Source organism: Mytilus trossulus, chromosome 13 (genome assembly GCF_036588685.1).
Source record: "Mytilus trossulus isolate FHL-02 chromosome 13, PNRI_Mtr1.1.1.hap1, whole genome shotgun sequence".
NCBI lineage: Eukaryota > Metazoa > Mollusca > Bivalvia > Mytilida > Mytilidae > Mytilus > Mytilus trossulus.
The window spans coordinates 60,365,121-60,426,068 of NC_086385.1; the positions used below are offsets into that span (position 1 = coordinate 60,365,121).

At 33.2% G+C, this 60,948-nt stretch overlaps 1 protein-coding gene and 2 long non-coding RNA genes across 4 annotated transcripts; 1 reads left to right on the forward strand and 2 right to left on the reverse strand.

Annotated features, from left to right (window-relative positions):
• The first annotated feature begins 697 nt into the window (after positions 1–697).
• On the forward strand, positions 698–13,245 carry LOC134694711 (uncharacterized). 2 transcript variants are annotated; one of them, XM_063555754.1, is made up of 2 exons: positions 698–829; positions 11,848–13,245. In XM_063555754.1, exon 2 carries the CDS (start codon positions 11,855–11,857, stop codon positions 12,692–12,694), a length of 840 nt encoding a protein of 279 aa, XP_063411824.1. In that variant the 5' UTR covers positions 698–829; positions 11,848–11,854; the 3' UTR covers positions 12,695–13,245. The 2 variants fall into 2 exon arrangements, with proteins under 2 accessions (XP_063411824.1, XP_063411823.1); XM_063555753.1 differs by lacking the exon at positions 698–829 and adding an exon at positions 4,314–4,651.
• A 27,883-nt stretch (positions 13,246–41,128) lies between these two features.
• Positions 41,129–42,568, reverse strand: LOC134695218 (uncharacterized). The gene is made up of 2 exons (XR_010102737.1): positions 42,409–42,568; positions 41,129–41,416 (listed from the first exon to the last, which is right to left on the reverse strand). It is a non-coding gene; the product is annotated as an uncharacterized LOC134695218 (long non-coding RNA).
• A 10,834-nt stretch (positions 42,569–53,402) lies between these two features.
• LOC134694978 (uncharacterized) lies at positions 53,403–56,121 on the reverse strand. The gene is made up of 3 exons (XR_010102665.1): positions 55,515–56,121; positions 54,192–54,282; positions 53,403–53,771 (listed from the first exon to the last, which is right to left on the reverse strand). It is a non-coding gene; the product is annotated as an uncharacterized LOC134694978 (long non-coding RNA).
• Between the last annotated feature and the right edge of the window lie 4,827 nt (positions 56,122–60,948).

Sequence of the window (60,948 nt, forward strand, 5' to 3'; positions counted from 1 at the left end):
ATGAGAGCATCATGTTATCTAGACTTGTGTATCAGTTCATTTAGTCGTATGGCCAATTTGAAAGGTAGACTTTAGTGATGTGTTATAAATACTTTTAGTTCATTTTTTATACATAAATTATGACGTTATTTTTCTTGTTTTATATTGTCATATTGGGGTCTTTTATAGCTGACTATGTGGTATGGGTTTGCTCATTATTGAAGGCCATACAGTGACCTATAGTTGTTAATTTCTGTGTCATTTGGTCTCTTGTAGAGAGTTGTCTAATGGGCAATCATGCCACATCTTCTTTTTCTTATATTTAGCGTCCTTCCATTTAGTCGCACGACAAATACCAGGTGAAAAGTGTTATAATGGTAGTCTAACCATGAAGCTGTTATCCAAAACCATTGGTGAGTTGGCAATAGAAATATGGTTACTCAATGTCTTCTTTCGACCGACACTAACACTCCTGAAAAAGTGTGGGTGTCTGTTAGGCTGGGTGGGATGAACATGTACGCATTCACGTCTAAACAAATAAATTCATCTTAAGAAGTCTGTCAATGACAATATATGCATGAGTCCTTGTTAGGTCATTCCGAAAATTGAACAAATTAAGATAATGACATTGATATTAAACAAATTATCAAGGTTGAGATAACTTAATGTTTTCTCAGCTTATTTAGTTGTTGTTATACTTCTGTTACTAAAATAAGTGTAAACATAATGTGTATTACACAATATTGAGGATCTGATAGAGATTTACATAATTTGTATTACAAAATGTTTGTGGATTTGATAGAGATTAACTTGAATGATGGGATTAGAAATAAAGAATAAACAAAAATAAGTAAGACAAAGAAATGTAATAGTAGTATACCGCCCTGATAGGGATTTACATATAGGATCATATAGAGAATGGTGGAATTAAAAATAAACAATAAACAAAAATATGAAAAAGAAAGATAGGTAATAGTAGGATCATAGTAGTATTCCGCTGTTTAATAGTCACTAATCGATTTAATCCAAGTCAAAAACCAAAACAGAGGGAAACAACAGAAAAGAGGGAGAAAAACAGGAACAACAGAAACACTGAACTACTACAAAAATAAACGCCAACATACAAAAATAATAAATGACAGAATAATGTGGCGCTTAAGGGGGCTCGCGGGTCTAAATCATTTTTTAAAATTAAATATAGGATTTCTCTATATTTTTCTATAAACGAACTGTATCTTATTTTCAATAGAAAAATAAAATAAAAAAAATGGGGTCACCGTTCATTTACGCTCACAATCTGCCTTCGAAAGAAGCATACATTTTAGTTAATGTCCTTTTTTTCTGTTGAATTAATAGGAGAAATATCGGTAATATCGAAATAAAAAAAAGAACTAAATTACAGAAATCGCTTAAATTTTACAATTATTAAGTTAATGTACAGCTATTCGAAACCAACAATAAAAAATATAGGTCACCAATGAGTTAAAAAAGATATTTCAATTTTAATGCCAAAAAATGGCATTTTTGCACCAAAGGGAGATAATTTGGAGCTTGTTCAGTGATATCAACATTTTAAAAGTCACCTGGGGCCAACACGAATTGATTTTTTGGAATGATTTTTGGATCATATGATAAAGAAAAAACTACTTAAGTTAGTAAATAAAATTTGCTATGAAATTTTTTTTTTTTTTTTTCGGAAAATCTTATACCCGCGAGCCTCCTTTTAAAAATAGAGAAAGAAAATAGAAAAAAATACCAAGAATAAAGAAATATAACCTTAAATTAGAGAAACAGAAATGAAGATCTCTCACCAAGGCCCTCATATAAATGGTCTAAACGTGTATTCTGATATCTGTAAAGTGATAATCAAGTGCACAGTTTAATCTTTAAGATGACACGCTTGTCTAAAATTTATCTTAACAAAAAACCACTTGAGACAAAATACGAATTCTTCTACTTAGAATTTTATTTCTTCGTTGTAGAAATGAATGTTTTTACAATGCTTGTGATTGTCATACTCATTCGAGGGCAAAAGAAGTCATAATAAATATATCCAGACGAATTATCCGGAGAAAAAAAATCACGGAAACATCGCATTTGAAATCCACAAAAAGTTAACTTATAAATAAATTGGCAGTTATAATATGACCAAGAAACCTCTTTCTTTTAAAAAATGGATGACATTGCTTGAGAAAAAATAGACCGATAGTTTTCTCATTTGCAGAATAAAAAAGGGATATATAGAGTAGACATAAATAATTCAAAATAGAAATGATAAGAGAATAATTGGGTTCTAAAATATAAAGAATTGAGAATAATGACAAAAGATATATAAAAGTAAAATCACAAAAATACTGAACCCCGATGAAAATTCAAAAAGGAAATCACATCAAACAAATGGACAACTGTCATATTCCTGACTTGGTACAGGCATTTTCATATGTAGAAAATATTAAGTTGAGCCTTGTTTTGTAGCGTTAAACCTCTCACTTGTATAACTGTCGCATCGAACTCCTTTATATTTACAACGATAAACGAACAAAAAGGACATAATAGGTAAAACTGTCAAAATAGGGGTGCAGCAGTCGACTCATCATTCCTAGGTCATTGAAGAAAAGAGAAAAACAACTATCCAAATTAAAGAAATACTCAAATGAATAAACCTCATTCAAACCATCATGTATACCCCACATTTTCCTTTACTAGTATTCAATATAAAAAAAAAGAAGATGTGGTATGATTGTCAATGAGACAACTGTCCACAAAAGACCAAAATGACACAGACATTTTAAAACAACTATAGGTCACCGTACGGCTTTCAACAATGAGCAAAGCTCATACCACATAGTCGGCTGTAAAAGGACCCGATAAGACAATGTAAAACAATTCAAAAGAAAAAAATAACGGACTCATTAAAATAAAAAAAAAATGAACGAAAAACAAATATGTAACACATATTAAACAAACGACAACCACTGAATAACAGGCTCCTGACTTGGGACAGGCACATACATAAATAACGTTTACATTTTGCACTTTTTAAACAATATGTAACCCACTATTATCACAGGACTTTTAAAAGGATTGTAATTTAACATAGACTTTACACTGCACTTCAATGTGATTTATAGAATAGTATTTTGTATTTGTGAAAACACGCCAATTCAGTGTAATATGATGATTTATTGTATTTATAAAACTTTATGTAAATACCAGGTTATAAGTAAATATTAACTGTATGGAGCACATCAATATATTTCTTTAATTGTGGTAAACGTTTCCTTTCAGTATTATATTTGGTGATGATTTGCGGAAAAGGTATATTTATTGAACACATTATAAACTGTATGCATACATTAGAAAAATGAAAGTATTGGAAATTCTCAATTGATTTGTTCCGTTAGATATAATAATTGTAAATTGGATTTGTACAATTTCATTATTTTAGGATAATAAAAGTATTTTTCATCTGTAAGGCAAATTGCCATTATATTGTTCATTACCCTAATCTATTGTTTAATGTCTTTTGGTGAGTTCGATCCCCGCAATCTTAATTTACGATTGATAGGAATGTCGCTAGTTCTTGTCGGTCATTGCGGCTTCCCCTCTTAATCAAAATTAGAACTGACCGACACAACATAAACATACAGTTTGAAGACATATATAAAAGAAAAAACTGAAAAAACTTTCTATTCTATAGATTTATATGTCCTTTTTATTTTTTGAATTCGTGAAGTGGAAGAACGTAGCATTAGGCAGTGGCGGATCCAGAAATTTTCCTAAGTGGGGGTCCATTGACTGTCTAAGAGGGGGCCTGCTCCAGTCTCGCTTCAGTGATTCCCTATATAGGCAACCAATTTTTTTTCCAAAAAGGTGGACCAGGGCCTCCTGAGCCGCCCCAAAAATCCGCCTCTGTTAGGACGTGCTATTCCATTTAGTTTAGGTCCCATATCAGTTTTATTGAAGGTGAAATGAACCATTTGCCAATTAATCGTATACGTAACTCTAATTTAAAATCCCGAACCATAATTCTTAAAAAAATAACATTTTGAATCTTCAATCATGACAATTTTTAATGTCCTTAATTTTCCATTTATTTTTAAAAGTCTCTTTGTACCAAAATAAGATCAACTTTCTTAATTATAAAAAAATGACAAAACTTTAACTATATATTACAAATACTTTAATTACATTAACACTGAGACGATCTTGAAACTCTTTTGGTCATTCAATTAACCCAATCAATACGGGCACTTTAAAATCAATCTCCCATGAACAAACAATTCACTGCTTCAATGGATTTAGGACTTTAAATATTGAATACACGGAAAGTAAAAATTAGATTTAAATATACACTTTATAAGTCTTCCCTTCTGACACACGTAATGAGATCGCTAGTAGCAACATGCTTAGCAAAACAAATTTTAACTGATTTAAAAAGTTAGTATTTAATATGAAATTGAACGGTATTAGTACAGCTTTCAACGGATTAGATCACGTGATTTCGGCTGCTAGATTTTAAATCTTAAGATCATTTTAACGTCAGAGGAATTTTGAGATGGGAAATTATTGTCAAACCTAAAATCGTGACACAATCTTATTGATTCGATTGATGTTCTGATAAAGTGTCATTAAAGGATAACTCAGAACAGGTGAAATAGGTGGAAAACAGGTAAGTCTTAAAAATAATATCATTTTACGAATTTTGGGGAAACCTTTCTTTATAACGGAGACTTTAGGGAAGGGGAAGGGGAGGCCGGGGTAGTTTAAAAGTGATAAAATCAAATTATGTTTTACCTCCCCACCTCTCTTGAAAAATTATTGAAATACTAAAGTATTCGTAATACAAAAATGAAACCGAAGAAGGAAACTATCTAACTATCTATATATATTTAAGTATTAAACTAATTTAAAGATATGTGTTTTAGTCATTGTCTATCTAAACAAGTTAAGTCCCCCTCCTAACGTACACTTTAAAGTCAACTCCTCCTCGGAACAGGTTTAATATATACACTAAAAATAATTTGATCTGCAATGGAAAGCGTTTATTGTGGTGATTTGTTTAATAATAATGTTCTTTTTAATCTTAAACTTCCATCTAAGAACTCACTAATCGCTAAGTATTTGTCCTCTTTTCTGTGCGTAGACCTAACTTTTTATAGCACATTTACAGTTTGAACGGGTTGATACCGTGATATTTATAGGTCATAATTCTCAGATATCAACTGAAGTAGCTCAGTGACAACTTTCTTCAAACTTTCAGAAAAATCTTCTACTAAATTAAGTAATTTCAATTGCTTCATCTTACATTTACGGATAAAAAAAAGTAAAATCACAAAAATACTGAACTCAGAGGAAAATCAATTTGGAAAGTCCATAATCACATGGCAAAATCAAAAAACTAAACGCATCAAAAACGAATGGACAAGAACTGTCATATTCCTGACTTGGTACAGGCATTTTCAAATGTAGAAAATGGTGGATTAAACCTGGTTCTATAGCGCTAACCCTCTCACTTTAATAACAGTCTCATCAAATTCCGCTACATTTACATGATGCATTGAAGAATGGATTGCATTTATTAATTTAAGATTTTAAGGTGAGAGGATAAGGAGTCTACGATTATAAGCTGTATCTTCAAAAATCGTGTCCAGTGCTTCTGATTTTTCTGCCAGATACAAATGACCACAATCAACAAATGCCATGGATTTGTTGAGCATACATAACAACCTCCTTCCCCCCTCAGTGTGCCGTCATGCAGACAATTCTAAACATCAGAGTACAACCTCCTTTCCCCCTCAGTGTGTCGTCAGACAATTCTAAACATCATAATACAACCTCCTACCCCCCTCAGTGTGCCGTCAGACAATTCTAAACATCATAATACAACCTCCTTCCCCCCTCAGTGTGCCGTCAGACAATTCTAAACATCAGAATACAACCTCCTTCCCCCCTCAGTGTGCCGTCAGACAATTCTAAACATCAGAAAACAACCTCCTTCCCCCTCAGTGTGTCGTCAGACAATTCTAAACATCATAATACAACCTCCTTCCCCCTCAGTGTGTCGTCAGACAATTCTAAACATCATAATACAACCTCCTTCCCCCCTCAGTGTACCGTCAGACAATTCTAAACATCAGAATACAACCTCCTTCCCCCCTCAGTGTGCCGTCAGACAATTCTAAACATCAGAATACAACCTCCTTCCCCCCTCAGTGTGCCGTCAGACAATTCTAAACATCAGAAAACAACCTCCTTCCCCCCTCAGTGTGTTGTCAGACAATTCTAAACATCAGAATACAACCTCCTTCTCCCTCAGTGTGCCGTCAGACAATTCTAAACATCAGAATACAACCTCCTTCCCCCCCCCCCTCAGTGTGTCGTCAGACAATTCTAAACATCAGAATACAACCTCCTTCCCCCCTCAGTGTGTCGTCAGACAATTCTAAACATCAGAATACAACCTTCTTCCCCCCTCAGTGTGTCGTTAGACAATTCTAAACATCAGAATACAACCTCCTTCCCCCTCAGTGTGTCGTCAGACAATTCTAAACATCAGAATACAACCTCCTTCCCCCCTCAGTGTGTCGTTAGACAATTCTAAACATCAGAATACAACCTCCTTCCCCCTCAGTGTGTCGTCAGACAATTCTAAACATCAGAATACAACCTTCTTCCCCCCTAAGTGTGCCGTTAGACAATTCTAAACATCGGAATACAACCTCCTTCCCCCCTCTGTGTGCCGTTAGACAATTCTAAACATCAGAATATAACCTCCTTCCCCCCTCAGTGTGCCGTCAGACAATTCTAAACATCAGAATACAACCTCCTTCCCCCCTCAGTGTGCCGTTAGACAATTCTAAACATCAGAATACAACCTCCTTCCCCCCTCAGTGTGTCGTTAGACAATTCTAAACATCAGAATACAACCTCCTTCCCCCCTCAGTGTGCCGTTAGACAATTCTAAACATCAGAATACAACCTCCTTCCCCCCTCTGTGTGCCGTTAGACAATTCTAAACATCAGAATACAACCTCCTTCCCCCCTCAGTGTGCCGTCATACAATTCTAAACATCAGAATACAACCTCCTTCCCCCTCAGTGTGCCGTTAGACAATTCTAAACATCAGAATATAGAGTAATATATGATACATGTTTTTATTATTTGAAATGTACTTTGAACTAACTGTCAGTAACTGGAGAGCGGGACATTTTTTACCCCGTTACATTCTTTATGTGCCTGTAACATGTCGGGATTCTGTAATTATGTGGTTGTCGTTCGTTATATTTGTTTCTCGCAACTGATTTTTTTTGTTACAAACTAAGCCGTGAGCGTCTCGTTTTGATTATTGCATATTTTTCACCTCGGTGTCTTATTCAGATTTAACATATTTTATTTACACAAAGTAAAATGGATACTGTTTTTTATATGTTGTGATGTTATGCTATTGTTTCAGAAAAAGGGAGAAGGTTTGGGCCCATTAAAACGTTTAATCCCGCTGCAAATGTTTGCACCTGTCCTAAGTCAGGAATCTGATGTACAGTAGTTGTCGTTTGTTTATGTAATATATACGTGTTTCTCGTTTCTCGTTTTGTTTATATAGATTAGACCGTTGGTTTTCCCGTTTGAATGGTTTTACACTAGTAATTTTGGGGCCCTTTATAGCTTGTTGTTCGGTGTGAGCCAAGGCTCCGTGTTGAAGGCCGTACTTTAACCTATAATGGTTTAATTTTTAAATTGTTATTTGGATGGAGAGTTGTCTCATTGGCACTCACACCACATCTTCCTATATCTATTGACACAAGTAAGACATACTTATAAACAATGCCGTTAGTTTTCTCGTTTCAATTGTTTTACATTGTCTTATCGAGGCCTTTTATAGCTGACTATGCGGTATGGGCTTTGTTCATTGTTAAAGGCCGTACGGTGACCTATATATAGTTATTAATATCTGTGTCATTTTGGTCTCTTGTGGACAGTTGTCTCAGTGGCAATCATACCACATCTTCTTCTTTTTTTTTACATATATATTATGAAGTCCATCCCGAATAACAATAAATTACAATATTATACGATATTTATATGAGCATGCAATAATTAAACAGATTCAATACTTTACGAGTCTACTAATTGAATAAAAACGAAACAGAAATAACGTAAAAAATCATAATTGTGGTGTCTTATAAAGCCGACTATATAAACGTTATTGGTTTGTCTCATTGTTAAAGGTACGGTTGCCTATAACTGCTTACGTCAACATTATTTGAACTTTGGTGGACAGTTGTCTCTTTGGCAATCATATTACATCTCTTTATATTTGCATAAGCAATGAAAAAAAAATGAAAAAATGAAGGAACTATTCATTTTACATTATTCGTATTCTTAATGTTTCCAGAAATGTTTCTTACTTGTTATAATTGTATAGCATTAGATCAAACAAATGTTTACTTTACAATTAAATGAATATTAAATACATACCAACGTTAACGCATCTGCAAAATATTGCATATAAAACGGATTTATTACAGTGTTAAATACATACATGTACACGTAAATTGTAGGAAAATGACATTTTAAATGCACTATTTCATTTCATTACCTTTAGTCTACCCCCAGGTGTGTAATTTTTCTTAATATAAGATTTAAACATTAATCTTTACAACAGCGACAAAAAGATTTAACATATTTTAAATGCGGTCGTGTTCTCACCCTCTATAAGATCCTCTGTAAGATCGATCTCAACAAGGTCTCTACTCTCTTTGTAGTAAGTCTCTGTAAGATCGATCTCAACAAGGTGTCTACTCTCTTTGTAGTAAGTCTGTAACGCGTCATGTATGTCATTACTAAATTAATGATCTACCGATTTATTTAAAATTTAAAAGTATGTGACCACCCTCGAACATTTCTTTTTCTTAGGGTTCTTATCGTTATTTTTCCCCTGTCGTTTGCTTAATTTGTAACCGTTAGAACATATTGCAGTCACGATATTAATGAGTCATTAATTTTCTCGTTTGAATAGTTTTACATTTTTTTACCGTTGTGTTTTTTATCCAGTATGGGTTTTCCTCATTGTTGAAGGCCGTATGGTTACTTATAGTTATTAAATTCTATGTCAATGATGTCTCTTGTAGAGAGTTGTCGTACCACATATTTTTATTTTAATATTGCACAATGCTGTCAACGTTTCTAAATTCATTCGAACATGAACTGGATACACATTCTAAAGTAAATTGTATCTATTAAACAAGGACTGTTGATTTCTTGGGTGCGTTTTTATTTGCAATTTCCCATTTCTATATTGATCTCGAGAATAAAACTAGTAATAAAATCACCATAAACACTGTATGACAAAATAAACATTCACTGTTCTTATGGTTACGTAGGAACATAAAATGTCGAGGCTGTATTATACATTATTTCATTGTAAAAAGTTACAACACAAATTAACGTACACGATTGTAATGTCAATGTCATTGTAAAAAGTTACAACACAAATTACCGTACACGATTTTAATGTCAATGTCATTGTAAAAAGTTACAACACACATTACCGTACACGATTGTAATGTCAATGGAATTGTAAACAGTAACAACACACATTACCGTACACGATTGTAATGTCAATGGAATTGTAAACAGTAACAACACACATTACCGTACACGATTGTAATGTCAATGGAATTGTAAACAGTAACAACACACATTACCGTACACGATTGTAATGTCAATGGAATTGTAAAAAGTTACAACACACATTACCGTACACGATTGTAATGTCAATGTCATTGTAAAAAGTTACAACACACATTACCGTACACGATTGTAATGTCAATGTCATTGTAAAAAGTTACAACACAAATTACCGTACACGATTGTACATTGTAATGTCAATGGAACAGGTCAGCAACCCAACGACATTAAAATCGAGAAAAAAAAACCAACTAGAAGCTAAACAGTATTCCACACGTCTTTAAAAAGTTTAGAAGCGACATAAATAAGACTTTCAAGCGACAATTTATAACGTTTAGGCATGAAAAAAGGTGATCGTTATTCCCCGAAGACAGAAGCCCAACAGTAAACGAAGCTTATTTGTCTGCTCGTCAAAAAAACGATAAATTACAATAGACAAATACCTTTAAAAGTTAACGTTAGGCTCTATACCCCCTAGACAGGACGGGAACACCATTTAAAAGATTAATCCATTTTTTTTGTATATGTTTTTATTTTGTTAAAGATTTATTTACACATATAAATTTTATATTTGTAAATAAATCTTTAACAAAATGGCTTTTCCAAAAATTCAATAACTACTTGTTTTATTTGAAGAACAGCGAAGTGTATTATCAAAATATACAGTCTGCTTGTATGTACATGTAGTCTAATTAAAAGCTTTTAATTACTTGATAGTGAGACAGATCTATACAATGTCCTTCACTCTCTATTTGTTATAGATACCTATCCAAACAATGTAGTTAGTTTGACCTAATGTGGTATTGATATCTGATAATATAAGGGCAATCAATGTCTTATGAAGTAACCCACTCAATTGTTTAAATGGGTAACTATAACGAAATTAAAGCTGAACCATTTCAAATCGATAATTATATTGGAAAAAATAAATAATGGCGATAGTTCTTCACATAAAAATTCTAATTTAGAATCAAACAATCGACAATTTATTCAACGGTTTTTAATTTAAAATTATAAAATTGATATGAATTTGAATACGGGGAACAAAGCAAACTTCAAAGGTGTGTTAACACAGAGGCAATGGATAAGTGACGATATGTGATAAAATGAGACAGCAAGAGAAAAACAAAAGAAATTAAAACTGACACCTAAGGTTCAGAAATAAAGGTAACAGTAGTAAACCGCTGTTCAAATTTCATAAATCGATAGAGAAAAAACAAATCCGGGTTACAAACTAAAACTGAAGGAAACGTATCAGAACACTTATATATAACATCTGAAAATACAGCGGATCCAATACCATATAGTCTACCTTTTTGATTTTCTATTTCTTTTACTTTCACTAATACGAGCTGAACTACAAAACTAAATGACGTCACATAATAGACATTACCTAGGGACAGAAGTTTAAAATGCAAGTACATACACTTTAATCATGACTGCTACATTAAACTCATTGATCTTAAAACAATAAAGATATAGCTAAAACACAGACAACATTATATCAGTGTTAGACAGTGTGATTATTGATCTTTGTCCGTACCGGTACAGAATGAGATCAACTCTTGTTTGGCTTTAATTAAAAGTTTTACCCTTTAATGACGACGGGCCGACAGGTTTCAATGTTTAATTATAAAACTAACACCACGACGTCTTACGGACAATCTTTTGATCAATATTTATATATTACTTTAAATACTGGACTTAAGCATTAAAAACAATAATATATTATAATCTTACATTTGATTTCATAATATTAGCTTTCATTTAAAGAACATAAAAACATAGTGACATCATGAAGTCGTTTATTGCCGTTATAAGGGAACATCTCTTTGAAAAACGAAATAAAACATGCTTCGTTACATTAATTGACGTTTATAATGACCACATATTTCCGTTTGTACAATAGTACAGAAACATTTACATACAAGTACTACCTTTCATAAAAGCTTGCCTGACCTTGGTATTAAAGTAAACTTACCGATGACCACAGGAAAGTAGTGCAAATGAAAATGTGCAATTTTGTCTGATATATATAAGCCTTCAGACTTCTTTCGTTTGATGATATTAAATCCCATTAGGTGTTTCATTGTAATTAATCTGCCTCCGGAAAGGCCACATGCAGTGACATGTCACATGTTGGTTAATAAAATTATCTGCATCTCTTTTTGCTTTCAGTTTAACCATGAGTGGGATGTATTACAAACGTGAGGTGATGCCACCACCGCCAGTTACCTATGGATACCGAAAAATTGCTTCAAGGCAAGAGGAACATGACATCACTAACAGACTCATCAGATCCACTTATGAACGCAAAATATGGTCTGAAGAATCCAAGCAAGTGTCGAACTACCAGTATTTAATCGAAAACGGAAACAGACGACGTCCTCCTTCATCGTGTACACGAACACCGACGCCTTCAAATACTAAACGATACGACTCGAAACGCCTGTCAGAACGTGATATGATCCGAATGCTCCGAAGACTACTTAAACCCACTGAGAGTATGTACAACGCTCAGATAACTGCAAAGAAAGAGGAGGAACAAGAATTAAAGGAGGGACGAATTTGTCGATCAAAAACTCCGAGTGAAGCCGAAGAGAAGATACTTCGAAGGGTGCAGCGTCCAACAACCGCTTCTCGCGCCAAAAAAATAAACGACTGTCATCTTTGTTATGAACATGAAAACAAAACAGAAAATTCGCCTCCCGATGCATTCGATTATGAATATGGGAATGATAGTCGAATTCTAAAACATGACGATGTAAATGAACTCGTGAGACGTGTACGCACGCCAACATATTCTTCTGTCGACAAACGGAGATGTGGCGATGAACGAAAATGTCCGAAAACTCCCGTGCAAATAGACGAAGTGAAAATACGAGCACAGTTACCGTTAGTGAGTGGACTTTCACGGACAAAGAATGTGGAGGATATTGTTAATAGATTATATCCCAAACCTAAATATAGAATTGTCCCATCAGCTACTCCGTATACAACTTATACTTCGGAACCTATAGAATGATAATGAGGCTGATTTATTTATAGATATTAATCCATTAGAATATCCTACCAAACTTGCTCATAGACATGGTGCAATGTGTTACTTCTTATTGCTTTTTTGCATAATGGTAATTTTAACGTTGTTAAACACTGGACTGTAATGCATTTAATTTAAGACTTTAAACGTTAAATGTGTATGTTTATTTCAGGCTCATTATATAAGGTTAAATCATAAAGTTTATAGCCTGTTAAAAGTCCTTGTCATAAGAATTAATAGTAGAATATTTTGGGGGATACTCATTTTGGCTTTTTGGTCGGCGTTGATTGTTATGAACGATCTAACTACCGTTTAAGTTGTGGTCCTAAATATTGTTGTTTAGTTGTGACGTGGGGTTGCTGTCTCAGCTCATTGTCGTATTCCAGACTATTTGTTTATTTATTTTCAGAGAATGTTTTTTTTTGCAATGGCATTTAACATATATGTCGTATTTAATGATAGAAACAAACTTTTATATTCATGACAATATGTATGCCATGAAAATTAATGAATGCAAATAAAACTACAGAAATATTTGCGTGCATGTATTATTGGGATATATTCTGGATGAACACAGGAAATTGAAACATATATATTGACAGTTAGATATACTGTCTAAAAATGAACACACAAGCGGTATTAATTGTTGCAATTTCAGAAAAAGCAGTACACAAGACCTACATATAATTTGAGGGTTTAAGGTGGTTTACAGGATAAAAAAGAAAAGTAAAAATAATATAGAAAAGTAATTGAGTGTTAAGATTTAAAGAATAGAGGATTAAAGGCGACAAAAGAAGAAGATCAGTACACTGCCTAGAAAATCAAACATTGCTCTGCTATAACTTTTATTATCTCCCCTGGCTTAAATTTGGCATTTAGATTTTCTCATTTTTTGGCGTTTGTCGTCCGTCGTCATTCACCTTTACAAAATTATTCTCCTTTGAAACAATTTGGCTATATTTAACAAAACTTGGCCATGATTATCATTGGGTATCAAGTTTAGAAATGTGTCCGATTACCATTCTACACGATTGCTAACAGGCTTTAAAATAGAACATAGGACAACATACAAGTCGTGTCTATCATTTTGAAAACCGTTATAAGCGGAGGGATCTGATGGAGCAAAACATGTTTAGTATGTTGAGCGCTACGAATGATCCGTACACAGCAATACTGTCATACGACTTATTATAGGAGTTACTGCCCTTTAATGACAAATTTTACATTTTTTTTTTAATTTGCCTATTATCTGGAAAATGTCTTTTACTTGGTGTACCCATTTTGTTTCCCTGATTAGCTTGATAAAAGACGGTCTACTCTCACAAGCCAACTTTGCCACATGTGAAAATAAAAGTAACAGACCAAGTTCAACCCACCACATTATAGGTGAGATGTCTGATCTAGTAAGATAACACCGTCACACGTGAAAGTGAAAGTAACAGACCAGGTTCAACCCACCACATTATAGGTGAGATGTCTGATCTAGTAAGATAACACCGTCACACGTGAAAGTGAAAGTAACAGACCAGGTTCAACCCACCACATTATAGGTGAGATGTCTGATCTAGTAAGATAACACCGTCACACGTGAAAGTGAAAGTAACAGACCAGGTTCACCCCACCACATTATAGGTGAGATGTCTGATCTAGTAAGATAACACCGTCACACGTGAAAGTGAAAGTAACAGACCAGGTTCACCCCACCACATTATAGGTGAGATGTCTGATCTAGTAAGATAACACCGTCACACGTGAAAGTGAAAGTAACAGACCAAGTTCACCCCACCACATTATAGGTGAGATGTCTGATCTAGTAAGATAACACCGTCACACGTGAAAGTGAAAGTAACAGACCAGGTTCAACCCACCACATTATAGGTGAGATGTCTGATCTAGTAAGATAACACCGTCACACGTGAAAGTGAAAGTAACAGACCAAGTTCACCCCACCACATTATAGGTGAGATGTCTGATCTAGTAAGATAACACCGTCACACGTGAAAGTGAAAGTAACAGACCAGGTTCACCCCACCACATTATAGGTGAGATGTCTGATCTAGTAAGATAACACCGTCACACGTGAAAGTGAAAGTAACAGACCAGGTTCACCCCACCACATTATAGGTGAGATGTCTGATCTAGTAAGATAACACCGTCACACGTGAAAGTGAAAGTAACAGACCAAGTTCACCCCACCACATTATAGGTGAGATGTCTGATCTAGTAAGATAACACCGTCACACGTGAAAGTGAAAGTAACAGACCAAGTTCACCCCACCACATTATAGGTGAGATGTCTGATCTAGTAAGATAACACCGTCACACGTGAAAGTGAAAGTGCTAGATCTAGTCTAGTAATTCCTGTCACATGTGAAATTGAAAGACTTTTAGAGACAACTCTATTCGGTAACCACAGCCTCTTGTCAAGGTAAAATGTTTGACTCTATTAATCAGTAACATCGAACCCTGTCATAGGTCAATATTAAGTTCCAGGCCATCTTTAGCAGCCGCTAACACACGTGTAAGTGAAATGTCAGACCCAGTCAGTAACCGCCGTCACACGTGAAGTTTCATATTTAAAAAAATCGTCACTACATGTTAAACTGTCTGACCAATTCCAGTAATTGCCACATATATAAGGGACGCAAATAAAAATAAGAAGATGTTATATGATTGCCAATGGGACAAGTATCCACCAGAGTTCAAATAACGTGGAGATAAGCATTTATAGAACACTTTCAACAAGAAGAAAAACTGTTAATTTTTATTAAAGTTGGTTTTAAAAATTTTAATGCCAAAACATGAAAACTTTAAGACAATTCAAACGAGAAAACTAACAACCTAATTCATGAGAAAACAATTTACGAAAACCAAATATGAGAAAAGTGAATTCGAACCAGCCACAAACAGGCTCCTGGCTTAGAACGTCCACATAAAGAATGTGGTGGGTTAAACAATTTTGTGAGAGCACAGACAGAAATCATTTCAGAAATCTTTGTCTCCACTTTAATTAATTTTGTAATTCATCTATGTTACTGATAGAGTCTCATTTGCAATCACGAAATCTTCACGGACTTGAAATATTGTCGATACAGTGATTCTTTTCTTTTAAAAAAAACACAACCTTATTTCGTTTTTTCAATTAATTTTATTACTTAATAATTATGTACTATTGATTCCAATAATTTCAATTCTAAGAAAAATATAATGAAAATATAAACTATATGAAAAGGTTGTTATGAAAATATAAACTATATGAAAAATGTGTAATGAAAATATAAACTATATGAAAAATTTGTTATGAAAATATAAACTATATGAAAAAGTTGTTATGAACATTACCACTACTACTATACTGTAATCATATTGTTTTACCAGGAGGCCCTAGCTAGCGAATAATTTATTGAGCAAGCTGTCCCCTGGTTTATTTTGCCGTTTAACTATAATTTTATAATGACAACTTTTAAACATGAGGGTCTGCATGAGGTTTACGACGGGTTACAGATGTGGAGCAGGATCTGCTAACCCTTCCGGAGCACCTGAGATACCCCCCAGTGTTTGTCTCTTTCTCTTTTGGCCATGGTGTTGTCATTTTTAGCTCACCTGGCCTAAAAGGCCATGTGAGCTTTTCTCATCACTTGGCGTCCGTCGTCGTCGTCGTCGTCGTCGTCAACAATTTTTCAAACATCTTCTCCTCTGAAACTACTGAATGGATTTGGATGAAACTTCGCATGATTGTTCCTTAGATTATCCTGCACAAAGGTTGCACTTCGATTTTTGATCCGTCAAAAAACATGACCGCCGTTACTTACAATAGAACATAGGGGTCAAATGCAGTTTTTGGCTTATATCTCAAAAACGAAAGCATTTAGAGCATATCTGACAGGGGCTAAAAATGATCATTAGGTCAATATCTATCAGCCCTGAAATTTTCAGATGAATCAAACAACCCATTGTTGGGTTGCTGCCACTTAATTGGTAATTTTAAGGAAATTTTGCAGTTTTTGGTCATTATCTTGAAATTTATTATAGATAAAGATAAACTGTAAACAGCAAAAATGATCAGCAAAGTGAGATCTACAAATAAGTTTTATATGACCAAAATTGTCAATTGACCCCTTAAGGGGTTATTGTCCTTTTATGACAATTTTTCACAATTTGTTCATCATATTTGCTAACTTTAAAAAATCTTCTCCTCTGAAACTATTGAATGGATTTGGATGAAACTTAGCATGATTGTTCCTTAGATTATCCTGCACAAAGTTTGCGCTTTGATTTTTGATCCGTAAAAAAACATGGCCGCCGTTACTTAAAATAGAACATAGGGGCCAAATGCAGTTTTTGGCTTATATCTCAAAAACGAAAGCATTTAGAGCAAATCTGACATGAGTAAAAAGGTTCATTAGGTCAAGATTTATCAGCCCTGAAATTTTCAGATGAATCAAACAACCTATTGTTGGGTTGCTGCCACTTAATTGGTAATTTTAAGGAAATTTTGCAGTTTTTGGTCATTATCATGAATATTATTATAGATAAAGATAAACTGTAACAGCAAAAATGATCAGCAAAGTAAGATCTACAAATAAATTTTATATGACCAAAATTGTCAATTGACCCCTTAAGGGGTTATTGTCCTTTAATGACAATTTTTTCACAATTTGTTCATCATGTTTTCTAACTTTAAAAAATCTTCTCCTCTAAAACTACTCAACCAAATTCAACCAAACTTCAACCGATTGTTCAGTAGGGTGTATAAAAAAAAGAGTGTGTTTTATTTTCTATTTCGTCTAAAAACATGGCCGTCATGGCTAAAAATAGAACACAGGGTAAAATGCAGTTTTTGGTTTATATCTCAAAAACTCCAGCATTTAGAGCAAATAAGACAAGAAGTTAAAGTATTTATCAGATCAAGGTCTACCTGTCCTGAAATTTTCAGCTGAATTTGGTAAGTGGTTTTTCAGGTATAATGCCCCTGATATTTGTAATATTGAAGAATTGTTAGCTGTACATGTCTGCCTGGCATGGTTTAATATGTTCAATAAGGCATTGTTTACCAGGTGAGCGATTCCGGCTCTTGAGAGCCTCTTGTATTATCTTTCTGTGAATTTGAATGTCCCTATGGTATCTTTTGCCCCTCCTTTTCCTAATAGGGAATAGTAAGCAAAATAAGAGAATAACGGGTTGTTTAAATCTTAAAAAAGGCAATAAAATGAAAAGTAAAGGACACAGAACAATATGTAAAAAAAATGGTAATAGAAAATTAAAGGTGCTGCAATGTAAAGAATAGAGAATAAAGAAAAAGTAAAATAAAAACGGTTAAAAATGACATAACAATTATAGTATGGTGAAATTAAGACCCCCCTGTCCCTCCAGACTCTGAAACATATTTAATATTCAATATATTTTGATTTAATACAGCACAGTAAGCCCCGAGTCATTATTCTAACATTGTATATCAGACTATTTATATTGAACCTTTCACCAATACAATTCTGACTGTGTACATGTATCAGAGAGAGTAGAGAAGTCGTTACAACAATGATGTGGAAGTTTATGATAACTGTTGCTTTTCTGATGGTACTCCATGCAGGTATGTCAATATATACAGATTCTGTATCTGTAGTGGTACGTGTATAATCCTGTTTAGGCTTTTATACACGGTGGAGAAGTGCGCCGTTGTTATGGGCGGTGTTCTTGTAGAACAATCTTAAATGCCTCTACTGAACCTGCATGCACAACTTTATCTGGTAGTTGGTTCCAGTGGATAGTTGTTTCCACAAGAACATGAATGTTTGTACTGTGATTTGTTGCTATGAGTCCTCTGGTGTTATTGATAACTTGACGTTCGATGATATTGTCAGTTTCACAGTTTGTTTTGGCATTCATAGTTCGTTTTGATCGTGCTAGTATGACAAAATTGTCGGCTGGTAGAGCCGGTACCAGACGCTCAACCACCTTGAAAATCAGGATAAGACGGAGGCTGTTTCTTCTTTCTTCCAGCGTCTCCATTTCTAGCTGACGTCTCATATAAGTTATAGAATAGATTCTGTTTCTCGACTCCTGTTGTTTTTCTTAATGAATCGTATACCTATGTACTGGATACGTTCCAGTTTGTCAATATCCCCTTTCATATATTATATGGGTTCCAAATTAACTGTTGTGCCATAATCCATTGTCGATCTTACTAGGGATATGTATGCTATTTTCCGACATGCTATTTTTGAAGCCGATTGAAGGAATAATTTTATGTTAAATTATAAGATTTCAATCATTTATTACTACTTTGACTGTCTTTTAAAAGTTAAAATAAAGTAGCAGACATTTCCTGTAAAAATCATACTTTATCTGATTTGTGCTGAAAAATTCAACAAACCTTTAATTGCATATTAGAGCGCACTGGTTCTCGTCGGAGATTAGTAGTACAAAAAGTTCTGACCTGAACAGAAGGGTAAATATGTGCCTTCCTATCATAATTTATTTCGACAAGGGTTCAACAGTGATCTTAAATCACTAAGCGTTTTTTTGTATTAAAATGACAAAAATGTATTACATTGTTGTACTTAATATTGACAAATATACAGCTATGCATAGAACTATTTTGTTTAAAATATGTTCTTTTGACTGGTCCGATTTTTTTTATTCTACATAGTATACTAGCATTATAAAAATAAGAAAGAGAGAAAATGAAATAGGACTGCCAATGAGACAGTTTTTAAATAAAGCGGGTTTAAGTAATCTAATCTCATAGTACGGCCTTGAACAATGAGCAAAAGTCGGCTATAAAACGTTTGATATTTCAAACGAATATTCAAACGGTCTGACAAAAAAAGGAAAAGCATAAAATACAAACAACAACGGAAGACAACTATTCACTGAGTTGCAGGTTCCTGCTACGTACCTTCAAGGTTTGTAATTTACTCTCGAGGTTTGGTAATTACTTTTAATGTTGTTGCGTATATTCTTTCGAAGTTTTGGTCACGGAATCATTTTTGTTTTATCTTTATAGACTGAAATGTGTTTTGGAGTTATTTTATTCCGAACTTTTTGTTATTTGTTTGCAGTTTTGTTTTCTGTGTTACAGTTTGACCTTATATATCTTCCTTCAGATACGTTCTCACAGTTCTACCATTATTATTAAAATTGTTGTCATTAATATAACAATAATTAAATGTCTTCACTTTACTCTTATACTGGATTGAGACCTTCATGCCGAGTTCCTTATACGGCCGTCCATGGATGCTATAAAAACAGAAACGACATTTAATGATTTATATATCAAATACATTGTAGTTGATTATGTTACAATTGAAATATGACTCTGAATAAGGAAAATGGATTTGACTATTGATCACTATTTTTTGATTTTTTCTTCTTTTGCTTCAGAAAATATGTGTGTATTTTTTTATTTTCTTTTATTAATTTTTATTATAATATTGCTACTTTGTAGAAATCTGTGTATCACTAGAGTGTAGTGACTGTGTTGATAGTATGAAGCATAAGTGTTTTGCAAGCCCTTGTCGCGGAGTCGAATGCCCAAGTGGCAAACAATGCTGGTTTGTATATGTTCACATACTTTTTAACGTTCTAGTTCACAATTAATCAAGTCATAAGGCAGAAAAGCCACATTAACTGGACGGATTACTCTGACGCAGAGCCGATCAGTCTTTACTCAATAATGTCAATGCCAACCCTTGCTGTGATCGAAGTCATGACCTTACACACACAAGGCAAGTAAGCTGGATGTATGTAATGACTTTGACTACATGTTCAGCGCTGGTTTACACTATTTAAGACATTTAAATATTTTTGTTTACCTTGAGGTCATTGGTATAATTTAAAGTTAATAAATAAGTGAAAATTAGTTAAGATATGAAAGATTATTTACTTTAAATAAAACATTTACAAAATAAGGAGAAATTCCCCAGCTACTAGCTGTGGTCCAAAAAGGTACAATAACCTTAAAATTCTTTATAATTTTACAGAAAACCATTTTTTAGCACGTAAGACAGAAAAAAACAAAATGCTTTAATTTGTCATGAAATGTCTTCATATAATTGGACCAAATGATATCTACAAATACAAAGTGGTGTTGGCAGAATCTGAAAGCTAGATGATTAAATTAAATAACTCTCCCAGTAAAAGATGTGGAGTAAACAAGTATGAGAATGTAATATAAAGTTAAAGAAAGAAAATTACTACTGTGAGTATATACATAAATGATTGCGTGCATTTATCATTGTGATTTTGTCATTTTTCTACTAAGATGTGAGTTTAATTTTTGCGATATTGAGAAAAATCCTTTTTGATTCATATAAAACATTTCAAAATGGGAGTTTAAATTATTGCAATTATAACTCTGGCACATTTTTTGCAATAATTAAAACATTGAAAAAAATTCTGATTTTACAGTATATTATCTTTTTCTTTTTCAGCACAGACTACTGCGGGGGTTGTAATCACCGCTGTGTATAATGCATTGGTGCTGGTTGTTAGTTATCTAGCTAAAATGGCACTTTGGAAATAAATAAAAAGTTTTGGAATATATTATATTTATCTGAATCAGTTCACATTTTAATTTAGGGGCCTGCTGAGGCCCAGCTCAGGGTGCAGGATTTTCTCGCTGCATTGAAGACCCATTTGTGGCCTTCAGCTGTTATCTGTTTTTTGGTCGGATTATTGCCTCTTTGACATATTCCCCATTTCCATTCTCAATTCTGCTATTAGCAATTAGTGAAACTGTCAATTAAACCTTGAGACGTTGAAGGTAACCGAATGTAGATGGTGAATCATTTGAGTAGGACACTATATAATAATGAGAATAAGTCATGGTACATTTTAATTAAAAGGAAATAAACGTTTTTGAAACAGATAACAACCTAAAAAAAATATAGTGCTTGTAAGTACCGGGTAGCATTATAAAATATGTGATGTATTACAGTATAATATGTTTTTTTCAAAAACAAATGTACATGCAATAAATATAACTGAGTGTTGTCAAAACTTTCAAAATGTCTTTCAAACCTGAGTTGAAACTGATTTGAGTTTGAAACAATTTACGAAAACCAAATATGAGAAAAGTGAATTCGAACCAGCCACAAACAGGCTCCTGGCTTAGAACGTCCACATAAAGAATGTGGTGGGTTAAACAATTTTGTGAGAGCGCAGTCAGAAATCATTTCAGAAATCTTTGTCTCTACTTTAATTAATTTTGTAATTCATCTATGTTACTGATAGAGTCTCATTTGCAATCACGAAATCTTCACGGACTTGAAATATTGTCGATACAGTGATTCTTTTCTTTTAAAAAAAACACAACCTTTTTTCGTTTATCAATTAATTTTATTACTTAATAATTATGTACTATTGATTCCAATAATTTCAATTCTAAGAAATATATAATGAAAGTATAAACTCATGACAGATATGAAAAGCTTGTTATGAAAATATAAACTATATGAAAAATTTGTTATGAAAATATAAACTATATGAAAAAGTTGTTATGAACAGTAACACTATATTGTAAATATATTGTTTTACCAGGAGGCCCTAGCTAGCGAATAATTTATTGAAACATGAGGGTCTAGATGAGGTTTACGACGGTTACAGATGTGGAGCAGGATCTGCTAACCCTTCCGGAGCACCTGAGATACCCCGTGTGTGTCTTTTTCTTTTTTGGCCATGGCGTTGTCATTGTATTATCTCTCTGTGAATTTGAATGTCCCTATGGTATCTTTTGCCCCTACTTTTCATAATAGGGAATAGTAAGCAAAATAAGAGAATAACGGGTTGTTTATATCTAAAAAAAAAAAGGCAATAAAATGAAAAGTAAAGGATACAGAACAATATGTAAAAAAAATGGTAATAGAGAATTAAAGGTGCTGCAATGCAAAGAATAGAGAATAAAGAAAAAGTAAAATAAAAACAGTTACAAATGACATAAAAATTATAGTATGGTGAAATTAATTATAGACCCCCCTGTCCCTCCAGACTCTGAAAACATATTTAACATTTAATACATTTTGATGTAATATATGAAGTTCGTGGTATAGTGGTTAAGACCGATGGCTACAGTGCTGAAGGTCCCGAGTTCGATTCTCACTCGGGGTGCTAAAAATATCAGTACATCAGAAGGGTAATTTTCACCCTCTCACACACATCTCTGGTACCCAAACCGGAGTTTAAACTAGAATGGGTACTTTGGGGGCCTCGGTTGGTCAAAGTTGTCCCCTGCTTTGACCTGGAGATCAATCTTCTGATATCTCTCTGGTTTGTCTGTTTCCACCGAGTGGCCCGGTGGTTCTCTCCGAGTTCTTCGGCTTCCTCCACCATAATAACAGTCTTCCCTGTATCTCCTAACACTCCCTCTGTGTTGGGTTGGGGATTGTCCTGGTGGTGGGTTGTATATAAGTTAGTGACATATCTCCATTAATCCTGATAGGGAGTGTACACGGATTCCACTGTACTCTCGCAGCAATCAAGGGGTGCTCCGTTCACGGAGGGATCTTCGTACATACATACATACATACATACATATAGCATAGTAAGCCCCAAGTCATTATTCTTACATTGTACATCAGACTATTTATATTGAACCTTTCACCAATATAATTACGTACCTTACAGTCCTTACAGACATATTGCTTATAGTATCCGAGATATGGACTTGACCACCAAAACTTAACCTTGTTCACTGATCCATGAAATGAGGTCGAGGTCAAGTGAAAACTGTATGACGGACATGAGGACCTTGCAAGGTACGCACATACCAAATATAGTACTGTATCCAATTACTTATAATAAGAGAAAATTTAACATTACAAAAAATCTTAACTTTTTTTTCAAGTAGTCACTGAACCATGAAAATGAGGTCAAGGACATTGGACATGTGACTGACGGAAAGTTCGTAACATGAGGCATCTATATACAAAGTATGAAGCATCCAGGTCTTCTACCTTCTAAAATATAAAGCTTTTAAGAAGTTAGTTAATGCCGCCGCCGCCGCCGCCGCCGGATCACTATCCCTATGTCGAACTTTCTGCAACAAAAGTTATACTTTATCTGACTTGTGCTGGAAAATGCAACAAACCTTTAATTGCATATTAGAGCGCATTGGTTCCCGGAGAAGATTGGTAGTACAAAAAATTCTGACCTGAACAGAAGGGTTAATATGTGCCTTCCTATCATAATGTATTTCGACAAGTAAAGGGTTCTACAGTGATCTTAAATCTTTGAGCTTTTTTTTGTATTAAAATTACAAAAATGTATTACTTAATATCGACAAATATACAGCTATGCATGGAACTATTTTGTTTAAAATATGTTCTTTTGGCCGGTCCGATATTTTTATTCTACATTGTATACTAGCATATGAAATGTGTACACGGATGTACTCATTATATAAAAAAGAAAGAGAGGAGATGTAATAGGAGGATGAAGGACAGAAAGTCACAGGACAAAAAGTCACTGAAAAAAAGTCACAATTCATTTTTTCTGACTATTTTCTTTGAATAAAAAACACTTATTTCTACAAAAATACTTTTGTATCAAGTTCTCTTGAACTATTGTATAAAATCTAACTTTGTTAACAAAATTTATCAAAAAAATATCAAAGTAAATCAAATAATTGTTAAAAAAACCAAATGTCAAAGTGGCTTAAATGGCTTTATGGTGCCAAGTTAGAAATCTTTCTTTTACATGATTAAAATTAAATAAATCTTCATTTTTCAAGTATAATGACACATTTCCTAAACTTTAATATGAATATATGTATTAAAAAGTGAATAATTCAAGATATTTCTCTTATATATTCAAACAATTGTCAATTTATTACTTGTGACTTTTTGTCCTGTGACTTTTTGTCCTACCAAATTTGTGACTTTATGTCCTGTGACTTTTTGTCCTGTGACTTTCTGTCCGTTTACCTAATAGGAGACGAGACAACTTTTGAATGAAGTGGGTTTAAGTAATCTAATGTCATCGTACGGCCTTGAACAATGAGCAAAAGTCGGCTATAAAACGTATGATATTTCAAACGAATATTCAAACGGTCTAACAAGAAAAAGGAAAAGCATAAAATACAAACAACAACGGAAGACAATTATTCACTGAGTTGCAGGTTCCTGCTACGTACCTTCAAGGTTTGTAATTTACTCTCGAGGTTTGTTACGTACTTTATTTCGAGGTTTGTTACGTACTTTATTTCGAGTTTTGTTACGTACTTTATTTCGAGGTTTGTTACGTACTTTATTTCGAGGTTTGTTACGTACTTTATTTCGAGTTTTGTTACATACTTTATTTCGAAGTTTGTTACGTACTTTATTTCGAGGTTTGTTACGTACTTTATTTCGAGGTTTGTTGCGTACTTTATTTCGAGGTTTGTTACGTACTTTGTTTCGAGTTGTCTCTAGGTTTGTTACGTACTTTCGAGGTTTGTTACGTACTTTCGAGGTTTGTTACGTACTTTCGAAGTTTGTTACGTACTTTATTTCGAGGTTTGTTACGTACTTTATTTCGAGGTTTGTTGCGTACTTTATTTCGAGGTTTGTTACGTACTTTGTTTCGAGTTGTCTCTAGGTTTGTTACGTACTTTATTTCGAGGTTTGTTACGTACTTTATTTCGAGGTTTGTTACGTACTTTCGAGGTTAAGTAATTACTTTCGATGTTGATTACGTATATTCTTTCGAGGTTTTGGTCACGGTATCATTTGTATTTTTCTCTTTATAGACTGAAATGTGCACATAACATGTTTATGTGTTATGTTATTCCGAAGTTTTGGTTAGTTGTTTGCATTTTTTTTTCTGTGTTACAGTTTGACCTTTTAAATCTTCTCTCAGATACCTTCTCAAAGTTCTACCATTGTTATCTAACTTGTTGTCATCGTTATAACAATAATTAAATGTTTTCACATTACTCTTGTACTGGGTCGAGAATTTCCGGTCGAGTTCCTTATACCGTCTATGGATGATATTAAGACAGAAATGACATCCTTTATGAAACTGAATTGTTTGCCGCAAACTTGCAGCAGACTTGCTGCAAGCTTGCGGCAAACAAAAAAGTTGCATGAACACAGAAAAAAATGTTTGCAGATGTTTGCCGCTAGCTGCAAACTTCCGGCAAACATTGCTGCAAGCTTGCGGCAAGTTTGCAGAAACATCAATGTTTGCCATAAGATTGCCAGAAAGTTTAAAATAAGAAAGAATGTTTGCCGCAAGATTGCAGAAAACTTTGATCATTCTATATGTTTGCCAGAACATTGCAGGAATTACACAATATTGACTGGGCATGCCTAGTTGGCACTTCCTGGATGCTAACAATTTGAAATTGTGGCTAGGTCATGTTGGTTGTGTTTGGAAACGGTTCAGAAGCGCCTTTGTGTTATTTTTTTCATCAATTAACTAACAAATGAACTTTTGAGCCTAAGCTCCGTGTTGAACACCGGACCGTGATTTATAATGGTTTACTTTTATAAATTGTGACTTGAATGGTGTGTTGTATCATTGGCACTCATACCACATCTTCCTATATCTATTAAGAAACTATGTGGGCATCATTTCCATAGAAATACTAAAACAAGGACATAGCTCATAAGAACACTGGTGGCAGGGTGAAGTAATTGTTCTTTTTTTTTTTAATGTATCCTTGATTTTTTTCAGACACATCTTGGTGTAATTCTGAAAGTCTTAACGTAGACTTCAATTTTTCTGCAGCAGATATGGCATCCCCTATTTTGAATTCAGAGTTAAACTCTATATTTCATATCCCTTGCCCCCACCCCTGTGTCTGAATTGTAAGGTGTCACAATATCTAGTTAGTTCTGGAGTTTGGCAGTTTGGTAAGCATCAGAGACCATCTTGGGTCAATCTAATTAAAATATTGATTGAAATAAAATATCTAATTCATAAAAGTGATCGGTATATGTAGAGTATGTGCTACATGAGAAGGGCTTTTTCTTATGGAAGAATAAATCACATCACTAACAATCGTTATTAATGAACTGACTGCAAGTCGGACCAAATTCTAATTTTTCAGTAACTATTTTACTTAATTGCACAGGTGTTGACTTCAATAAGAACTTGGTTATGCATGGATAAATGATTACTCACATTAATAACCACAACTTTAAAGACTGTCAACACGTTTAGAGGACTCAGTTTTGTGGAGTTTTCTGGGTATTTTTAAAGGTCTATCTTTTACACAAAAAAAAACTGTTTTCATATCCAAACTACAAGGAAGAAACTGTGCGCGAGATCGTATAAAAGTGTCAGGTTGTGAGGATACATGTCGATCAGTTTGATCACATATATGGATTTCTGTTGTTTCTAATCTAAAGTTCCCCATGGGCGACTGGGGAAACGAAATATGGTCACTTGGTCTTCTCCCGACCGGCAGTAAAACGGAGTGAGCGTCCGTTTTGCTGTGCGGGAGGTATCAAGTTCGCAGTCGCGTCCGGTCAGAATGGAGACGTTAAATCCGATTCCTCGTGTAAAGGGAGTGCCACGTTCTTTGCACGTTAAAAACCCTTGCAACAACTCTTTAAGGGGTCCGTAGGTGGTCTGTTGCAATGGAAAATTTCTGTCCCAATCCTATATACCATCATTTTCCAGTGGCAGTCTAAATTTTCCCTACCATCATCCCAAATGGCCTCCATTATGACAAAACCTACCTATTGTTTTCATTGTTAACTTGTTCTCGTCCTGAACATGCATGAAATATTTGCCACTGGACGTTAAGCAACCAACAATCAATCAATCAATCAATCAATCTAATTTAAAGACGCACCAATTGTGCCTTCTGGTGCAAGTCTCATAACATCACTGCTGATTCGCCAAAGGAAAGCAGAATATCAAGAGAAATTGGTTTTAGCATCACCTTGTCACACACCAAAATCTTATAGTACTTTTCCCCCGACCACTTGCATGCATATTAATTGCTCTGAAGTTAAACATTAAGGGAAAGCGGTAGTGAAGGAAGTCAAATTAGGAGCGCTGTGATTGGATGTAAGGGTACAATATATTTTTCTATTTATCTATGAGTAACTGCAGTGTGTAAATTTATAATATAAATTTTAAAACCTAATGAAATATTTTCTAGAGAATTATTCGAAAAGGCTTCCAAAATTTCATAAATTTGGTGCAAAATGACGGTGGGTATGGATAACATAAACCAGCTCCGTTGGAAATTGGTCATGATACTATTTGGCTTCAATTTTTAGAATACAGTAATAAAGTTCTAACACCACACCTAACTGTTTTATCCAGGTTTTTATTACAAAAACTGGTAAATTTAGAAAATGTTAGTATTGTCGCCTATGGCAGAATAAATAGTACCGTTTTCCCTTAATTTACTTAAAAAATTTTATTAACAAAAATATAACTTATTTACAGAAAATACACGAAAGAACTACTATATATATTCAAATCACTCAAAAATAAATTAAATTCTCCTACAAAATCTACATAATCACATCGAAACTATCAAATTGATTGTGAAGGAAAAAATAAATGCTGGAGTTGATTTAAGGAATAACAGTACTGTAGTTGAAGAGTTGCCACCGTCAATTGTAGATTTGACGGTCGCAAATGCAGTTTTACTGGCGACGCGTAGCGGAGACAGTAAAACGGAGATTTGCGACCGTCAAATCAAAATTGACGGTGGCAACTCTTCAACTACAGTACTGTTATTCCGATTCTAATGCATTACAAAAAGAAATAATACGATAAAACTTTGAAAAATGTCTAAATTTGACAAATAAAAAAAAATCCGCGTAACGTCATGAACGATTTTGGCGCAAAGCCGTCATTGGTAAACGTGACGTCATACAAATGAAAACTTACAAACTGGATGATATTACGTTACCTGTACGCTTCAAATTCGGATAAAATTACATTAAAACGGCGAATTCGAGGTAGGTGTTGTTTTATTTTCGTTTATATAGTAGTAGTCGAACATTTGTTGATTCAATCATTTCAAAATGGTTGTCCCTCCTTAGTAACGCCTGGTCAACTGTGGATTTGACGGCAACTTTTAGCCAATGAAAATAATTGTTACATACAAATTGCATTAGAATGACGGATAGGTACCCCCATTAAAGAGATAAAATAAAAAAATGTGACCATAGAAAGTTTTTACGACCCGACGGAAATTAAAATATAGATATTATTCTATCATTTAAAACAATTTGCAGCCGTGTGTTATTCCGGACCATTAAACTCGTTAACTAAGCGTCTATTTCGATGTCAGTTGCAGTACTATTAGCCCCCCCCCCCCCCCCCCCTGTAACTATACGAGCAGCATCCAACTGGATATTTTCAAGTTTATTCATTAAAGATTGATTTCCTGAATCCCAGATAACATCAGCATATTCAATAAAAGGTCTTATAAACGATATATATATATTTCAGGGTCATTCTATCTAAAGTGTGTTTTATTTTCCTTAATATATTAAGTCTTTTGTATGATTTCTGTACAATATAATCAATATGGACATTCCATGAACCATTATTAGAAAAATAGACTCCTAAGTGCTTGTGCTTTTCAACTACATGTAGTTCTTCATTGTTCATGTTTAAAGGTGGGTGGTAAGGTTTTGAAATTTTACGGGAAAAAGTCATAGTTTCAGTTTTCTTGGGGTTAAATTTTACAAGCCATTTCTGGGACATTGTTTATGTATGTATTTCCTCACATCTCATGAGTTTGCAAGAATTCTTTCAATGATTGTAAAAAGACAGGAATTGACATTTTTAAAATGTTACTGTGTAATTTGAAAGAGAATAAATTGAATGTGTCTACACACATGACATTGGTATATGCGTAGTTCCTGCAAGTTTGCCGCAAGTTTGCCACAAAAATTTGCCGCAAGCTTGCGGCAAATCTAATTTACATAATTGTGTTTGCCGCAAGCTTGCCGCAAATTTCATTTGCATGGTAAAATGGTTGCGGCAAGTTTGCAGCAAACGTTTGCTGCAAGCTTGCGGCAATGTTTGATGCAAACTTGCGGCAAATGTTTGCAGCAGGGCTTATTTTTCGGTAAGGGATGTAACAATTTATCTATCAAATAGTTAACTATATATCAATTGAAATTTGATTCTGAATAAGGAAAATGGATTTGACTATTTTTTGTTTTTTTCTTCTTTTGCTTCAGGAAATCTGTGTGCATTTGTGACAATATGATAGGCTAAATATATAAATATAAATATATATAAAATATATTTATATTTATATTGATGATTATATATTCTTAAAATGTTTATTAAATTGAATAAAATAAATACAGGGGAATATCTATTAAGAAAATCATAAACTTGTAAAAGGTTGTTCAATTGACCGCTACTGCATATGAAATATTTACATGCAGATCATGAGGTGACATGTAACAATTAGTTAAACACTGGACATACGTGTATTGCATACCATGTGGAGACATGTAGCAATAACAATTAGTTAAAACACTGGACATGCGTGTATTCTTTGACCATCAATTTCCAGGTTGGCCAAAACATGTCAATTAGAGTCAACTTAATAGATATTCATCCCTGTATCTTTTAATTTAAGACTATAATGGTCAAATTAATAGAAACCTTGACACTGTTTATATTCTGTATATATACTTGTGTATTTTACTGTATAAAAGAGACCGTCCGTTATGGACACTGGTCCAGACGGGCTTGAATAAACTACTATTCCAAATAACCATGTGTTGTGTTACATGTGGTTATTTTTGGTTAACCGTGACCAAAGGATAATAAGGTAAAGTGACTTTTATTTGATACTCTTTACTTAATTTCTCAAAACGGCTAGACAAGAATTTAATGCAGGGTCTGTTTTTCAAAATTTAGAAACACAAGTTCAAAGTTTCACTCAAAAGGTATTTAAAAAAGGCATTAATTCGATTGAAAGCTTTGATGGTTCAAAATCAGACAAATTAGGAATAAGTGTATCAGATGTGAGCACAATTGTTCATGATCAAGATGCTGATTAACTCATTAAATTTTTTTTTATTAGATAATGGGTTTTTTTTTAAGCGAAAATGTAGATATTTTTTATTTTTCTTATAAATCAATGGTGAAGGTTTTATTTTATGTAATCATTATGATAAGGGTGAAGGTACTTATTATAGGTATTTCATTGTTTTAGTCAATATAAAAGACTGGCAACTTTGTAGGTTTTTGATAGTATAAGTCAATATATAAGTTTTGCGTACATATTGTAATGATATAATGAGAAGTTTTTATATGCTGTTTTTTAAAAGACAGAATAGATATTTAAATAAGAAAAAAACAACACTTGAATATTAATATTTAAGAATTAAATAACAATAGGTAAAAATATTTTAAAGATGTTGGTTATATTTTAAAGTATTTAAATGCATGAATAATGATAATATCAAAACATTTTAAAATATATCTTGATTTTGAATATAATAATTTAATTTTTGATTCATATTTTGATCTGTTTTCTGAAGAGACAATCAGTAATTCTAAAATATACGCGCCTATATACATTGGTATAAGAAAGTTTCATAAGAAAACTTTTGGCGACGGATTTAAGGGTATTTCTGCGATGTTATAATCATATGGTTGACGCAGTTTGGTAAGTGCGTAAGCACATTTGTTTAGAGAAACAAAATATTCTATAGTATTTAGAATCCAAACCTTTATTTTCGCACAGTTATTGTGGTATTTTTAAAGAATGACGGACCTATCTTCAGAAAATAGCGCCTAAATGATTAAAATTGATATAAGTGGTAAGTCCACTCTTAGGGAAATGTAGGTTTCTATAAGTTTTAAAAGTATTGACAGTTTTTAGCGATAGATGAAATTCAGGATTATTTATAAACAACATAAACACATGTATATAGTGAGGGTTAAAAATGAAAATGTTTCATAAGAAAACAATTTAGGATTTAAAATATGGAAATAAGTATCATATGATTAATCGTTATAAACAATGACGCGATACATCTTCCGCAAATATTTTAATGTGATGCTGATTGAATTAAAAGAAAATAAGCAAACCAAGAAAAAATGAGAAAACATAAAAGAACATAAGGTCATTTATAAATTCCAGTTTAAGGGATATGACAAATGATAATAGTTCTGATAGACATAATTAAGAAAGTAGCCAAGACATGCCTGTTGATAAAATCAAAATACGAAATAAAAATAAACGAAAATTCAAAAGTTTGAAAGAAAAATCAATTAATGTTTAACTTTTTCTCAAACATATCTTGTTATCTTGATAAAATGAACGACTGACATGTCGTAGTTGTAGGCTTCGTGATGATTGTTTTTAAATAAATATATGTGTATATAAAATAATTTTGTTTTGATTAATCATTCTAATTCTCGCTTCAGATTGCTCGCCGAAAAATTGTTGATTTTTAAGAAATCCTATAAATATCAGTAATTAATCTCTGAATCACAGCTTTGTTTATGAAAAAGGAAGGAAAGTGTTGGTTGAATGTTAAACCTCATTGTAAATAATTTTTCATTCTTTATACTAGATAAAAGTTTATTTTATTAGTTTTATTGTTTTTGTATTTGAGTTTAAATTTTTTTTTTGGTTCTTATTTCAAATAGATAAAAAGCAGTTAGAACTTGAGAACGACTTTGAACTATCAAATTTAGTAAATGCATTAATTTATTTTTGTTGCTATATTTATAGGTATTTGTTATTAAAATATTCTTAAGTTTAATAATAGGTGTTTAGCCAAGAGAATTTAGTAATAGAGAGATTCAAATAGTCACACGATACATTGGTGGCGATCAAATGGTGTCAACTGATGTTGAGGTCGATGGTACTGCCTACAGAGATGTTGAAATAGCTTCTGCATCATTACTAGAACCAGCCACTAAGAACCATTATCCAGTATTGGATATTGGCTTTGATCATTGGACACAACGCAGATGTTTAGATGTACATAAAACTATACGATCACATAACTTTATATTGGTAGAGGGAATCGTTCTACAGCATCACAAGTAGATTTTCCTGTAATGTTTCAGCCGGTGATAACTGAGCAACCTAGTCAGGGACTCTGAATTAACAGAGTAGGTAAGCTAGGTCAGTTAGGAGTAAATCAACAAAGGATGGTGGATCACATGAAGGACGGATGGTGGATCACATGGAGTTTCAACAATGGATGGTGGATAACATGCAGGATGGAGTTTCAACAATGAATGGTGGATCACATGCAGGATGGAGTTTCAACAATGGATGGTGGATCACATGCAGGATGGAGTTTCAACAATGGATGGTGGATCACATGCAGGATGGAGTTTCAACAATGAATGGTGGATCACATGCAGGATAGAGTTTCAACAATGGATGGTGGATCACATGCATGTCGGAGTTATAAACGACGGATGGTGGATCACATGCAAGTAGGAATGATTGCAGAACTTCTAAATGACGGGAATTGGTCGCAGATAAACAAATGGATTGTTGGAGTTGACAACGACGATCATAGGAGCAGTTCACTGGAGTCGGGGTTATGAAGACGGTCCGCAGTTGATGGTTGCTGAACATTTAGATGTTGTTGAACTTTTGAAATGACTTTATTTATGAATATTTTTGTTGTTTTTAGGGAAATTTGCAAGCATTCATATTGTCACCGATTTCAACTAAAATATAAATTATATTTCTTAAGAAAGGGAGGAATGTGACAATATGATAGGCTAAATATATAAATATAAATATATATAAAATATATTTATATTTATATTGATGATTATATATTCTTAAAATGTTTATTAAATTGAATAAAATAAATACAGGGGAATATCTATTAAGAAAATCATAAACTTGTAAAAGGTTGTTCAATTGACCGCTACTGCATATGAAATATTTACATGCAGATCATGAGGTGACATGTAACAATTAGTTAAACACTGGACATACGTGTATTGCATACCATGTGGAGACATGTAGCAATAACAATTAGTTAAAACACTGGACATGCGTGTATTCTTTGACCATCAATTTCCAGGTTGGCCAAAACATGTCAATTAGAGTCAACTTAATAGATATTCATCCCTGTATCTTTTAATTTAAGACTATAATGGTCAAATAAGACTATAATGGTCAAATTAATAGAAACCTTGACACTGTTTATATTCTGTATATATACTTGTGTATTTTACTGTATAAAAGGGACCGTCCGTTATGGACACTGGTCCAGACGGGCTTGAATAAACTACTATTCCAAATAACCATGTGTTGTGTTACACATTTCTTTATTTTCTTTTATCAATTTTTATGCTAATATTCCTATTTTATAGAAATATATGGAACGCCATGACTGCCTTATGTTAATGATCAGCATTATATGCAGTGCTCACAACATTATATGCAGTGCTCACACCATTATATGCAGTGCTCACAACATTATATTAAGTGCTCACATCATTATATTAAGTGCTCACAACATTATACGCAGTGGTCCAAACATTATATGCAGTGGTCACAACATTATATGAAGTGGTCAAAACATTATATGAAGTGCTCACAACATTATATGAAGTGCTCACAACATTATACATTTTTTGTTGTATGATGAGATTGATGTATAATGAGATTGATGTATGATGAGATAATTCGGTAAACTTCGTTTTTTTTAGCGGAAATTACCGAATCCATAACTGGTAAATTACGGTAATGCCCAGCAAACAAATTTAAAAGTTATTCAAGACATGTTATCATAAGGCAGTATACAATATTTAAAACTGATTAAAATAAGTAAGGAAAAGATGAAACTAACGATTGAAGTAGTTCTGTTCGTCGTCACAAATACGAATGGCAAAATGTAAGTTAAATAATAAAAATTTATTTCATGAATTATCAAAGGAAAATTTGTATGATATATTCTCGAGTTCATTTCCTACTGAAGAACTTTAGCAAGGTGCCACTTTATAGTCCGTACTCAGTTTTAAAAAGCTTAATTACCTTTTAAATAAAACAGTCCGCTTTCTATAACACATAAGTGCCATATTACGCTAGCTTATATATGTCATGATAGAGTCATTTTTGGCATCAATTTTCAGAATTTGGCATTTTTACATGAATAAGTATCTAACAGATATGGAAAATGCAGATTAAAGCATTTTATTGTAGGTGTTTACCATACCTTAACATCAATTATTCCATTTTTTTACAAACTTTTTAGCACACCAAGTAGATTGTCTTCTAAATAATGAGCAGCAGTCTTTCAAGACCCAGTTTAACATTTTCATTAAAAGTTATCATCTCTTATGAAAACTGAGTTTGTGGGGATGAATAAAACGTTTACTACGTTTGTTCGTCAGTTTGCACGGTTAATATATATAAAAAAAGTGTAATGCTTGCCAATGAAACAACTTTCCACAAGAGACAAAATGACATCACAGAAATTACCAAATAACCGGCCACGGTACGACCTTCAACAATGAGCAAAGCCCATACCGCATATTCAGCTTTAGAAGGCCCCGAAATGATAAAAGTAAAACATTCCCAATTTTATGTACAAACAAACATGTATATAACACATTAACAAACGACAACCACTGAAATAAAGGCTCCTCCTGACTTGGGACAGCCACATATATACAGAACGTGACGGGTTTTAACATGTTAGCATGATACCAACCCTCCCTCTAACCTGTGACAGTGTCGTAACAGAACAACATAAGAACGAACTATGAAAATCAGTTGTAAACGGTTAAACTCATCAGATGGGAACAAATATAAATACATCTAACAAGAAAATAGAGTGAACGTGGGCGGGTACTTGTATATCCAAACAACAAAAAGACACTATAAGTACTTATCTGAGAGTAGTCGCAGATACTGACAACTTGTTAAAAGCCACTAACAACTAATAAAAAAAACATGCATCTAGGTAAAGATTGAAACAAACTGTGAGTAAAAAAGAATGATTTACTATTATTGGATAGTAACGATTGTCCATGATAAAAGTCATTTTCAATGCTCTTCAATTTTGTACTTGTTTGGATTTATAAATATTTTGATATGAGCGTCACTGATGAGTCTTATGTAGACGAAACGAGCATCTGGCGTACTAGATTATAATCATGGTACCTTTGATAACTACTTGATCTAAATTAATTCTGGTTAAGGTACATTAAAATACAAAATATAATCAACTACAAGACCTAGAAAAAAGATTCAAATTTGTGTTTAGGTCCAGATGATGGCAACAACACATAAAAGAGTAATGCTATTTGTTGCTGAGCACTTCTTTGATTTTATTTGAAGTCCACACAATTTTATTTTTATTTTTTTTGTAACAGAAGCACAAAAAACGATACTCGTTTGTCTATAGTCTGGGGATTTCTGTTATTTTTGCTACCAATTTTTTCCATATCCCATATTAGGATCAATGTAAACGGTTGGAAATTTCATATCTGAATATTTTTTACGTTATCTGGAAAGTTACTTTTGATGACGGATCATGATTGTTTTGTGGGGCTTCTTTCTGATGGATATGGATCACACACGGGAAAATAAATGGAAAATTGTCGAAACTAAATTGACCTTTATGTAAAGCATAGTCTGAATTATATTTTTAAAAGAATTTAAATTCACAAACTAGTTATTTTGCACCAAACATTGCTGTGGCATGCCTTTCAAAGTTTAAAATATGATTGAAAATCGTAAATGTTTAAGTAAAAGTCTATTTGCAATTGCTGACCAACATTGATAAAAATTAATGCAAAGAAAAGTATACTTCTGACAGATGTTTGGTTCTCCTTGAAAAATATTGGGTCATAAAATATCTTTATTACAATCCCGAGTAATCTAAATATATTTATTATTCAGAAATGCACAATATATATGTATAAATCTACATGTTTAAATACGACTGCAAAACAAAATATGATTTGGTCGGAGGGGTAGGTGGGGGATGTGTTATGGCCCAAACCGTTTAGGAATTAGAGGCAAAAAAGAGGGAAAAACAAGGATTTCTTGGTTAATGGTCAATTAAGACAATTTGAAACCAGTGTAAGAAAGGTAATCCAAATATATTGAGGTAATCCAGACATGTTTGGTTACCTCCCTTACACTTATTTTTGGTATTGTTTGAAAATAATTTTTTTTGGGTTTCTTTTTCTGTTAATGATCAAGATTCAAGATTCTTTATTTCTTATAAAACTAAGTTTAACTTAATGGTACAAAGAAAAATATTTTTACATATACTAACGTACGGATTTAGCGCGTGACAAGTTTGCACAAAAACGAGCAACAAGAATGAGAGATGGTGATCAACCTGGAGAACATACTTCTATATTGATAATTCTAATTATTTTACACAAATTGTTCAATACACGAATATTTTTTGAAATAAATAAAGTGCCGAATTTCAAAAAATTTACTCGGCTACATAGTAAGGTTTAAGAAAAGCTCTTCTACTTTCTGTAAGAGCTGTACAGTTTAAAATATAGTGAAATTCATCACCTATCTCATGAGAGTTACAAAGTACACAGTACCTTTCCTGTCTAATAATTCTACGCCATCTACCGGTTTCTAAAGGAAACCGATGTTTCCAGTTCTAAACCTACATAACGTTATGTAATTCTCCATTTCTGATTTCCAAGTCTGCTGAAATTGGTCAAAAATTCTTTGCTTAATGCTACACTTTAACCATTTTGGATTAAAACTATAGTTACCCTGATTTAACCAAATATTTGAAAATCCATATTTATTTAAGATATTTTTTATACAAATCAACCATTCGAAAGTAAATCCACCATCTACGTTAAGTTTATATATATATCTATATAGAATATTTGTCATTTTACTATCGGAACTGTTTACAATATTAGACCAAAAAGATACCATACGGTGTTCCATATATACTGACATAGGATAAGCGCCTAGCTCTCCATATGCCATAAAGCTTGGGTTGATTTTTTCAAGTTTAACAAAAGTTTACAAAACTTCAAATGCACTCTCTCTATTTCATCAGTATTACTAAATCCCCAAATTTCACAACCATATAGCAATATAGGCCTTACAATTTTATCAGATCGTACTGACATTTAACTGTCAGTTTATGTAAGCGGCCTTTTTATTTAGAACTTCATACATAGCTTTGGTGGCTTTACTAATGAGTTGATTTTTAGCACTTTTAAAACTACCCGTTTTGGAAAAAAATAATGCCTAAATATGAAATATCCTTGACAATTTCTAAATCATTACCAGCAAGTGTAAAATTTAATTTGTTTGTCAATCTACCATTACCAAAAATAACAATTTTTGTTTTGGTTGGATTAACTTTCAGTTTCCATATATCACAGTATTCATAAAATGTATTTAGCTGCTGTTGAAGATCTTGTGCAGTTTCAGAAAATAAAACAGTATCATCTGCATAAAGTAATACATAAAGTTTCAAGTAAATATTAATTTGTTCTTCTATTTCATTTGTCACTGTGTTTAGACCTTTTACATCATTTCTATGACAAAAATCTTCTAAGTCATTCAGATACAAAGAAAAAAGAAAAGGAGATAAACTTTCTCCTTGTCTGGCACCTATATTATCATATTATGATCAGCATTGTCTGGTTGTATGCAAGCGTGTTCCATTGTTTCTAGTGCGGTAGGTCGTGGGTTCGAACCCCGGTAGGTCAAACCAAGGACTTAAAAATTGATAGAATAATGTGTCCAGGTAAAAGGTCTTCCAACAGAATAATGTGTCCAGGTAGGTCTTCCAGTGGAATGTTTACAGATAACTTGTGATCACTTGTGACATTAGAACGTCAAAAATCCGGTTAAGTAACAATGTTGGTCTATTTTTCTCTGTACCTATTCTTATGGTTAATGATTACACGGGTAGTAAGGTCGTCATATCGAGGAGCGTTTAGTATAGTGATTTTGTCATTGTTTGGATAAGTTTGACATGGTTAATTTATGTTGCTTCCCTAAACTTATGCCTCAGTTCTATTCACACGAGCAGATAAAAAGCGAAATAAGATGCTTGAATCTGTATTGGAGGTCAAACTATCTATATTGGAATTGTTGTTTCACGAAATTAACGCAGAATAAGCAAGATATCGGAATTGCTATGGTTTGGTTAAGCGATTGACATGGTTCAGTTAAGAGTCTAAAAATTCGTCATGGTTTTGGTCAAGATTGTCATGGTTTAGATCGAAATAAATATAAATGTGTTTCACTTTAATACTAAAATTTTGTTTGATAGCGCCTGTTATTGAACGAAGTTGCACTATATATTAACTGCCTGAGAAGAAAAAAGCCTGTTTAACCAAATTTAGTGGGTGTAATCGTCAAAGCGTAAACTAAACATGTCCTGTTACTCACTTTTTGTAAGTTTTCTACAATATAAATTTAAAAGTCAACTAGCTTTCGATATAATTTTACAAAAAAAGACGAAGCGTTGCTTCTGTTTCACATACAATCTTTTCTCCATATGTTCATGCTTGACTCTGCCGAGGATATCATGAACGGCATCCCTAGTCAAATAGCTAAAGACTTCTACTCAAAAGTGGCAGCCAGTCAAAAAGAAATTCTTGTTTTTCATTTTCTTTTCTAGATAACTATACATTTGTTGGTTTTTCTTTATTTCAAATTTTGAACCAGTATGTTGAATAAAAGGAGATGTGGGATTATAGGTCCATGATACAGTGACCCAACTACAAAACTAATCAAAAGATATTAAGAGGACAACATAAGTCTTCGACCATTTACGAAACCGAATAGTTACGCGAGACTTATTGGTTTTAAAACTATAATAGATGAAATTACAATAAAAGTACTTTCAAAGTTCGAATTTAAAATATGAAAGATTACAACTCCAATTTTTGATTTAAGCCGATATAAAGTTTATCAATTATTATTACGAATCAATAAAAATCTTTGTAATACTGTATAAACATGATAAATGCATCGTGTATAGTATCATTAAATTATTTTAAATATTTTACTTCTTATGTAATATAGTTTCTATACTATCTGAAAAAGAACTCCTGCTATCTAGTTTTGAGTATGAGGTGGTATATCATTAATTGTGATAGAAAAAGGATTGAAAATCAAAGAAAAACGTGTTACAGTGTCTGCTACATGTACATTTAAACTGTGTACGACCTTAATTTTGAACTGGCTAGACAAGAAATCACCGTTTGTAATAGAACATAACGCATTATTAGATGGACAAAGATGAAACAGATGGTAAGTCTGTTGATATATAATATCACAAGTACACTTCATTTGAACTTCTTAGAACATTCAACAATAGGATGAATTAAAATGGCCAAACTCTATATCTGCCTGTTTCTATAAAATGGGTAAATAAATTGAACAGAGACAACTAGAGATCTGAAACCATCAAAGTATTCTCAATATAGCGTAATTAAAACAGTAAGGTATGGCATAGGACAACTTGTCGCGTCACTAGGTTCTGGATTTTTTTGGTGAGTCGCAACTTCGGAATTCAGTAAATATGTTTTTGAAATTAAATGTGTAAAACCCTTCCTTTCACAATAGTTAGCACTTATGAATGCCTGTTTGGTGTCTGTGTTGTAAACTTATATTTGAATGATTTCGTAGTTTATAACTTTTTTTAATTTGTGTAACTAAATATGTTTAGCATAAAAACAACGCAGCCAAATTCATAATTTTTTTTTTTTGTTATTTATTTACACGATAAGGCTCGAAATTTAACACAAATGCATAGAATTTGACTCATACAATTTTTCAGATGCAATTCCACCTATTGCTCCTTTAAACGGGTCATTTGAAGCTGTTGGTGATACTGATTTAATTGAATAAACAGTGGTTTTACTCAATAAAGATGATGACAAATTAGATGAAAACAGTAATGACGATCAACAGGGTTTGCCAAAAACAACTTAAGTTCAGTGCAACATCTGTTCTTAAATTGTTCAAAGACGATGTCTTACACGCCACATGAAAACACACGGGGATTAACTGATTTATTCTCATTGTCCAGCGAAATTCTCGGATAGCTTTGACCGAACATGAAGGACGTCATTCAAACCCTTTAATGTGCGATGTTTGCGGCAAAAAATAGACTTAAAGAATCGGCATAAGTCGTCATTTAAGAGACCATGCTGGTACACGACTAGAGTGTGATATTTGCCACCGACGGTTTAACGATAACGCACATTTTGAAGTAGGTCATCGCAACAGTAAACATTTTATTTTTAAAAACTACAAACCGTTTAAATGTACCGTATGCAGCACGGCTTTCGCTTATAGACAATCAATGGCAAGACATGTCAAATAATGTCAAGGGAATAAGTCCTACAACTGTATGGAATGTAATGTTGTGTTTAACAGCAAGCGTTCACTAGACCAGCACCATAGTGGAAAACACGTGCAGTAAGAGTATGCATGTGTGGAAAGTCATTCCGTTGGGTTCGATCATTCACCAGACAAAGTAAAATATGTAAAACAAAATAATTTATTAAATAATCAGTATTTAATACATTTAAAAGTTTATTTTTGATTCATTTCTAGCATTCATAAAGTTTAAATGATATATTGTCTCATTTTCAAGATAATGACATTTTTAGATATCATAACATGTTCTTTTATGAGGATGGATTTTTTCTTCATCTTTCCTATGGAACTGACGAATTCCTTGAGCACCATGTGCAAATCCATCATATGGGTTCACGATTGCACTTTTACGTTTAGCAGTAGATCTTCGGGGTAGGTCAAACATTGCATGGCTTCTGAAATAAATAAACGTAGAAATGTTAATTAGTCCTTTTGGAATCATGTTTATAATATGACTGTTGCAATAAAAGATTTAAAAATTAAGAAACAAATATTGAAAAATAGGATCCTCTCAATATTGCAATATATGCAATCAAACTACAGTGTTAAATATATATCGTTATTTATTTCTAGACATAATTCAAAGATGCACGTACATTATATGCAGATAAAGACACCATGTTCTGTCAGAAACTATTATCAATTGATGCATATCACAAGATGCGATTTATCGCATTGTTTTACTCACTATGACCGACATAAATTAATGGCGCGAGCGAGCAGCTTAGAGAAACCACAATTCATGAGTTTGTGATGCTACTGACTATTTCATGAGTTATGCTTTCTTCATTGCATTAACATAATAAATATTGGTAATATTATGAATATAAGAACAGGAGTTTCTAATTCATTTTTTTATCATTAAGAGAAGGGGTGTTATGTCCCGTCACGATGACAAATAGCTGCTAACATCTACATCATTTGATCTCAGGTGGATAGTTATCGCATTGGCAATCATATTGCATCTACTTATAACATATTAATACATTGTATGTGCGTTTTTATATTCTTTTATGTTTCAAATGGAACGATTTTTGTTAATTTTGATAGTAATTCTTCATTATAAACGACAATAATTACATAACTGAACCATGTCGAACAGGAACTTAACCATGACACGAATGAACCAAACCATGACACAGATATTTCAGTAATGTTGAATTTATTGCAAAAGTAGGTATTTTTCAGAATAATTGACCGCAGTGTTATATCACGAAGATATATGTGATGTAACAGACTGTAAGAAAATAACCTTTTTTATGCACGATAAAACCAATTAGCAAGTTTTAAATTTTGACATACGCAAGCTTTTTTCTGTGTTAAATCATTAACCATATGATACAACTAATGATGTACTAACATATTTACTTTATACTAAGGTACTTACCAGCTTGAATTAATGATCAGAAGTTCCATTTACAAAATATCCCAATGTTTACATTTCTGCATTGATTGTCATCAAAAAGACTTAACACCGTCATGTCAAACTTATCCAAACTATGACAAAATCACTGTACTAAACGCTCATCGATATGACGACCTTACTACCCGTGGATTATGTATAATAAATATATTATCGATGATCGTCTTTTAGAAGCTTACAACTTGCTGTTGGACATACATATATATCAGTCTAAAGATTTGCACAACGGTACTGATATAAGGTGTTATTAAACGAAAATGTTGTTATAAAATCGTGTTGACAAATATTTCGGCTCAACAAATGGCCTTCTTCTTGTGTCACAAGTTTTAACAATACTGATACATCGGCGTTTTACGTTTCCGCAAATTGGCATCACTTTTCCGCGAAAAAAAGATGACGTTTCCGGAAAAAAAAGTTTACGTTTCCGCAAATAAATATATTACTTTTCCGGAAAAAAAGTAACGATTCCGTAAAAAAATAAATCATTACTTTTCGGCAAATAATTAAGAATACCTATTGTACGAAAGCAAAGCTATAATAAAAAATGTAAAAAGTTAAAGGTCATCATAACATGTAAGTAAAATACATCATTATAATATAGGAAAACGAATGTTCATAGATATCTTGATATGAGTTCATAAGTCAGTTCTGGCAGAATATTTGTAGCCAACATGTCGTACAAAGTCCATATTAGCACATTCACCGTTTACAAGTTTTGTATTTCGTTCAGGAAGGAGGCCCATCTTCTCCTTTTCGTATTTCCGAATGGGTGCTTTTACAAAGTCAAATATGGTAGGATGGCTAGCGTAAAACTGCTCGTTCAGGTAGGCACGAAAAGACTAGACATCATTCGTTGTTTCTTTTTACGGGGTCAGGAGGTGATGCCCAAATGGTTGGTGGAAATCTCAATTGCCATCTATATAAAATTCCAGTACATAATCGGCAAACCTCATGCATTTATCGTCAGATGGAGCATCGGCAACTAATTCAACAAAGCATACTTCAATCATGTCAGTTGGCAAGTAAGCCAAACCAAAGATTTCTCAATGAAGTTTAACTCATTTTCTTTATTAAAAGGAAAAAAATTATCATATATGTACATTCACATCTTTTTAATTTACCAGGTAAATTTGCGGAAAAGTAATAAATACAAATTGCGGAAACGTATACTTTAAATTTGCGGAAACGTAGTATTGGGATTTTGAAAAATTAGCGGAAATGCAATACGCCCTGATACATAATGTATAAGGTGTGAAAATAGATCAGGTGATAATACAGGTAAGTTTTGGTCGATTGATTTTAATCCTGAATATCATAATTTAAACAAAACACTATAAATCAATATACGTGACTGTGTATATTAACAATAAAAATAAGTGAAAAACAAAACTGTTAATATTTCTTATTGATGCCGTTTGATTGATGTACATTAAGTTCCTTTATCCAAAAGCTTTCCCGAACCTGTCGCTGTGCATCACTCCAGTGAATGTTCTGTTCAATCACTAGAATTTTCATGCGGTTAAAGTCATCAAGTTTGTGATCTGACTGTCTGAAGTGCTGAGAGACTGGAAGAAGTGGCTTCTTAGATATATCACTCCTATGGCCATTGAGGCGTTTGTGGAAAGGCTGCTTTGATTCACCAACATATTGGAGGCCACAAACCGAACATTCTAGTATGTAAATAACATTCATACTTTTGCAGGTAACATTGCAAAATATCTTATAGTTATTTTCGGTTGCCTTATACTGTGAAATGTTGACGAATGCTGCATCTGTAAACAGCATTTGCAGCGTTTTTCTCCACACGAACGACATTCTCCAGGAGTACTTCTATTATCAGACACTTCAGCCCGCACTAGTAGGTTTCGTAGACTACTAGGTTGCCTAAAAGCTATCATTGGAGGCTCAGGGAAAATCTTGGACAGTTTGGAATTCTTTTCAACTGATTTCCAATGCTCACGAATGACACCAAAGCTGTTTTTGAGAGATGGGTGATAAGTAAGAACACATGGAGTCCTTTTGTTTTTCTTTTTAACTTTGTATTCCAATAGTTCACTCCTCGGAATTGACTCCGCTTTCTGAAAGCTTTTTTTGATATTTCTGTGTTTGTAGCCCCTTTTCTTCAAGCGAGTTTCAAGTTTACGCAGTTGTCTTTTAGTTGTTTCTGTGTTGGAGCATATTCGCTTGACTCTAAGTGCCTGACTGTATGGAATGCTCTTGGTAAGATGAGCAGGATGGCAACTTTTAGGGGACAAATATTGATGAGTGTCAGTAGGCTTAGAATATAAATCTGTAGATATGATGCCCTCTGTGAGCGAACTTGAAGTATCGAGGAAGGCGATTTTGGATTTAGACTTCTCATGAGTAAATTTGATACTTGGATGTATGTTGTTGGCATGAGTGATAAAAGTGTCTAAATCCTCGTCGCTTTTATTCCATTTCATATCCACATCATCTATAAATCTAAACCAGGAAAGCGGTTTTTCGATGGAAGTTTCAAGGAGTTGTTTCTCTAATTTGCCCATAAATATGTTGGCATATGACGGAGCCATTTCGGTGCCCATGGCAGTTCCATTTACTTGCAAATAATGATCTCCATCAAAAGTGAAGTTGTTTTTCTTAAGTACCAGCGTGAGCATTTTGACCAGGCATTCAGTAGGTGGATAAAAAGTAAAAACACAAAAATACCGAACTCCGAGGAAAATTCAAAAGGAAAATCCAAAATCAAAAGGCAAAATCAAAAGTCCAAACACATCAAACGAATGGATAACAACTGTCATATTCCTGACTTGGTACAGGCATTTTCTAATGTAGAAAATGGTGGATTGAACCTGGTTTTATAGCTAGCTAAACCTCTCACTTGTATGACAGTCGCATCAAATTCCTTTACATTGTCAACGATGTATGAACAAAACAAACATACTCAAAGAGTAAAAATGTCAAAAATAGGGGTACAGCAGTCATTATTGTGTTATCATCTTAATATCACTATAAAAACAACAAATGTAACGAAGAATCACAAAAAGGCAAACATCAAAATTTCAAATATTCAAGAGTTTTGTCATCGATGAAACCATCGTCATGCATTTCTACCAAACTATTAGTAATATCCCTAATACCAAAAACTAGACTCTGATCCTACTACATCTTTTAGCAGAGATATTACTAATAGTTTGGTAGAAATGCATGACGATGGTTTCATCGATGACAAAACTCTTGAATATTTGAAACCAGAAAACCCAAAACCGGGCAGATTTTATCTATTACCTAAAATTCATAAGGCCAATAACCCAGGAAGACCTATAGTTTCAGCGAACGGTCATCCGACGGAAAAAATATCGGAATTTGTTGACTTCCATCTTCGTCAACATGTTGAAGACTTACCATCTCACATCAAAGATACAACCGATTATCTTAGAAAAATGCAGGCCTTAAACCCACTCCCCTCCGACACGACTCTTGTTTCCATGGATGTTACCTCCCTCTACACTAATATTCCACATGCAGATGGCATCGATGCATGCAAAGAAGTTTGGAATTCCAGACCAGTGAAATATCCACCTACTGAATGCCTGGTCAAAATGCTCACGCTGGTACTTAAGAAAAACAACTTCACTTTTGATGGAGATCATTATTTGCAAGTAAATGGAACTGCCATGGGCACCGAAATGGCTCCGTCATATGCCAACATATTTATGGGCAAATTAGAGAAACAACTCCTTGAAACTTCCATCGAAAAACCGCTTTCCTGGTTTAGATTTATAGATGATGTGGATATGAAATGGAATAAAAGCGACGAGGATTTAGACACTTTTATCACTCATGCCAACAACATACATCCAAGTATCAAATTTACTCATGAGAAGTCTAAATCCAAAATCGCCTTCCTCGATACTTCAAGTTCGCTCACAGAGGGCATCATATCTACAGATTTATATTCTAAGCCTACTGACACTCATCAATATTTGTCCCCTAAAAGTTGCCATCCTGCTCATCTTACCAAGAGCATTCCATACAGTCAGGCACTTAGAGTCAAGCGAATATGCTCCAACACAGAAACAACTAAAAGACAACTGCGTAAACTTGAAACTCGCTTGAAGAAAAGGGGCTACAAACACAGAAATATCAAAAAAAGCTTTCAGAAAGCGGAGTCAATTCCGAGGAGTGAACTATTGGAATACAAAGTTAAAAAGAAAAACAAAAGGACTCCATGTGTTCTTACTTATCACCCATCTCTCAAAAACAGCTTTGGTGTCATTCGTGAGCATTGGAAATCAGTTGAAAAGAATTCCAAACTGTCCAAGATTTTCCCTGAGCCTCCAATGATAGCTTTTAGGCAACCTAGTAGTCTACGAAACCTACTAGTGCGGGCTGAAGTGTCTGATAATAGAAGTACTCCTGGAGAATGTCGTTCGTGTGGAGAAAAACGCTGCAAATGCTGTTTACAGATGCAGCATTCGTCAACATTTCACAGTATAAGGCAACCGAAAATAACTATAAGATATTTTGCAATGTTACCTGCAAAAGTATGAATGTTATTTACATACTAGAATGTTCGGTTTGTGGCCTCCAATATGTTGGTGAATCAAAGCAGCCTTTCCACAAACGCCTCAATGGCCATAGGAGTGATATATCTAAGAAGCCACTTCTTCCAGTCTCTCAGCACTTCAGACAGTCAGATCACAAACTTGATGACTTTAACCGCATGAAAATTCTAGTGATTGAACAGAACATTCACTGGAGTGATGCACAGCGACAGGTTCGGGAAAGCTTTTGGATAAAGGAACTTAATGTACATCAATCAAACGGCATCAATAAGAAATATTAACAGTTTTGTTTTTCACTTATTTTTATTGTTAATATACACAGTCACGTATATTGATTTATAGTGTTTTGTTTAAATTATGATATTCAGGATTAAAATCAATCGACCAAAACTTACCTGTATTATCACCTGATCTATTTTCACACCTTATACATTATGTATCAGTATTGTTAAAACTTGTGACACAAGAAGAAGGCCATTTGTTGAGTCGAAATATTTGTCAACACGATTTTATAACAACATTTTCGTTTAATAACACCTTATATCAGTACCGTTGTGCAAATCTTTAGACTGATATAATTTTTTCCTTATCTGCATAGTATCGCCTATTCTAGTCGATCCGGTACATAGTAAATTTGCTGGTTGGTCCTTTTTATAGACTTTTATATATATATATATATACATAAGAACGTGTGTTGAAGCTTTTCGATAGTACAGGTCACAGGAGAATCGGAAAGTTTTAGTTGACCAACAGAGATAAAAAAAAAAAAAAGAAGATGTGGTATGATTGCCAATGAGACAACTATTCACAAAAGACCAAAATGACACAAACATTAACAACTATAAGTCACCGTACGGCCTTCAACAATGAGCAAACTTTAATATTGAAACTTGATTTGTTACTTACATGTACTACGCTAGTTAATAAAAAAAAACGCATTTCTGTTACATTTTTTATTTTTTTATTATAGATGGTAATGCTGGAAAAAGCTTCTCCCGTTTCAGGCACCCGAACCACCATAAAAAAAAAAGCCCCTTCATGAGTTATTGTCCTTTATAGTCAATTTTACCATTTTTTCTTAAATTTTTGTAATCTTTTACCAAAATCTTCTACTCTGAAACTACTAAGACAAAATGCAAAAAGTTTGGTCAAATTTGTCATATCTGTTTCAGAGAATAAGATAACAAAAACTTACAAAAAAATGTTAAAATTTACATTAAAGGGCAACAACTCCTTTAAGGGTCAATTGGCAATTTTTGTCATGTTGACTTATTTGTAGATCTTACTTTACTGAACATTATTGCTGTTTACGGTTTATCTCTATCTATAATAATATACAAGATAATAATCAAAAATGGCAACAACAAAAATACCAATTCAGGGGCAGCAACCCAACAATGGGTTGTCTTATTTGTCTGAATTTTAAGGCTTGACCTGATAAAATTTTTTACCCGTGTCAGATTTGCTCTAAATGTTTTGGTTTCAGAGATATATGCAAAAATCTACATTTTACCCCTTTTTTTCATTTTTATCCATTGCAGCCATCTTGGTTGGCAGGCCAGGTCATCAGACATATTTTTTTTTAAACAAGATGCCCCAACAAGGACCATTGGTTAACTTTTGCTTAGTAATTGTAGAGAACATGTTAGTTCACAAGGTGAAAATCCGAATGGAAATGTGTCATCATATCCCAGAGTCAATATTTCGACTCCAAGCACCAGTCTTAGCTGTTTTTCTTTCTTATCATGCTTAATGCAGTGTGCCTAGCGTACTAATCAGTATATACAAATTTAAGAGTCTAGTTCCACTTTGCTGTGCTTGAAACACTGACAGGACCACCAAGGCTGTTTTCAAATAGTTTAAAAGAGGCTTGGATATAAAATGATGTATGACAATAATGAGTGTCATAGGGACCCATTTTGTATCTTGTTTGTAACTGGTAAAATAAAACATATATTTAAATACAGACCTGATTTGACTGTTGGAAATTAACCATTAAATGTTAGATACATACACCCTACACACTAATACTGCATTTTAAGACTGATAAAAACCCCATGAGAATAAACTACAAACTTGACAGCAAAGATACAGAAGAAACACAAGACCAAGAAATTTATAAAAAGACTTGAAAGCAAATTTTCTCAGAATGAAAGAAACATTAATTAAGTGTAAGTGTGTTGATCACTGCAATTATAACTAAGATAATGCTGTTAAAATTGATGAAAAGCTGCAACCCTATCTAGTCACTGAGAAGTGCTACACTGTTTATATATAAGCAGCACATAATCAGTACCAAGAAAGGCTGTTAACCTGTTCATTTTTGACAGCAGTACTTTTAGAAGTTAAAATGTTAACTCCAGATTTTTGAAGAAAATAAGAACTACACAAAAGGAAAAAGAAAACTGCACTTCCATTAGACCAGTACATCAAGCCCTTATAAAGAAATTAACATTCTCTCCCTAACTACTTTACATACAACTCTCAATATTACCCTCATCTACTCATTTTTTTTCTTTTTCTCCCTATAGAACATATATCCATACATACCACTCTCAATATTTACCCTCATCCTCCCTCCATTTCTCTCATATCCATACCAACCTTAACCTCCTATATTAGCCTACTCTGTGTGTTAAATATCCCCATGAAAGTGTTAGTTAATGAAAAGATTTTAATCATGAAGTACCAGGCATGGAAGAATGAAAAGTTTCAATACCTAAAAGAAGATCTAAACTCTTCATTTTTTTTAATATTGAGCTAATTTGGAGCTGTAGTTTCTATTTCAATATTAAATGGTTATCATTATTCTAAAAATTAAGGTAACAGCCAAAGTTACATAAAGCCAAAATGTGTGATGTAAATTTTGTTTAAAGAAATTATCCTTGGATAACCATTTTGCAGCCAAAATATGTATTTAATAGAAAGGTGTAAAAAATATTTTAGAAAAAATGAAAACAATTATAAAAAAAAATTACAATAGGAAAGTAAAAGTCCAAAAGTAAAAATTGCCAAAAGTTTTTAAAATGCCAAATGGTACAAAAGTACCTGTCTGCTAATGTACTAGCCAGCTGGCCTGAGGGTTATCTGTACTTTAAGGTGCTAGTTCACCGAAACAAATGGCCGCAGGAACCACCAGTCTCTTCCTTTCGGAGTACCAATTTTACAGTCTCTGATTTGACTAAAGCATGACTTATACAGCCAATATGAATTTAACAAATTAAAAAAAACCACCCAATTAAAATTTAGATAAAAAGTTAAAAACACCCCCAATTAAAATAATGATAAAATTTAAACCTTCCCCAATTAAAATTTGAATAAAAGATAAAAACATTTAATAAAATTTGAATAAAAGATAAAATCATCCCCAATTAAAATATGGATAAAAACATAAAAACATCCCCAATTAAAATATGGATAAAAAGATTAAAACATCCCCAATTAAAATATGGATAAAAGATAAAAACATCTCCAATAAAAAATTGGATAAAAGATAAAAACATTCCCCAATAAAAATTGGATTAAAAGATAAAAACATTCCCAATTAAAATTTGGATAAAAATTAAAAACATCCCCAATTAAAATATGGATAAAAACTTGTACCAGTAAAACGGATACATGGTACACGGTCTGACCAAGTCTCCCTTGATCACGGTCCAACTGAGTGATCGAACTCACTCAGTTCATATCAGTACGAGCAGATGTATGGTACTTAGACCCCGACTCAGTCGCAGTCTGACCAAGTCACCCTTGGTCACGGTCAACTGAGTGATCGAACTCACTCAGTTCATACCATTACTAGCAGATACTTGATATGTATGGTACTTAGACCACAACTCGGTCGCAGCCTGACCAAGTCACCCTTGGTCACGACGGTCCAACTAAGTGATCGATCTCACTCAGTTCATGCATGGTACAAAGAAAAGGTTTAGACCACGACTCGGTCGCAGTCTGACCAAGTCACCCTTGGTCTGACGGTCAGGGTCCAACTGAGTGATCTGTCTCCCTCAGTTCATACCAGTACTAGCAGATACTTGATATGTATGGTGGGGACGTTACTATACCTAAATGGGAGGTATAGTATCTGTGAACCCTAAACACAGATGGCGACTTAACTTCCCATACATGTAATCAAGTATCAAATGCTATTACTGACAAGTTTATATGATGTTTATAAAATAACTAATGAAAAACCTACCACAATAATAAGATAAAAACATTGCATCAAAGTTTCCTGTGGCAAGAAGTGAAATATTTCTTTTATACAAGTTCAAATGTACTAAGTAGTCCAGTTATAGTTGGTTTCCTTGAAGGTTTTCAAAATGCTCAAAGAAGAATGTCGACTTTTGGGTAAATACAATGTGACAGTAATTAACTCAACAATAGAGTAAAACCAAAAAAAAAAGGCTATGAAAGTGTCAAAGTACAGTCTTTCCCAATAAACGATAATAACTAATGGTATCTTATTATTTTTGCCTTGCAAGTCTTTGCATGAAAAATGTTACATTTATGTCATACTAATGCTAGTCAGATTACCTCCACATAGCTTTGAAATAAAAATCAAATGTTGATTATTGTCTTAAAAGACAATGTACCTTCATTTTAAAGTTATATATTGTGCACAAAACAACAGGTCATGATATTCTTGATCCGAGGTTACACAAGGGTCAAATGACAGACAATGTTATTACTATATACTAATAGTACAAATTAGTAGGTACATCTTTCATGCTGTAGGTGTTAAAAAATATAGGTCACTGTAAGCAAGTTGTAAGAGATAGCGCCAATATAACAAAACATGATACAATTTCAAATGCAGAAACCATTATGGCAAAATCGACAGGAATCACCATACCCCAAAACATAATTCAGCAGATGGAGAGTTTTCTCATTGGCACTCATACCACATCTTATCATAGTCTCATTGTCACTCATACCACATCTTCTCATATCTATGGAATGACTTTACCCTAAAGGGATAAATATAACTTGAAATATTATTACAAGCAAATACCAGTTTTCAGTCTTGTGTGGTCTGACCTAGCTAGGGATTTAAACTAAAAAAACTTCCTCTCAAAATAACTGAAACATCTTGTTAAGATTATTTCTAAAAAGCGGAACAAAATATTAATTTAATAATATTTTAAAGAAGCATAAAGAAGTTCAAATAAATTTTATTTCTTAAATTGAGAAGTGATTTATGTAGCGATCACCTTATATAATACTGCTACTTAAGACTTAAGAATATGGCAATATTGAAAAAAATACATCCTGCTTTAAAAAAAACTTATACATTGTAGGGAAGAATCATAGCTAGGTGTTTAATTGTTACAGAAATTTCAACTTTACAATCGTTATGAACTAGCAAACAGGGAAATAAGTTCATGTTATTCCACTTGATAATAGTAAATAGTAAAACAAATAATAAATTACATTTTTTGTGACTACCGTACTAAACATACAAGTAAAACAAAATTCTATAAGATATACCATTCCTTCTAATGCATTATGAAATACTATTTGACATTTCTTTTAAACTATTGCATAATAATTCACTTACTAAAATCAAGAGGAGCAATGTTCAATTTCATGGAGAGGGTGTTAAATATTATTTTAAAGCTTAGGAGAAAATATACCAAGTACCAGGATTTACCATTAAATTTAAGAACAAGTTAAATCTTCTTTTCTACAAAAAACAATAGTTGTCTCCAGGAGTGAGTGAGTATTTGCATTAAGCCTTATCATGAAATACTGTTACCAAAGTACCTACAAATATGGGAGATAACTCATTAAACTAAAAATGAAGTCATAATTGGGAGGAAGGGGCGTTTAATATCAGATAATATTGAGAATGGAAGCACTTTTATAGATGATGACGACATAAATATAATTTGAAATCCCAATGTCAGACAATCCACTTAATGCATTATCTAGACCTATGTTTACAAGCTCAATTTATTTACAGAGCTCTAAAAAATACTGTCATCTTACTTTATTTACATCTTATATAGCATATCTAACAACAAATATATAACAATCATATATAAAACTAATACATTCTATTTTATTGCAGGCCTTCCATGCAGTGAACAAAACTAGCTCATATGAAAAGATAAACATTGAGTGTATTACCTCCCCTTAACCCTAAAACTCGGCCTGCTAGTTTCCATTCCTCACAACTTATGCTCAGTTTGTTAAATTCAAAAACAAGTTAAATCTTCTATTTGCATTAGCCTTATCATGAAATATCAAAATATCAAAAGTACCTACAAATATGGGAGATAACTCATTAAACTCTAGGAGTAGTTATCTATACTACATGTAAATTGGATGAGAGTTGTCTCATTGTCACCAATTTCACATCTTCTAATATCTATATACCTATAAAAGGATGGTAGAGCGTAAGGACAGAGTAAAACAATATCCTCCCCCCCCCCCCCCCAACTGAAAGGGCATCAAAATAGATTTACACCAATGGCAGCTGATTGTTCTCAAACGTCACATCAAAGTCTTACATTAAACACCTAGTACATGTATTAACTAAGACCATATAGGGGGGAACTGTAGGACTATGAAATTCGAATGTAATCAACATATCTGGTTTAAAAGAATAAATCTTTACAACTGGCTCTCACCCTCTTTCTATCTCTCTCTTTAAACATAATTGTAATATACTACATATTTTTTTGTCAAAATTAAAGTGTTTCCAAGTTCCTCAGATCAACAGAATCCATTCTTCTTTGGCTTCAGTTGATTTCTAAATTAACAAGCACTCGTTGTCTACAAATAGAAAATAACATTTCATTCAAAACATTAACTTTAATTCACAAAATAATATAAAAATGTTGATATCAGAAGATATTTACATTTTATCCATATATGGGGTAAACAGGAGATAGAGGCTAAAGAAATTCTTCATATGAAGCAGTTCAGAATTGTATTAAATCTTATGGCATCATAAGTATGAAATGTACTTATATTTTACTTCAGATTTGAAGGCAGAATTGTGACCTATAGCTGTTAATTTATATGTCATTTGGTTTCTTGTGGAGAGTTTTCAAAAATAGCAATTATACCACATCTTCATATTTTTATATCTGTAATAAGGTATTGTATTATTATAGAAGTAATAAACTAGAATGTTCGTTATCTTTATATTACCTTGAAACAAGGATTTAATGTAACCGTCAACATACATACCTTAAGTTGGTATTATTCTACATCCAGGTCCTACTTTCCTTCAATTTTCCTTCAGTAAATCATTTAAGTGTTTTTAAAATATCCAGGATAACTGAAAAAAAAATTGAATCCATAACTGTGATAGTTTTAAACACTTATTGAAGGCCGTATGTTGACCAATAGTTGTTAACTTATATATCTTTTAGTCTCTGGTGGAGTCAGTTGTCTCATTGGCAATTATACCAATCTTGTTTCGATATCTATACATGTATATGGAATTTATTCAATTAATTAACATCTAATCATAGCAGTTAAATAAGTTACAATATTGCTAAAGTGACATATAGGTCCAATGGGCCAGGTGTAAATATTCTATATTGCTATGTATATACATGTAATTGTTTAGATGTATGTTATGATTCTAACTTACTAATACATAACATTTATCATATACATGCATATCATCATGGCATAATAATACTTCTTAATTTACTAGGCTAATTCTTGTGAATTTTTATAGTTTTTTATTTTTAGTTTATGCATGATTTTTTTTTTCCACCTATGAATTCTTATTTGTAATACATATTTTGGTCATAGCTGTTAATCGTGACCTGTGGAGCAGGAACTGTGTACCCTTCCTATTCTTTCAGGAGCACCATTGTTAAAATTCTACATTTTGTTGGTTTGATATTATATATAGGGGTCATCAATAATTGTCAACCATTTTCCAAAGTATACAAAACAGGGCATACACTTTTTCAGACTCCCTACCCTCCCTTAAAAAGTATACGTCAACCATTTTCAGATTTCAAGACAAGATTCAATCATCCTTAAAAAAAAATTAAGATCAAGTCTATTATAGTTACGTTTAATATAGAAACTTGCATTGAAAATAACTGACACATTGGACTGTTTTATTTGATAAATAAAAAAATGCATACTTTAAAGATGTTGAAACTTTTTTTTTAAATTTAACTAAAATGCTAGAATTATGAAAATTTCAGTAACTTAGCATGACTTAATGGTGCTAGTACCCGATATATGTGCATTGTATTGTCAAAAATAGCCCATATTTATGTAGCAGAAGAATTCGACTGTCCAATGAATAACTAATAGTTTCCATTTTAACGATTTTGTAAAACTGCTATATTTTGGGGCCAAAAAGGGGTCTTACTGGACCTTCTCCTTTATCCCTTTTCTACCCTTAAACAGAATATCAATGAATATTTTTGGTGCTCCATGTTAATTATCTTGTGGAATTATGTAATACTATATCCAAATATGAATTTATACATCAAAATCATAACTACTCAAATGAAATGTCTAGACATATACTACATGTACCTTATGCATATTTACATTGTCTTTTGAATATCAAAGCTTCATGCAGACCCAGTTGTGATGTTCCTCATCTGAAAGATTAATCAGTATATAATCATTCTTCCTTTTTACAAGGATAGGTTGTTGACATATTTCTCAATCCCAAACCTGGAGAACCAGAGAATCTTTACTCAAGCTTTGTTTCCTTTAAATCAATTGCAGACCAAGGCTGACGAGTCAAATCTACCAAAAATTTCATATCAAGAGTTTTCTTCTCCTAGACATCCTTTCAAGGCTGATGACCATCATTCAGCCGGCTATTTAACCCATAACTGGGGCAAGGGTGATGAGTGCTAGGGATGTCCGCATGTCGATCGGCCTACACACTTCATCTCTAGGGTCCTTGCTACTCCGAGATCCTCTACAGTCAAGCCTAGGACACTAGATCCTAGTTACCATGTGCTGTCACGGGGAGGCACTGTAGAAGTCTTGTTAGTGTAGAGGCTATGTACTGGAAGGAAAGACTTACGCACTCAGCTTTCTTTTCACCTATGAATATAAGCTATCCAGCGGCAGTGTAAGAGTCTTTGACTCCCAACTGCACTAGACGCATACACAAACCTGTGGTAACACCACCAGCACACAAAAAAGGGGTCATTATACAAATTTAGAAAAAAGAAGGTTATTTATTTAAATTTGGAAAAAGAAATGATTATTTATTCAAATTTTAAAAAAGAAATGGTAATATTCATTCAAATTTAATAAAAAAAAAACAACAAAGGTTTATTTATTTATAATTTTAAAAAAGGAAGGATTATTTATTTTAATTTTGAAATAGGAAGGTTTATTTATTTATAATTTAAAAAGGAAGAATTATTTGAGTTTTAAAAAAGAAAGAATTATTTATTTAAATTTAGAAAAAGGAATGGTTATTTATCTGAAAACTAGAAAAGGAATTATTTATTTAAAATCCAGAAAAGAAAGTGTTATTTATTTAAATTCAGAAAAGGGAAGTGTTCATTATTTTGAAATTTATAATGCATTTCATCCAAAAGTACAGGGTTATTTGTACTTCACAATCTTTAAAGCAACTATACAGTATCAGAACAGTGTGAAATTACAACACCAACACATTACCTCCCTTCCCTCCTTACCCAGCAACTTCTTCATCTCTATTACACTAGGCCGTGGGGTAGCCCTCACTGACCTCCAAGACCTTAAATACACTGGACTGTCATGGGTTAATCCTCCCTGACCCCAAGCCCTTAAAACAAGTCCCTGGATTCCCATGGGGTAACCCTTCCTGACCCCAAAAACCTTAAAAAAAGTCCCTGGACTCCCATGGGGTAACCTTACCCGACCCCCAATCCCTTAAAACAAGTACCTGGATTCCCATGGGGTAACCATTCCCGACCCCCGTCCATTAAAAACAATTCCCTGGACTCCCATGGTGGTAACCCTCCCTGACCCCCAATCCCTTAAAAACAAGTCCCTGGACTCCCGATGGGGTAACCCTCCCTGACCCCATCCCTTTAAAAAACAAGATCCTGGACTCCCATTGGGTAATCCTTCCTGACCCCCAATCCCATAAAAACAAGTCCCTCGACTCCCATGGGGTAACCCTCCCCAACCACCATCCCTTAAAAACAAGATCCTGGACTCCCATGCGGTAATCCTCCCCAACCCCCAATCCCATAAAAACAAGTCCCTGGACCCCTATGGGATAACCCTTCCGGTCCCCCATGCCCTTAAAAACAAGTCCCTGGACTTGTTTTGGGTTAGCTATTCCCTACTCCCTTACTTGCCCTTAAATACAAGTGCCTGGAGTCTTACTCTCCCTTTCATCAGACCCTAGTCTCCTCCAAGACCTCTGAGCTCTTAAATTCCAGTTCCTGGATGTTGCCCCATTCCACCAAACCTGCTCCGAAGCTCAGTCCCAGGTCAACTATACATAGAGCTGTTGCTATGTGGGGCTAGGGGATAATTAAAGAAAGCCAAGAAGAAAACATTAGCAAGCCAGTATAAACTACCTTTTATTCTATACATACAGTGTTAATGGTTGTGGGTGTCATGCTAAGTGAACGTGCTTTGGTATTGTGGTTGGGTATTGTGATTGGGTATGGTGATGGGATATAGTGATGGGGTATGGTGATTGGGTATCGTGATGGGATATAGTGATGGGATATAGTGATGGGGTATGGTGATGGGATATGGTGATGGGTATAGTGATGGGATATAGTGATGGGGTATGGTGATTGGGTTCCATGTCTAGTTTATAGGTAATGTTCTACCGACTTGCTAGTGTTCAATTTCTAAACATTTTAAAAAAAAGTAAGTAACGTATTCATGTTGCAATCATATACCCTATAATAATGCAGTATTGTTAAATTCAAGTTGTTGGAAGTCCAAATCTCAATGAAACACTGAAAATTAAAATTTTCATACTAATTTAGTTATTGTGAGCTAAATTATGATATCGAAATTTAGTAAATGGAATGGTTATATATTTATACAAATTTGGAAAAAATGAACAGTTATTTATTTTAATTCAGAAAAAGATAAATACTTAGATAAGTCTTTAATAAAGCTTTTTTACTCTTTATGAACAATTACATGGATATATCTTAATGCTTCTTAAATAAATTTTAGTGATAATTTGTTTGAAATTTAATAAAAAAAAATAATTAAAAATTACCAAATTTTGTTTTTATCGTTAAAATTTAATAAATTTTGGTGATTTTGTTTTAAATTTTAATAAATTTTGATGTTTTTATTCAAAATATGTAAAAGGAAAGTTCCCGTGAAAATAATGTACCCATTACTTCTATCATGACATAATTATATTCCGCCTTCCCATGAAAATAATGTATCCATTACTTCCATCACGACATAATTCAATTCCGCCTTCCCATGAAAATAATGTATCCATTACTTCATCACGACAAAATTCAATTCCACCTTCCCATGAAAATAATGTATCCATTACTTCATCACGATAAAATTCAATTCCGCCTTCCCATGAAAATAATGTATCCATTACTTCATCACGACAAAATTCAATTCCGCCTTCCCATGAAAATAATGTATCCATTACTTCATCACGATATATTTCAATTCCGCCATCCCATGAAAATAATGTATCCATTACTTCATCACGATATATTTCAATTCCGCCATCCCATGAAAATAATGTATCCATTACTTCATCACGATTTCATCAAAATCCCGAAGATCACGGGTTCTGTGTTTCTCAACCACTATCCAGTCTATCAGAAACATTCTGAAATTAAACTGAAGAAAGGATTAAAATACCTGAAAAAAAATATTAATTATTTATATACATAGATATTACATTGTATTTTTTTTTCTTTTTTTTTTTTATATTTTTTTTTTTTTTTTTTTTTATATAAAAGAAGAATGTTTGTCACCACCAAATTATCAGAGACCATCTTTCCAACACATTACTTCAAATCAAAATTAAATATATTGCAGGTTACTTTTGATATTAATTAACACACATGAAATAATAAAAACGAATTTAATGTTATTTTTTATCACAAATCTGCAATGTTTTGTGTTTGAATCTGAGTGCCAATAAAATATCTCAATAAAATGTTACTTTAAACTTTCAGGGGAAAAACTACTGACCGAAATATTAAAAAAATATAGACTTTTGCATAAAATACCAAGTAATGTGAGGAAACCAATCGTATGCAGGAAAAGCTCAGTTGTAGTGACATTTATTCTCAGTATTACTAGTGACAGATAAGTACTGAAACTGGTACTTACAAGAGATCTAAACACCTCTACAACTATAACCTTCACTGGACAATTGTAAGTTCTGAAATAAAACAAGTATGGACGTCATGCAGTCAGATAAAGCAGAGGTATCTACTGCGCCAACTGTAGGGAAAAAATATTTTTTACAAGTGTATATGTCATTATGTTTTACTTGACTGTACTGTCTACTCCAAGATTTTTGTTTGTTGGTGATTGTCATATTTCTTTGCTTCTGTGATTTTTTTGTGTGTGAATTTTTTGTGTGTGAATTCGTTGTGTATGAATTTTTTAAAAGTGTGAATTTTGAGGTCAGTTGTATTGTATGTTTACTCAATTTTGGCTCCTCCGTCGTAATTATTGCAATGTTCACCAATTATGTCAATAAAAAAAATCAAAGAAAACAAATACCACTGGTTTTCAATTTGTTCAGGTTGTCATAATGGGGTGGACCATTTGACTTAACCAGGTTTTATAGATTCCCCCTTTTTAATTTACCATGAAGTCTATGTAAATAGATATGGCACTATGGAATGACTTTTAAGGTCATATTCAAAGAGGAGACCCTCAAGGTTGATCAAGGATGTCAAGGTCAGAGTCATGCCCTTCAGAACGATGTTCATAATACAGCATCTATACTAAAATAAAAACCTTTAAATAACTGGTATGAAGAAAAAGTTATGAAAATTAAAAAAATAAAATTATGAAAGCTAAAGACAAAACAAAAATTGAATAAATTCATTAATATTGACTTTGAAATCTACTGGAACAGTTATACATTTAATCTGTCTCTAAATTTGACATTAACCAATTTTTCCTTAAATAGTATTTTTTTCCTAGCTCAGAAATACCAATCTATTCTGAAAATTACTAGAATTATAAAATTCCTAAATAACTTCCCTCCACAGAACAGTACACAATACCCTTAAGATATCTGTCTCTCTGCTCTCTATTATTATCTCGTTCATTCATTCATTCATTCACACATCTTCCAGACAACCTATTTAGGAAGTATCATGTTAGTTATCCCACCCAGGTTAGTTCTTGATACTTTGTGAATAAAATGGTTTAATATTGATGTACTAGAAATGGAGGGTTGATTAAAAAAGAAGTTTCATTTACCAGGTTTCCAGGTGTATGGTGCATTCAGAGCTAATTAAGAAAGGTGTTATTTTATTTTACATTTTACAAAATAGTTTAGAAAAAATCCAAATTAAAATAAGTCATGTTTATCAAAAAGAAAAAGATATTGTAGGATGGCAACGAAAACTGGGAGAACATAAACATCTGACCGTGGGAATTTGAGACTTTTCTGATCTCAATGATTTACTGATTCGTTTCAGTTGTACATTGTCTCTACATATATAGTTTTTTTCTCTCCACAAAACAGATCTTGTCTTGCTGATAATTTTTAATTTTTTTTCACAAATTTTTCTCTCTCTATAATAGTATTTATTCTATCTCTCTATAATAGTTTTTAAATTTTTCTCTCTCTATAATCTATTTTTCTCTATCTATAGACTGTATATGTCCAAAATATGGTAAAAAAAAGGTCATTAAAGGGTAACAACTCCAAAAAATGTTGACTGACAAGGTTGATGATCGATACCAAACTTCTTCTATGGTTTTTTTTCTAAATCTGATCCATATCAAATTTGAAGGTGTGCGTTACTGATAAAGT

Excerpts from the sequence above, each read along its gene's own strand:
- LOC134694711 (XM_063555754.1), top strand. The coding sequence starts at position 11,855 with ATGAGTGGGATGTATTACAAACGTGAGGTGATGCCACCACCGCCAGTT.